The following is a 72,089-nucleotide window of genomic DNA, read 5'->3' on the forward strand; positions in this document are numbered from 1 at the left end:
ACTTTCTCCAGCTCCCAAGACATCTGAGGCTGGGGAGGATGCAGAGATGGCTTTATATTTTTATTGGATTTTGAAAAAACAAACCTACTAGAACAGTTATTCCTGTAATGTTTACTGTAATGTTATTGCATGTTTATGCTGCCTAGTTACTTCTAAAAATAACAAACTTTTTTTTTTTAAAGTTAAGGAAATAGGCTATACAAAAGCCTGTGCAAAAGTGAAAATAATCTCCTGTAGCGCCCAACCTATTATTACAATATAATTCTGCAACACAATTCCTAAAATGGTCAGTCATGCCAGAACTTCTGTAGCTTAGTCTGCATAGAAGGCTGCTAAGCAGCTAAAACAGTTCATGCAGTTATCACTGCTCTGACACAGCACCGAAGACTAAAAAATGAGAATAGCAGTACTTATCTGGTAACCAGTTCTTAAATTGCTTAGTCTTCTTTCAGTCTTCAGACTATAAAGGTAAAATCTCAGCTATTCTTTTCTTGGCTGCTGTACTGTCAAATTAGAACAAACAGTGAAAGTGTTAGTTCATACTTCTATCAGAGTTATCACAAGAAAGACAGTTAGACTTCATTTAGAAGGCTTGGATCCATAGATCGCTGATTAGTTCAGATTATTAATCAACATGATCAACTTTCACTTAAAACAGTGGTCTTAAATTCTTTACATTAGACTAGTTATTTTATATTTAGTTCAACCTCTTTGAGGAACCACAGGCTATCTAAATTTTTCAGCAATTAACATTTTACCCAAATCACTAATGCATTTAATTCAGCTTACCATATAATATAAATGTTTTCCCTTTTACAAGCAAGACTGTACAGTGTGCTGCCTTTCTCTTTTCTATAATTAGCACAAACATTTGGAAATCGCAATACTTTCTCCGTATCTTAACAAGAAAGAAAATGACCTAAAAAGGGAAGAAAGGCTAGTCTAGCACAGCTAATCTAAACATCACCCACAACTTGCAGTCAGGGACACCCCTGCACCCCTCCTCCCTTCTCCAACCAGATCTTTTCAGTATTTGTATTTTGGTTTTGTTTTTCAAACTCTGTCTTCACTACAGATTTCCCTACTTGGAAATATTATCGTTTGAGATCACTGCACAGCAACAACAGACAAAGCTGTGCCAAGCAGCCAACTGACCCATGGTGTTCAAGTTTGTAAAGAATATGTACGCTACAGACACAGGCTACCCCAGCATGGAAGTAGGAAGTTCATCTGTCATTTTAGTAGTGTTCACATTGTTCAGATAACTGTGTGCTATTTCTGTACCTAGTAGACACTTTTCAAGTAAGAAAATTATGAAGAAAAATATGACTTTCCACTTGGAAAACTGAACTTTGGACTGCTGTATACTGTCAAACTTCTTGATTAGTGTCTTTATTATAATTTCAGCCAGTAATACTTTGTCTAGGTTTCCTGAATGTAACAAAGGGTTCAAAACTGAGTTCACAAAAATACGAGAACAATTTTATGCCAGGAAGAGGCAGTATAAGAAATTAGAGGGACTTCTGTAGCATAAGAAAGCCATGAACATGTCTTTCCTGACTGGTTAATCATCCACAGCAATGGGAATTGGATGAACATGGAATCTCAGCGTTAGTATTTCAGTAGGGCTCTATGTCAAAAGCTAGATTCGTGATTCTGCAGAAGTTTAGTGCACAGCAACAGAAAATGCTTTTAAACATGTTTTACATAAACATAAATATAAACAGAGCTCCAATTTCTGGACACTCTAGAACCCTTTTAGCTACAGCAATTAGGCAGATACTGAAGATGTAACTGTTGACATTACAGTTGGTACACAGCCTTGGTGATTTCTCCTGTGAATCACCACCACCTGCACAAATTTTGGATGATAAACCATACATAAAGGCTAACTAGCTGGAAATTACATGAGGCTAGACCTATCAGTACAACTTAGGAGAAACTCCACAAAGCAATTGACTCTCAGAGATTGCGATTTCTAGAGCCCCTTCTTGGATACTAGTGCCATGGAAAAGTAATCCGTCTTTTTCATACAATTCTCCTGATTTGGTCAGTTAGAAACTGTATTGGGTTTGCATGGCAAGGTTTTGGTAGCAGGGGCTACAGAGGTAGCTTCTGTAAGAAAGAAGCTGCTAGAAGCTCCCCCTGTGTCTGACAGAGCCAATGCCAGCCAGCGCCAAGACGGACCTGCCACTGGCCAAGGCTGAGCCCATCATCCTCTGGGATAACAGAGTTAAGGAGGGGGGAAAACTGCTGCGCAACAGCAATTACAGCCAGAGAGAGGAGAGAGAAGATGTGAGAGGAACAACTGCAGACACCAAAGTCAGTGAAGGAGGAGAGGGAGGAGGTGCTCCAGGTGGTGGAGCAAAGACTCCCCTGCAGCCTGTGGAGAAGACTATGGTGAGGCAGGCTGTCCCCCTGCAGCCTGTGAAGGGTAACAGTGGAGCAGATATGCACCTGCAGCCCATGGAGGACCCCATGCTGGAGCAGGTGGAGGCACCTGAAGGAGGCTGTGACCCCTGTGGGAAGCCCCTGCTGGAGCAGGCTCCTGGCAGGACCTGTGGCCCCATGGAGAGAGGAGCCCACACCGGAGCAGGTTTGCTGGCAGGACTTGTGACCCCGTGGGGGACCCGTGCTGGAGCAGTCTGGTCCTGAAGGTCTGCACCCTGTGGAAGGGACCCATGCTGCAACGGTTCATGAAGAACTGCAGCCCGGGGAAAGGACTCACATTGGAGAAGTTGGTGGAGGGCTCCCCTCTGTGGGAGGGCCCCCACACTGGAGCAGGGGCAGAGTGTGAGGAGTCCTCCCCCTGAGGAGGAGGGAGCAGCAGAGGCAACATGTGATGAACTGACCACAACCCCCATTCCCTGTCCCCCCTGTGCCACTGAGGGGAGGAGGTAGAGAGATCAGGAGTGAAGTTAAGCCTGGGAAGAAGGAAGGGGTGGGGGGAGGTGTTCTAAGGTTTGCTTTTATTTCTCATTATTTGTCTCGATTTGATTGGTAATAAATCAATTTCCCCGAGTTGAATCTGTTTTGCCCGTGACGGTAATTGGTGAGTGATCTCTCCCTGCCCTTATCTTGACCCACGAACCTTTTGTTATATTTTCTCTCCCCTGTCCAGCTGAGGAGGAGAGTGACAGAGCGGCTTGGTGGGTACCCAGTGTCCAGCCAGGGTCAACCCACCACAGAAACACAGTCAGCATTAACAAACACCTGGACTTGTACCAGTGACAATAAATTGAAGACTTTAAAATAAATTTGGCACTAAGCATCGCTGTGTTGCTAGTTTACTATTAGAGTTGAGATAGATCTACCACTCAGTAGATGCTGTAGGTGCAAGTATATTGCTAGATCCTAAACAGCTGTTGAGGACACAAAGGCACAACGTTTATTATTACAATTCAGACAGACCACTAAGATGGCAGTTTGTTCCCACAAGAATGAACAGTTAACGGTAGTTTCTGGGACAGTTAAAAGCACCTTGATTATTAGGGGTTTGGCCTCTTTATGCGAAAGTTTTTTGATGGGACCCGTAAAGCTTGCCAAGTTGGAATGAAGACTTAATATTGGGGGGAAAAAAAAAAGGAAATAGTCAAGTTTAATTTTGTGGCTGTAAAAAATGACTGGATTACGGGGAAGGCTTTTAGGTTTGAGAATAGCGTTGAGGACGGCAAGGGAAGAGCACTGGTCAGGCAGTACTAGGATAAGGGGACACTTTGGCAAAGGAAACTAGTTTATTGTTAATTTCTTAGACGGCTTAAGGTGACACTTAAAACTAAATTTAGGGTTATGGTAACAGCCCAGCAGTGGAAGTACTTCTTCAGCTCCTGCAATCCCAAACAACAATAGCAAATGTAACATCCCCCCACCCTACCTTTACGCTAGCTAAAATTCCAGTTTAGAGGTGACAAATCCATAGACCATGCAAATCTAACCATGGAAAAAACCACACATTTGCCTTTGCTTCTGAGCTTAAACCCAAACCTTATGGTACCTATAGCTCACCAGTCTCAGATCTAATGAGAATCCATTTTATCCTGTCTTCAGCTCTCACTCAGTACACAACACAGTAGTATTCATCAATAAAACTTGCTCTTCTATTCCCACTATCCCCACCCCAGGGGACTTCAGAGTCCCAAGCCAATCTGTAGTTCTAGTTTTTATCGAAGTCTTGCAGGATCCAGCAATAAATCCAGTTTTTCAGCCATTCTTGTTTGATCTCTCAATGCCAACCCTAATCTGAACTAGTGTTTTCAAGGAAAGAGCAGAAGTCAAGCTTGTCGCTTTCTGTCATCTTTAACTTTAATCTAACACTCAATATTGACAGGCACAAAAAGGGATTAAGGCAGAACCTGGAGAAGAAATGGACTGAATTATTTTTAAAGCTAGTATTTGGCACATCAGAGTCTAAAGAACTATTTTTTTATTGTTCTACATGGCTTACAGGTCTAAGATGAGGACTCGGTACTTACAGGCACAAAGAACTTAAGGTTTGTCTAAAGGTACACGTGTTGCTGGTTTCTCTTTACACTGAGGCTTAGACAACAGCCAAAAACTAAACTATCAATCAGATGTCTTGTTGGATCCTGCAGTTTCCTATCTGGGACCGACTGGAATGAGCAGAAGCATATGTTTTTACGTAGACACAATATGCTGGGGTGCTTTTAGGGCTACTGTCAAGCTTGAACTTTAGGATAAACCCCCAAGTTCATTGTTACATTCTGTATTGCCGCTTAAATGAAAGTGTATGGTAAAGAGGTAGATATTTGAAAGGCAATTATATGATAGGCTATGAGTAACTCGACTCTAAGTTTGAGCAAAAGCAAAGATTAAAACGTAATGCTTTGTTCCACAAAAGCAGCAGTGCTACAGTGAAGGCTGGTGCTAGCAGAAATGCATGGAGGACAGCCAGAATTCCCTTAGCTTTGGTTATGTCTCGAGCAGTGGTGGCATATCACTTACACAGGCTCAGTGAGGATCAGTGAAAATGAGCTAAAGCACTCTTAAAAATAAATTTGGCAGTACATACACTTCAGTGTGTCATTGCCCCTGAACACAGGAAACAAGCAGCCATCTTTTGAGGCAGGATTTCTTTTGAGTCATTGAAAGGCCTTCATCCTGTTCCCAGAACTTGACCTAAATAAAGTTACCACTCCTCTGTTTCTGTCCTTAAACGCTTCTGAAATGGGTGTATTCAGACAAGGACTGCCCTATAAATGGTTGGATTGCGTCCTCTTTCTCAGTCATTCTTTGCAAGCCCTGAATATTGCTACATGCAGGAGTTGCCAAATTACAGAAGAGCAAAACAGAATGCATGCAGTTGGCAGCTAGGGAGTTTTTTAAAAAGCTTTCTAACCTCCTCCAATATTTCACATTTCTAGACTCACTGCAGCTGGCCACCTGCCTGCAGAGAAAACGTAAACATTGTGGACACTGAAGTGTTAGTTCAGGCTAAGCCTTGTTTGTCGTGCTGCATGTGTGGCAGTTACTTAATGATGTGTTTGCTGCTCTAAATTAAGTCTGGGCTCTCAGGAGTAATTGCAGTACCTTCACTTAATGAAGTAATACTCACTTGCTACAGTTAGTATACATAACACATAGCCTTGTGCAACCTGGAAACCTAGTATATACCTGCAGAGATAATTCTCCGTTCCGGTCCTAATTTTAGGAGGCTAATCCGGGGTAAGTATTAAGTCCCAACTGGTATTTTGGGAGGGAAGTCCCCTCAACCGCCTGCATGCGGTTAGACAAGCAACGAAAAAAACCCATGCGGGGCAAAGGCCTGACGGAGTGAGTCGCTGCCCGGCCGCTACCGCCCCGCCCCGCCAACCGGGTGGCAGGGGCCGACAGGAGCGGGGGGCGGCGGCCCGGGCACGGTGTCCTGCCCCCGGTCCCGGCCCCAGCCGGAAGTGCGGGCCAGACGCGGTCCCCGAGCGGCGGCGCGGCCTAACGGAGAAGCCTCCACTCCGACGGACTCCGCTGCACGCCATGCTCTTCCGTTTCGGCGTGGTGCTGCCGGCCCGGATGACGGAGGGCGGCGGCGTGCTCCTGGTGGCCGGTTCCCGGCCGGAGCTGGGCCAGTGGGACCCGCAGCGCGCCGTGCCCATGAAACCGGCGCGGCCGACCGCCCCGCTGCCGGCCCAGGAGCCCGCGCTGTGGCTGGCGGAGGTGGTGCTGCCGGACGAGGACGCCTCCAGCCCCTTCTGGTACAAGTTCCTCCGGCGGCAGGGCGGCGACCTCCTCTGGGAAGGTAACGGACGGACGGGCGCGCGGGGGCGGCCCGGCGCTCCCCGGTCCTCGCGCCGGCGGCTGGGCGGGGCCGCGGCCTTTGCTCCTCCCGCCCTGGCTGGAGGGAGGGGCGGCCGGCCGGCGCGCGGGGGCCGCCGTTGGCGGCGGGTGGGGTCCGCGCGTTCGGACGTTGTTGCCGCGCCGCGGGGCCGGCGGGACCGGTCAGCGCCTGGGCGGTGGGCTGCAGCGAGGCCGGTGGTGGGAGCGGGTCGGGCCCGGCGCCGCCCGGACGGCCCTCAGCAGGCGCGGGGCTGTCGGGGGTCGGCCAGGAGGGGCGGCTCCGCGGGGGCAGAGCAGCGGCGGGAGCTCTTCTCCTTGAGGGATCGCTTGCCTCGCTGGCGGCTCCGACAGCTCCGCCTCTTGCCCGGTGCCCCGGAGCGTCGCTCGGGGACCGGGAGGGGTGTCCCCATCAAACGGGCCGTACTCTGAACTTGATGCTGCCGGTGCAGGTAGAACCTCCTACCTAGGCTGTCGTGACATGACATGAGCACTCGCTAACAAAAACATGTTTTTAACCGTGTGATGGAGGAGAGCGAATGCAGAAGGAAGCTCTTCTAGGTTGGTAAAAGTTCTTCGAAACAATTTCATTATTTTTTCCTTACTTGAGGCAACCATTGTGTTGATGTTTTGTTTTCTTTCTTTCCCCAGAAGCAAAGAACTCAGAATTTCCTACTTATGCGTTAAGATGTGACTTGTTACTTTATTTCAGTAAGCTGAAATGCCATAATGGCATTTTCAGGCTGGTAAATTTTACTGTCAGAGTTGCTGAAAAAAAACAAATAGGGAAAAGGTCTATCACAGCTTTTCCAGTCTTCTTACTCTTTCAGTAGTACTTCCACCATGATTTTCTCCTGGTCTGTGTCGTCAAATGTTGAATAACTTTAGTCAGTTTCCATGTGTTGGTCTAGTGTCTTTAATTTAAGTATCATACATAAAAGAGAACACTCGTACAATTGTATGCTGAGTCAAAGACAGTTTTAAATATACCTCTTGTCACCGAGGAATGGATCGGACTTGGTGAAAGGAAGACAGATCACTAGGTAATTTGTGAGAGGTTTTTTTTAACTTATAAAATAGTTTTATAATCCATATACTGAAATAACACATTGTAGAGTAGTTGCTCTTCACCCATTTTAAGAATACATATCACACTTTTAAACTGCCATTCTGTCATATAGTCTAAAAGATGCATGTCGTCATAACTTGCATTTATTTTTTCTTCTTTATACTAATAAAAGACTACGTGTTAATAATACATTTGTAGAAGTTTACATCATGAAGCACTATTTACACCATGTAATAGTAATTGTTTTATTTAGCAGCTGAAATAAATAGTATATACGGCCTGTTTTAACCATGTTTTTCTTTTGCAGAAATGCAGGAAAAGTGAATTTATGGAATAAAAATCTTTGCACCTGTCCAAGGAAGCAGAATTGGGTCTCTTTTGAAGGTGCCAAGTTGTACATAATATGCCAGTGATATTGGTATATAAAGAGGTCCTCACCACACAGAATATAGAAATAATAATGGTGTGTTCCAGTCTGTAGAGAATCTGCAGTTGTAAGGTGGTGGCTCCTGTCTAGTTGGGAAGTAATTGTATCTCAAGGTATTTGTCTGTACCTGGGAGCATGTTTAGTAACTGTAGTCTGTTGAGCAATAAACATATTCTGTTTTGGCAGTAATGCTACTGATGCAGTTTTGGGATTAACCTGTGTGGGATTTTCTTCTTACTGTGAATGCTCAGCAGTTTGAGCTTATTGCGTAGCTAGAATGATAGAAAACAAACAGGCATATCATCCATATCATTCATATCAACCATTTTTTTTCCTAAGTTGTTACTTACATTACAGGAAAGAACTAAATTTGCTTCAACTCTGAAATTTATTGTTCTTCATATATTACATGAAGGGAGCTTAAGGATGCTTTTCTATCCAATAATTAAGCAATATCTTGTGGCCTTTTTATGTAATTTGTTTTAATGATTTTTTCTTTCAACTGTAGATCAATAAAAGTTTTGGCTGTCACCTGCTTATTCTTGTAAAAAATCACAGTTTGAAAAGACAGCTACCTTTTTTAAAAAAAAGAACAAAACTTTTTTGTGATAAACAAATGCTATACTTTGGCTCTTTAGTATCCTATGTGCTTTGGGAGACATTTAGCAGTTACAGAACATCTGCAATTTTGAAGACATGGTCATGAGGAATAGAGGAAGATGCAGAATGATACTTGGTCTAAATTTATGAGTTGAAGCATTCATCTGTAACCAGAGAAACTCCTGTCCAGTTATGGATGTCAGATGTTAACATATATTGGATGTGAAATAATGTGCCACATTTAAGAATAATTACTCCCAGTCTTTTTATTAGTATACCTCATGTGAGAATTCCACTAGTAATGCACAGTATTTTTATAACACTGCAGTACATGTTGCATCATATGTTTTGAGTATAAATTTAGTTCATCCTTACAGCCATTCCAGTGCAGTCGGGAAACTGAAAGATAAAATGAGTGTATTTGTTTCTGTGGGCTAGATGAGTCAAAGTCATGGGCCAGTATTCTGTGGCTTTTGGGTTGCGCTGGGGGTCTGGTAAAAAGCCTTCAGGCAAGGCTTGGCCTGTGGGAGGGTTGCTGGCTTGTTGCTTGTGTCTGGAGGGAACTAGGAGGATGAGGTGGGATAGGAGACTCGCTTGTGCTCCAGAAGGGTCAGATGCTCACCTCTGCGGTCCCAGGGTGATGCTGGTCCTCATCCGTCCAGGCCCTGACACTTAAAGCCATTGGGCTCTTCTGGCTCAAATCATGTGATTTCTCTGGCCCAAGTGAGGTTTCTTCAGGGTTGGTGCTTTGCTTACCTGCTGTGAGCTCAGCAGAAAGGCCTGTTGTCCAGGAGGGTTTTTAACTGTGCTACAGTATCTGTGGAAAACAGGTTGATTATGTTGAGCTGTAGAACCTGGGAATAGGTTTACCCATTAGAAAAAATAAATGAATGTATGTACCTACCTTCCCCCCTGTTCCCCTGCCTTCTATGTGTCTTTCTGTGTACTTTGTTTTTCATGTAGATTCTTTGGAACTGGGTTTATTTATGTCTCTCAGCTTGGAAAGTAAAAGTATATTGTGCCTACTGTTAAAACTAAATAAATACAAGGTGAAACTTACAGTTGAATTTATTTTTGTTAATTTATGCTTGAACACTCATCTATGCCTTTTTTCCCCTTTACTCTGGTCTAAATAAACTGTAGGTACTATAGAAGATACATGTTCCATAAAAGGACAGAGGAGTTACTAAGGGTATGCCCCAGCTGTATTTTGAGATGACGGAATACAGTCTATTGACACTTGATGTTTTGAGAAGAGGAGGAAATTTATATAAAAAGTATAAGCTTATATTCTAAAGTATTGATCCATTTTCACATAACCATTAGTTTGATGTAGTTGGTGCTTGCTTGAAGCTTGACAGATACAGTATTGCCAGTTAAAGCTGAAAAGCACGATCAACCTATGTTCTAGTAATTTATACAGGTGAGCAGAGCCTTATTCTTTCCAAAAAACCCATCTCTAGTTTTGGGAAGGGGGGAGGAGAGAAAAGGAGATGTCTTATTTGCACTTACTTGCTGCTGTTCTCTATGGTTTCTGGGGGGCCCAAAACAAACACACCACAGTTTGATGTAGGAAGAGTTAGGTTACGCAGCCTGGGGCTTGGCATGTCGGCCTTCCAACATTTCCAGTTCGTGCTCCTGTGAGCTCGTTAGTTACAGTTTAAGCCATCTGTTGAACAACACACATAGTTTAAACAGACTGGTACATTTATGGAGTGACAAAAGTTTTCATAATATTGTAATATAATTAGTGAAATTATCAGAAGTAAAGTTTGCTCATAGATTTTAAGGGTTGAGCACATGATTGGCTGAAAACATTGGTGATAGTAAGGCACAGTGAGATTTCATTTTTAAAGTGGCAGTGTGTTGAAACTTAAAACAATCTCGCATCTCGGCCTCAACTCTGTGGAACAAAATTTCTTATTTTAATGGAGGAGATTCTTTAAAGGCTGTATGGGAAGTTAATACCTACTTGCCATTCGAGTTGGAGAGATTGTAACCGAATAAAAAAATATTTGGGGCTAAGCCATAGCAGGACAAAGCAATTAAAAATTTTTTTATGCTATTCTGGAGAAGTACAGTTGGATGCAACGTTATTTTTCTGTAACTGAGATGTATCTCTTTTTTTTTTTCTTTCCCAAAGCTAATCTACAGATCCTCAAATTAGATAGCTGGTCTAATTTTTCTATTAAAAAAAGAAAAAAAGAACAACTGGAGAGGATAGCATTGCTTTATATCTCTTTTAATGCGGATGTTTTATGTACTATAATTCCCACTGGGTGTCGCCATTTCACCTGCGTATAGCCAGTGATTACCCAGTTTCTTGCAGCTACTTGCACAAATTTCATTTGTTCTGCTTTTGAAAATAATGCAGAGTTTTACCTACTTCCTCCATCCCAGTCTTGTTCTGAAGTAGGTAGTGACTAGGAAGGAACACAAAGTGCAATTGCATGTTGATAGCTGAATAATTGTGCATAATATGTGTTTTGTTTGTGGGTGGCTGTTGCTTCCTGGACAATGCTAGGTGTCTTAATGCCTTTCAGATGTCAGGAAACTTTATGAGTAAAAGTGGATAACTTGGAAATCTGCTACCCAATACCTCTTTAATGAACAGAGAGAAACTTTTGTTTACAAAGTGCAATAGCTCCTGGTGTTTTGTTCTTCAACCCCCTCAAGACATATATTTAGCATGGATTACGGTATAATTAATTGGTAGCAAGTTTTTCATTACTTCCTATCTGTGTGTCAGCATTAACCAACTTATAGCAGACTACTGGAGATCAATAAAACAATGGAGAGCTGCCCATGAAACTGCAAAATTAGAAGAATAAAATAAGTAGGTACACATGCATTCCTTTGGATTTGGCAGGTATGTGTCATTTCCTACCCACAGAGATAATCAGGGCCCAGCTCTGACTGCTGTGAGAGCCTAATTAAAGCATTTGTGGTTGTAACAGTAACATTTCAATAAATGCCTTGTTTATGTAAATACCGTATTTATTTACTGTTTTTCCCAACCCCCACTTCAGTCCCTGCCCTTGCTTCCAAGTGACAGCAACGTGCAGTGTGGGTCAAGAATTTCTTTTCAATGGCGAGAAGCACTGAGAAGCGATAAGTAAAGTAACTGGGATGACACTTTGGCTAAGATGTAGCTTGTTTCCTGCCTACAGTTGAGTAGCCTTTTCTGGTACGGTAGAAAGTAACGATACAATGCCATAGAGAGTTTCCAAGCAGTTAGGAAGACTGTATTACATCATACATTTTGTTGCTATCAGCCATTACTCTATCATCTGCATTTCCTTTATTATTATTTCCACCATCTGTCAGAGAAGAAACTCTTTTTTCACATGAGTTGAATTCCCTTTTAGTTGCTTTTCTGTGGCTTAATCTACATCATTAGACAGGGCGTTTGGTTAAAAACTCATAGTGCAGTATGGTAGCAGCTCCCACTGAGAAACACCTGTGCCTAAGCAGACCTAGAGAAAGAGAGAAAACAAATGTTTTTGAAAGTTGCCTTTGAAAATTCTTATTTTCTCATCTCTGATCCAAAAAAAAAAAAAAAGCCTTGTTGATTAACAGCATTAAGTGCTGAGGAGGGCTTTCTTGTAAACTTTTTAGTTCTAATTCTGGCATAATAAAAAAAAAAATCCATAAAAGAATTCTCTTAGGAGTAGACTAATAGACTAAAAAAATCTTAACTTTAACCTGCATTTTAATAGATTTCAAACTTCTTTCCTTGGTTATATATATCAGCCCTATCAAATAAGAAATTGAAACAGTCTGCTTTAAGTCTGGTAGAAAACAAACGTGTGGTATATGATACAAATGGTCTTCTGCTTTTTGGCATCTCTTTTGGGCTGGCAAATGCAAGGAAACATTTCTGAAAAGCAAACCAGTCATGAAGAAGGAGTTAGGGAACTAGGCATGGCAAATTAACAATTTTGTCTTATAGTAATATTAGGTATTTAAGTAATAAAATAAATTCATCTACTGTTTGCAGAATCTAAAGGGAAGATGGTTTATTGACAGCAGAAAAAGTAGTGTTAAAAAGCAAAGTATACTTTTTAATAAAAAAAATACGAGCATACGTCTAAGGGTTAGTGCATGACATACAGAATTGAAATGTGTTATCTGGTGCTATTTGTCCAAGGTGTAAGAGCAAAGGGCAGCTATTCAGGGGCTTTGCTGAGACTTCAGGAAGGTGGGACTCCAGCCTAAGAGCCTGTGGCAGACTCAAACTGCCAAAACACCGGACCTCGCTCAGTTCCAGTGAGAGGAATTCAGCCTCCCCTACCTCTGTTTTTTAACAATCAATAGCAATTCAGCCTTGGTGGGATTGAGACAGATCCTATTTCAAGACATCAGAGATGGAATTTCATTCAGACAGTTAGGCAGCAGGGACATTTTCATGACAGAATCTGGTGTAAAGGGTAAGTAAATTTGAATATTGTTAAAGTGTAGTGATGGAGGCCCAATTAGAGTAATGTCTGATAATGACACCGTGCAGTAGCACATTCAGATAACTCTGAGAATCAGCTCCAAAATAGGACTTGAGGTTTTTCTTTGTTGTACTGTTGGTATGAAAGATTAAGAAGCTAGCAAGTACTTAATCTTTTAAATCCTTCATTTTGGAGCTTTTTCTCCTGTATGTTTCCTTTAGTTCCTGTTCTATTACTATTTTTTTAAAAAGTCTTCTATTCCTCAAACCTTCCCCATTCATCTGCCCCCAGGGTGTTTATAGTGCTTATGATGTTATTAAAATCTTCCAGGGAATTTCTAAGCGTGAACTCAAGATGTTCATTTACCTTGTTAAAGGACCTTATTTAATATTTCAAATGTAATTACTTACACTATTTAGGCATACTTAAAATTTTGACTTGATGTGTAAAGCCTGCTGGTTCATGCAAAATTTATGACAAAGATTAAAAGAGTAAGTCTTTGCTCTTACTGATTTGAAGTAGGTGATCTGAAAATTTCCGGGTTGCTTGCTGTTTGGATTTGTTAGTTGCCATTGAAGCTAATGTGCATATCTAAGGTCATCTAAGTAGCCCCGTGGTTTTTCAAAGGTAGCAGTGGACTGCGAAACACGCTGACTGTGCTGGGGTATGGAGGTTTGAAAGGTGTACGCTTGTGGTGTAGGGTCTGGCTAAGGCAGGGATGAGATATGTGGCACTTCTACAGCCGCTGCTGTGCCCTGGAGTTTCTACATACCTTCCTTCGCACAGGAAAAAAACCAGAAAAAAAATTAAAACTTCTAGCAAGGTATACAACAAGCCAGTAGCTGGGACAGCTGCGGCTGAGCAGTACACTAAGTGGCTTTGCTGCGAAGAGCTCTGCAGAGACAGTGGAAGAGGCAACCTGATTTTTTTTGTTCATGATTTTTTTGTTCACCACTTAATGGTGCTAAGAAATTTCATTGACCCAGATTTTACTCATTATCTTTTAAGATCAAACTGATAATTTCACCAGTGTGACTCTTCCAGAACATTATGCAATCTGTGTGCTGTTGGCAGAGTTCTGGATTATACTTTTTTCATCTCTTTAGTGCAACTGTAATAAAATAGTAAGTGACGTTTTTTCTGTTACTGTATGTGATTAGATCAAATTTCAGAAGATCCTCTTCTGGTCCCTGCTTATCTTCTTCCAGTCTTTGACCTTTGGACATCTTTTTCTTACTATATCTTCATCTGATTTTCCTTTGTTTCATTCTTGTCTCCATCTTTTGCTGGTGCCATTTATCAGTTATGTGGAGATCTGTGGGTTTAATGTTTTGTTTGGTTGGTTGTGCAGCTAGCTTCCTTCGTATGTCAGTTTGATCATCCTTTATATGCATTAAACCAGGAGCCATATGTGCAGTCATGCAGATTTTGAAGGAGTCCGCTGTGAGGCTTGAGCTGTAAGCGGGGCTGCTGGTTGCTTTGTTCTCCAGCAGTTCCCTACCTACATCAGTGGATTCTACTGCGCAACCATCCGCAGTAGAGAGCAACAGGTGGGTTGCAAAAGCAATGAGAAACTTTATAATTTAATGCCTAGAAACTTATTTTTCTCTTTCAGATAAGTGTTTTTGCTGTGAATGGTCACAAAGACAGAATTTAAATAAAATCATTGTGGACCTGGTTGAAGGAGAAAAGAGTGCTACCCTATTGGTTAAATTAGGACCTGTATCTTCTAATAAACTCTCCCAAATTCCTTTTGTTCTTTAATTAGGAAAGCTTACATGATCAATTAGCAGGATGATCAGTACCGTTCAGATGTTTAACTTACCCTTTCTTATGGTTGAATTTTACATGTTTTCAAACAACTGTGTATTTGCCTCCCCCCAAAAAAATAATTAAACCAATGTTTTGCCACTTGGAACAATATGAATAAAAACAAGATTAAGAAAAATATTAATTTAGACATGGTTTGGGCTGTAAAAGCATGTGTTTCCTGTTGTGTATTGCGCTTTCTCAAAGGGCATTTGTGCTTGTTTTCTTTTCTGCAAAGATGAACAGGTAAGTGGAAAACAGATGTGATTTTCTCTGCTTTACTGCTGGCTCTAGGAACAGAAAAGTTGAAATGCTGTTAAAATCCCCCAAAATCTTTTAGGCTGCACAATGTTTTCTTGACTATAAAACCCCCAAAATTTCACCCAAGTAATTGTTTATTTCTTATGAAAAGTACCTGGAAGCCTACACAGTGGTCTGATGGTGTGTGCTGTGAACAACATGTGAGTTCTGAGACCAGTGCTCTTGTCTTGCAAATGGTGGTGAGGAGGCACGCGGCTGCTGCATCTGAGCAGGGCGTTTGAATGGGAGCCGTGGTGAATTCCCACTCTGGAGGCCCCCCTCGTGGCAGGGTTTATTCAAAATATCTTGAAGTCTTCGCACAAGGTTTGGGTAAGCTTGGGGTTACTAGTCAGTGTAAGGGGACAGATGTATTTACACGAACTATTTGTGCACCAAAGGGTTCCTTTTGGTGAGAATTTGCCTTGCAGCTCCCCTAGGGATTTTGGAGCATGCCCTCATGCTCAGCACTGGTATTCTTCAAGCTATTTCCCTCCTAGTGGAGTGAAGTCTAGAGCACTCACTCACAATAGGGATGCAAAGTCCTCCAACCGTATAGTCTCTGCGTGAGGCGTATGTGCAGGGGACTGGCCAGTGGTTCACACTTTGTTGCTGGTAAAGATGTGGTGTGCACTTGTAATCCTGGAAGCATGTTGGATTGCAGCAAATTAAATTGTAGAGGCACTCTGACAGATGTGGTTGCCCAGCATGGTCCCAGTTTGCAGGTGGGGCCTTTCCAAGCTTCAGGTACAGAAACTAAACTTCAGCCTTCAGTTTTGATAACTTTATGAAATGCTTTGTGCATTTGAGAAGTGAGCAATAAAGCTGAACGTAGTTTCTGTGGGGAAGGGCTGCTGCATCTGACTTCTTAGCGAAGTCACTTAGAAAATCCGAAGGTGTGGTGGCCTTTCAGATAAAACAGGTAATGGGGACCTGTGGGGTAGGACAAACTTAAGCTTTAAGTGGAGTAGGAAGCTGGTGTGGGTATGAGCAGCTTCCGACTTGAGCAGGCATGTCCAGACTGCATACAGGCAGTCCCACGGCGCTTCTGTCTGCACTGGCCACTGCCTTTTCTCTCTGGTGTCTGCGCAGAAGGTGAGAAATTAGAAAGGGCAGCAACACATTTCTCATGCACTGAGAAGAGCCACATTCTGCTGAGCTTGGTCCCACTGCCTTCATCACACACTCTGTTTCCTCCTAAACTAACCAACCACACCAAGAGCCCTGGACTAGAGAGAGAGCGAGGGAGCAGTGCTCTTGACCTGTGGTGCTGCTGGTCACTGCCTGTAGCTAACAGCTTGCCCTACTCATTGTCCTGGGCGTGGGAAGGTCTCCATGCTCCAGGGATGCAAATCCAGAAAGGACTTTGCTTGGTCTATAGTGGTGAGGGAGGGGAGAGTCAATGTTTCAGTCAGTGTGCCAGATTTTTATCCTGCCTCTGAAATCTATTTTGTTCTTTTCATGAGCTCTTCCAGTGCTTGTGATAATTGTGGTTAGTTATGGGCTGGCTCTTCTGAGTCTGACGGAGTCATAGAATCATAGAATCATAGAATGGTTTGGGTTGGAAGGGACCTTAAAGACCATCTAGTTCCAACCCCCCTGCCATGGGCAGGGACACCCTCCACTAGACCACGTTGCCCAAAGCCCCATCCAACCTCGCCTTGAACACTGCCAGGGAGGGGGCATCCACAACCTCTCTGGGCAACCTGTTCCAGTGCCTCACCACCCTCACAGGGAAGAGTTTCTTCCTTATATCTAATCTTAATCTACCCTCCTTCAGCTTGAACCCATTACCCCTTGTCCTGTCACTACACTCCCTGATAAACAGTCCCTCACCGTCTCTCCTGTAGGCCCCTTCAGGTACTGGAAGGCCACAATTAGATCCCCCCAGAGCCGCCTTTTCTCCAGGCTGAACAATCCCAACTCTCTCAGCCTGTCCTCATAAGAGAGGTGCTCCAGCCCTCTGATCAGCTTCGTGGCCCTCCTCTGGACTCGCTCCAACAGCTCCATGTCTCTCCTGTACTGGGGCCCCCAGAGCTGGACGCAGTACTCCAGGTGGGGTCTCGCAAGAGCGGAGTAGAGGGGCAGAATCACCTCCCTCGACCTGCTGGTCATGCTTCCTTTGATGCAGCTCAGGACACGGTTGGCTTTCTGGGCTGCAAGCACACACTGCTGTCTCATGTGGAGCTTCTCATCAATCAATATCCCCAAGTCCTTCTCCTCGGGGCTGCTTTCAATCCATTCCTCACCCAGCCTATAGTCATGCTTGGGATTGCACCGACCCCCATGCAGGACCTTGCACTTGGCCTTGTTGAACTTCATGCGGTTCGCACGGGCCCACCTCTCCAGCCTGTCAAGGTCCCTCTGGATGGCAACCCTTCCCTCCAGTGTGTCGACCACACTGCGCAGCTTGGTGTCATCAGCCAACTTGCTGAGGGTACACTCGATCCCACTGTCCATGTTGCTGACAAAGATGTTGAACAGTGCCAGTCCCAGTACCGACCCCTGAGGAACACCACTCGTCACCGTTCTCCACTTGGACATCAAACTGTTGGCCACAACTCTTTGAGTGCAACCACCCAGCCAATTCCTTATCCACCGAGTGGTCCATCCATCGAATCCATGTCTCTCCAATTTAGAGACAAGGATGTCACGCAGGACATTGTCAAATGGCTTGCACAAGTCCAGGTAGATGACATCAGTTGCCCTTCCCTTATCCACTGACACTGTAACCACATCATAGAAGGCCACCAAGTTTGTCAGGCACGATTTGCCCCTAGTGAAGCCGTGTTGGCTGTCACCAATCACCTCCTTGTTTTCCATGTGCCTGAGCATAGTTTCCAGGAGGGTCTGCTCCATGATCTTGCCAGGCACGGAGGTGAGACTGACTGGCCTGTAGTTCCCTGGGTCTTCCTTTTTACCCTTCTTAAAAATGGGGGTTATGTTCCCCCTCTTCCAGTCGGCGGGAACTTTGCCAGACTGCCAGGACTTCTCAAATATGATGGCGAGTGGCCTGGCCACTTCATCCTCCAGTTTCCTCAAGACCCGTGGATGCAACTCCAGGTCCCATGGACTTGTGCACCTTCAGGTTCCTTAGATATTCTCGAACCTGATCTTCTCCTACAGTGGGCGGTTCTGCATTCTCCCAGTCCCTGCCTTTGCCTTCTGTGACCTGGGCACTGTGGCTCAAGCATTTGCAAGTGAAGACTGAGGCAAAGAAGTCATTGAGTACCTCAGCCTTCTCCATATCCTGGGTAACCAGGTCACCTGTTTCATTCTGGAGGGGACCCACATTTTCCCTCGTCCTCCTCTTATCACTGACATACCTATAGAAGCTTTTCTTGTTGTCCTTGACATCCCTGGCCAGATTAATTTCCACTGGGGCTTTGGCTTTCCTAACCTGCTCCCTGGCTGCTCGGACAGTTTCTCTGTATTCTTCCCAGGTTACCTGCCCTTGCTTCCACCCTCTTTAGGCTACCTTTTTTTGTTTGACTTTTTAGTCATGTAAGTCTACCACAGATGAGATGCAAGGAGTCTGCTCCATCAGCAGAGCTAAAGGGGCTAAGATGACACTTAAGGCATGTTTTGCCTGGATGTACCTCGTATCATGAGGTTGATACACCTTACTTCAGACAGGGGAAACTCATGGGGAAAGGTGTAAAAAGATAGGGATGGAAAAGGAAGAACTGAGAGTTATCCAGCTAATGATTTCTGCTCATCACCCAAGCTGTGCTCATTTTCCTAGCTGTATGCATTCTGCAAATATATTACAGAACATGTAAGTGATGCTAATTGTTTTCCATTTAAAACACAGTTTATGATCAGTTACCTTGAATGAAAGCTGGTTTCATTGGCTGACTTTTATTTTTGTATTAAATGGAAGATAAAAGTTGAGAGAATTCAATCTGTAGGCCTTTTATAGCAGCTCTAAATTATCAGTGAATTCTACATTACTCCTCCAAACTTGTCACCTGGTTCTACTTCTGAAACTGTTTCCTTGCATTGTTGTTTTATGGCATCCAAAATATGATGGTTTTCCTGTGACAAAGTGTGCTAGCAGAAGCATGATGTGAGCTGGTACAACAATTTTCTCTTTTTTTGAAACTTATTTGTTAAATGCGTCTTGCGAAGCAAACTGTGATGAGAAGCACTTTTGTATCATTTGGATATTGCCTGGGTAGTGAGATCCCGATGGTTTGTGGTAATTGCCTTCTTTCATAACTCTTGCAAGGGGAATAGAGAATTCAGCTTCCTGAACACAGTTCAGTGTGATCATACTGTTCTCTAAATTAGTATTTCTTGGAGATGGTAGCACTCTCCCCTTCCTGTCTGAAATTATAGCACTGTATTTCTTGAATATATATACATGAATGTATATACACACACACATGAATATGTATGTTGAATATATATTCATATACATTCTATTGCACCGACATCATATTTCAATAAAAGGGTTGTTAATTCATAGATCAGTATATTATGTAAGGAGTAGTAAAGAGCTGTGCGATTCTCATGAAGAACGTTACAAATGCAAGCTGTTATTGTTTACCTGAGTCAAAGGGAAACTTACCTTTTGAGATTCCTGTTTGACTGTAGGCCACAGCGGGAAGGTGAGGTTGAGTGGTGCAGAAAAATCAACAGCTATAAATAACAATTAGAGAAGGAAGCTTTTCAGCATGAGATTTGACAAAACTTGTTTGAGGGAACAAATGAAAAAAACATCTCATGGCAATTTACTCTTGGCCCCGCTTTCATGTGTGGTTGTAGGCTAGGTGAGGGAATGAATGATGTTGAAGGTGGAAAGGTTACAAGGCAAGGAATTTACTGCTGTTTAAGAAGGCAGATGATAGAGAAGGAAGGAAAAAAAGAGCTAAGAATTAAAGCTGGAGGAGAAGGAGGATGATCAGTAAACCTGACAAATGATAGAAGAATGTGCACCTCAAGCAGCAGCAGTTGGAGATGGGAAAGTGGGAGGCATGTAGTGGTGCAACTGAGATATGAAGACAGAGAAGAGTGAGGCTTTGTTGTCTTGTAGGACTGACTAGCACCTCAAGGAAAGAAGAAATTAAGAGGGAGAGATCATAGATCGCGATTGCAAAAATTCATGCAGAGACCCTCGTGGGAGAGGAGGAACTGCTGTGAGCAATGGAAGAGGCAGTCCTTGAGGGAGCCGGAGTGGGTACAAGGGTGCCTGTGTACAAGGAAAGATAGGGCTGGGGGTGACGAAAGAGCCAGAGATCCTGAGAACATGGTTCAAAACTGCCAGGGTGCAGTGAGGGCTGGCGGTTCCCTGGGGAATGGGGGCTGGGGGCTGCAGGGAACCTCCCCACAGGGCTGGCAGCCAGGATCCGGCAGCTGGGGTCAGTGGGGCAGCCCCAGCCCCGGGCATCAGGCACCTCCCGGGGCTGGGGCTGGGGCTGGGACAGGATGTCTGCCCATGGGTGGGTGCGGGTCAGGATCAGACACAGCATTGTGATGGCACGGCCGTGGTGATGTGCATCGCTACAGACAGGTATCAGAAAGTAAAATGGGGAAGGCAGGATGTATTAGTTGTGGTTGTAAAGATTTTGCTGAATACATGAAGTCAATTAAGTGTCATAAACATCCATAAGTTTTGTTATGCTGTTGTATTTGTCGATGTATGCTGCTTTCTTCAAATGTTGTTTAAAAATAGTAAGAATGTGTAAACAATTAGAAATGTGAGATAAAAATATAGTGGTAAGATTTGTAGCTTCAGGAGCTATGTACTGATCTTGCTCACCTTATTTATCAAAAGCTGTGTCCTACCATTGCATACAATGCATAATGGTTCAGCAACATAGAAAGAGAAAATACTTTTCTGCCTCGTATTTTCTTTTTAGTAAATAATAATATTTCACAATTATGATAAAAAGTGCTGCATGTCATCTGGAAATAAGGAGATTGTTTGAGCTTTACTATTAAATGTTAGTCTTATTCTCTGATCATTGCATTAATACATCTCCCAAAATGCTCTTGCTCTAGCAAATTTCCCTAAATGTGGTGCTTGGAAGCTGGTCATGCATTTACGTGCAGCGTGTAATTGAGGATATTCCTTTGGGCATAATTTTACTCAGAGATATTCTAACCTCATTAATAATGTATAAGTGTAACAGGTTTACATTAAAAGCAAGCCATAGACTAGGTCACTTCTAATCTGCACAGTAATTCCTACATGACAATTAGTATTACAATAAGGATGTAAAAATGGGGGCAGGGTTAGAATATACATGGAATGAATTTTTGGAAGCTAGATAACCTTTTGATTGATGACATGACCCCGCTCAATTCAAATTGCTTACTCTGGCATGGTATTAAAAATTGGTTTTCTGTATAAAAGCTCACATTACTTCTGTAAGAGAAGAAGAAAGGGTAATGGATACTATTAAATAGTGGAAAACTGCAAGAAAAATTCTTACTTTAGACAATGTCGCTTTAGGTAACCGTGATGACTTGGTGCTGCAGATGTGACCGTCTCTTTCTGGGTCATTTCAGGCAACTTTTACTGTGTACAAGCAGACCTTGTAAGTGGGACACGTGCATCTAAAGAATACAAAGCGATTGTTTATCAGTTAGCAAACATAAAAGGCAGGATTTAATGAGCTCCTAGGCTGGGCATTGGTGTGCGTCCTGTCCCCGACAGGACACCTGAAGAGCCTTTGCAGGCCAAGCGGCGGTGAAGGAGGTGGAGGAGGACCACCCTTCTCTGCTCCCTTTTCCCACTTGCCTTTCTTCTTCGGGATTTGATGCCTTCCCATGTTGGTGTTTTTCCTCTTGAATCCTTAAGCTGGTCACCACGCCAGTGTCACCAGGCCTACCTTTGTTTGTGGTTTTACCTTTCTGATCTTGCGTGGCCGTACTCCGTGCTTTCTCTGAGGTTTTTGTCGTAGCTCGGCCATTTCCTTAGAAGTAAGCCTGAGGCGCGGTGATGCTGCTGTGCCGTGTCAGAGCTAGGCCTCGGGCCACAGCAAGCTGCACCCCCGCGAGGGAGGTCACACAGCAGAAACGTTCAACGTATTATCAGACATCAAATAAGGAAGTTGTTAAATGAAATTAATTATTCTTGAAATTGTAAGTGCCACGGTTGATGGTTTGGGAGTCTTATGCAGCTTTAATGTTTTTTAAATAATTTGCAGATTGATTTTGATGCTGAGCATTTGCTTTGTGGCACTGCTTCTGTTACAACTATTTCAGGTGTTAATAATATGTTATGAGAAATGCAGTCAGAGCAGGCAGTAAACACTCCTTGCGTTAAATACTCAGCTAACATCTCCTGCAAATCTTTCAGAAGATTTTCTGGATACACAGCCCGCAATTGTCCTTTCTTCTGTTCTAGGTAATGGGCCCCATCATGATCGAAGTTGTGTTTACAACCAGAGCAACATAGTAGATGGAGTTTACTGCCTCCCAATAGCACACTGGATTGAAGTCTCTGGACATACTGATGAGATGAAACATACAACCGACTTCTATTTTAATATTGCAGGACATCAAGCTATCCATTACTCCAGGTAAAAGAAAAGTGCAGGGCTTGGCTAGTGTCAAGTATTCAAACAGAAAATCTGTACCGACATAATGTCAGCAAACTTTGTATTTGAAGTGGTTAATGGTAGTATGTACGTATGTATCTTAACAAAGATTCAACACCTCTTTTCAATTAAATGTCACCTTTGGCAATAAAAAGGAGAGATCCTGATTTCAAGTATACCTGCAGCCTGTACAGGTGTGTTAAGCTGCATCACATCTGAAAATGACTAGTGGTAATTTATGGATAAATTGATGAGGAACTGTCATTTTCAAATGCTTGTCCACATACATGCATATTTACATATGTATGCAATGTGTTTGGTTTGGGATTATTTTGCTGAAGAACATCTCCTGGGAAGCAAAAAGAAGATATTCCAGCATCAGAACTTCAGGGCATCACATTATTGCTCATGTGCGGCAGCAACTGCAATTAGTGACAGCTGTTATAGATGACTTCTGCTTCCGTGTGTGCATTTAAAAAAAAATACTAAAACTTAGACAAGTCTTAAAATGTTTGTACTTCCGTGATGTTCACTTGAGTCCCTGCCTCACCAGTGAAGCATCCTGGCCTGAATTAGGAGGCAGTAAAATTTAAAGAGAAGAGGGCACCCACCCATTAGGGCTGCAGGTAAAGCACAGGCTGTATATAGAGCAGCAGCCTCAGCACTGGTGGTTAACAAAGTGGCACTGAGGAATTTGGGACCATTTGTAACTTTTTCCCTATCTCCAGGCGTGGATGTGGCAGCAGGTTTGTTGATTGATAATGACTGCGTGAATGCTGGCAGCCCTGATGTGCCTCGTGCAGCTGGTGTTGGTTACAGAGCAGTTAGTGATCCCAAAGGGATGTGTGTTTTTTGAAGAAATCAAACCACCTCATACTTTTGTTAGGTCTTAGCATTGCTTTGTGTGAATTTCCCCAGATTATGGTTTCAGCTACGCCAACCTCACTGTCTTGTCTCCTCTTTCCACCCTTTTGTCTCCATCCTCCCACAGGGTAGGAAGCAGAATTGTCTTTTTCTCGTCAGAGTTTCAGTGTATGAGGGAAAGATTTCCTTCTCTTGATATCTTTTGTAATAGCATGGATTCCTAACCACTGTTAGGCATATGTGGGTATTCGTGTGGCTTGGTACCTTTTCCCTGAGACTCCCTCAACCTATATAATACGCCTGACAGACTATACTGTGATCTGTATCTTAAGCATCTGTTTCCAACACCCTGTCAGAGAAAAGATCTTGTTTATTCCAAAGCACAGACTTGTCAATCCCAAATAATCTTTGCTTGGCAGAGGAAGTTTGTGAGAAAGAAGAACAACTGTCAGAAAGCGAATATCTAAGTACCAAAGGCTAACTTATCTTCCTTTCCAGAGGCAGCAGTGATCCATTTAATACTGCCTTATCTGCGTGACTGTATGTTTCCAAGATTAGGTAAAAAGCTGCAGATTCCACTAAAGAGTATTTGAAGAAAATTTTCTGACTTGTGTAGTCTTTTCCAGATGAGGATTTCCTCCTCCGTTCCCCTCTCTCACTCACGTGCCTTCATTGCAAGGCAACCTTATATGTACATCTTCAGTAATTCTTATCTCATTTCTTTGAGCTATATTAAGTGAGCATACTCCATAAGAGTCCTGTTGCATAATTATTTTTAATACTTTGAAGACATGCAGCCTTAAATGACTTTTTAATTATTAACAGTTGGGGGCAGATTCACCATTCTGCTGGTTATAACAAAGCAGCCCAAAAATATTGGCTAATTAAGATTTTTTTTTGGCAGAGCAGCTGAAGTGAGCTGATGAAAATGTCTTTATTTTGTAATGGATTTATTGATTCAGAAGAATACTATGGAGATTAGTATCACCGAAAAGAAAAAAAAAACACATAAAAACACCCCGCAAAAGAGAAGCAAAGAGCCAGTCCCTCTGCCTGTACAGTTAAAAAGCTCAGTGTACAATCGGATCGTAGTTATCCAGCTAAGGTTACTTTTTTCCACGCTGTAACGGAGGCAGCAGTACCACAGGGAGCTTTATGAGCCCAGATTCCGAGTCCTGTCAACAGCTGTAGGATCTTTACAGAATGGTGTAGGCTGGAAAGAAGTGATTTGTCAATGAAAACTTTTGAGGTGAACCTTTTCTCTGCATTGCTCCACTTAATGGGATTGCCATGCGCCAATTAGCTGGAGAGGAAAGTTTGTTTCTGTCAAAATGGTCTCCCATGTGAGCCCTCGGACTCATTTTACTTGTCGTCTGTCTAATCACAACAATTAGAAACAGTTGCTCTGAGCTTTGCTACCGCCTTGCTTCTTCATAAAACATGTGCCTTAACTTTAAATCGGCTGCAGCAGGGTGAGAAGAGCTTGCTTCTTGCTGTTGCCAAAAATCATTTTGACTCATGCTGAGGCTGATGGCAATGCTCTGAAGAATCAGATTTTTCTTATTTGCTATAGATGTATTTGCTCACAAATCAGTGAATTTATGTTTAAATTTTTATTTAGAGAACTCGCTTTGTGTTGGTCATTCAGGTTGGAGAGTATATGATGCGTTTTTTTTAAGCATAGCAGGATTTGAATTAATTTTTTTGAAGTGTGAAATGGAGCTCGCCTGCAGCTACAGAGTCATGACCGATACCTCTGTGACATTACTATTCACTTGTTTTGGACATGTAATGACACATATCACCAGAATCTGATTCAGGAAAAAATAACAGTCCCTTTGTCTTTTGTGTTAGGTATTACTGCAATAAGATGCCTTCAAATTGCAGGAGAGTTCACTTAGGACACAGTAATTTTCCAAAGCAAATTAGAGGTATTGTAATATTCTCTGGGAGAAGATGACTTCAGAAAATATGTGAATCTGGGGCACGTTAGCTCTGTTTCAGTTGCATCTGTGAAAGGTGGAACTTCCTAATTCATAGGTGTTATATACCTTATTATTTATATAAAAACCTCTGCAATTCTCAGAAGAAAGGCATTGCATAAGAGCAAGAGAGGGAGTGACACCTGAGATTACAAAATCCTTAAATAATATGTTGGAGACAATGATGCTGGATGGCAGAATTAGGTGCTACAGGAATGAATATCATCAAGAGGAAAAGCCATCTAGTTACAGTTTTCTATCTTCAGACTAATTTTAGGTTCCTGAATCCACCCTTGGTAAGTAGTGAGTTCCCATAGTTTTTGCCTACTCTTTCAAATATGGTGTCTGACCACCACCTCTTCATTTTAGGACATATACTTTTATGCCATCTATGGTGTCTAATTTTTAATAATTTGTGTTTCAAATTTACTGTCTTCATAACTGTAATTTTATTCATTGCATGGGTTTTTGTGGGTCATGTCTCCTAAACCAGATGAAGAAAAATATTTCTTACATGATTTGCGTATAAAATGCAGCTAAACTGCATTCTGTAAGTGAGTTCCTCAGACAAGAATGATAGCTAATGTAACTGAAGTATTGTTACGGCTGCTAAGCATTTTGGAGGAAAATACACAATCAGCTTTAAATATAAAAGAATGTAATGGGGGAGTCACTACAGGAGAGCAGCCGTGGGTCCTGACAACAATTTGTTGAGGTACAGTTTTTACAGTAGTTTTTTTGCACTTAAAAATTAAGGCAATTAAATATTAAGATTTCATGTTTATGGAGTGAGTGGGATGTTCCCATAACTGGATATAATCCAAGAAATTGTTAAGGTGAAGAATGTGTTGCTATCATCGGTGTTTATGTCCCTAATTTTTTTCCATAAGCCAAAATAAAGCAAAAGATAAAAGAAAATAAACCATTGTGCTTGGAAATACTATGTTTGTTCATTTGTTTCTTGATGGTCACAAACTTAATTTATGATGTAGTCTTTGCAAATGCTTTGTAGCTTGTTGATAAGACGGTTTCCTTCAACGCTGCCATAGTAATGTAGGTTGTAACCTAAGTTAAGTGTTAAGTGGGGATGATCAGGAAAGTCACCCAAATTACATGCTCCTAATTTATACTAAAATATTAATGTATATAGGTGAGTGGATGAGGAATGATCCAGGGCAAAATCCAGATGCTTCTTGTTTACCTTCTGGAGGCACTAAAGCAGTATTCTGCTGATGAGCACTGAGTTTCCTTTTGTCTGTAGTAATTCTCCTGTGAAGAAAATGAGCAGTTACTTGATTGACATGCATCTTTAACTGGGGTGGAAAACAAGAAGCTGGTTGAGTATATTTTTTCATGAGAGTCACTGGAGAAGGGAAATAATGTAACTTTTGTTAATTTATTTGGGTCATGCGAGGCACAGTTATTGCTATATGAATGTTAGAACTCTGCTGGGTTTGATGAATGTAAGGATATACTTAAAGACATCGGTGGTAGGACTCAGCTTGAGATTAAGACGACTAAATTCGTGTGTCTAAATACAGCAATTCAACTCACTGGCGACTAGATATCTACTTTAGAGTGAATTGAAGAATTGAATTGGTCTCCAGACTCCACTGACAATGCTGATGAGTTCTCTGTTGATTTATAATGAGATGTTAAACATTCTGTCTGGTTGCTTGAATGTTGATGCCTAGTGTCATTTGAAATGCTCTAGAATTTACTGTCTGCCCTCCAGCTGCTGCACTACAGAAACATGGATTTTTGTAGCTTGTTGGCCGTACCTGTGAGCCCCATCCAGATGTTGCAGATGCTATAGGCTGTCTCAGATGTCAGTGGGAGGCTGCACTTATGCAATGCATTGAGCATTGCTCTGCCTGAAGACACCTGTACGTAGATAACCAGGGCTAGGTGTCTTCATCTTGATCTTGTATCCCATCCCTATCCTGTATTAATGAATAATGTCCATCTCCGTTCAATATGAAGTCAGAATTACCTTTGAATTATGCAACTGGAAAAAATACAAGAGAGAGGGCTTTTATTTATTTTTACTCTTTAACTTCTCTTCTGATTTAGCAGTTTTAATTCATTCACAAAATAAAATATCCTTCTGTTTTAAGTGTAATCCTGAAGTAATTTTTATTATTACTGAATTATAAAAAAAGCTTTAAAGAGGAAGATATCTCAAAAAAACCACTAGAGTGCAGTGAACTATACTACTGTAGCAGAAAGCTGAAATGATACTTTATGCCTACATTATGAATTAAGAGAAAGGGTGATGATGTCTATGGAGGTTACCATAATTTACATTAAAAGCTGAGAGCTAGCTGTCCCCTGTGCCTAAAGAATACTTGTGGTAACAATATTAGAGAAAAGAATAAGAAATAATGAGCTCCGGAACAAAAGTTTTCCATTTTATTCTAATAAAGCAATCCTGATTAAAAATACTTAACATCAATAGGAGTTTGGCCTTTGATTTCAGTGCTTGGGGCTCTAACTGTAAAGTTAGCCAGCCATTTTATACAATAAATAATGAAAATATTCTAAGCCACATTTTGTGATATTTTTATCCCATGAACTAGGAAATTTGACCGCTGATTTGAATTTTGTTTTATTACACTGAGCTATAGTCTTAAACTAGTCCAAATGAGATCCATTGTTTACTTACGAATGGGAATCATCTTTTATAGAATGGTTTAAATATTAATTCTATTTTGTTGTCCCTTGTATATCTTGATTTTTTTTCTGTATCACCCTCAACTGGAGCTGTGACATGCTTTCATTAGTCTCTGTTGTGAAAAAAATGGGTTTCAAATCAGTGTAAGAAGTGATTTTTAAGCATTTTTTTATTTGTTATTGAAAATTAAGAGGGAGTGTAAGGAAATAGGAGCAAGAGTGAGAAGACAAACATTATGAGGTCAGAATTTCATCCATTTTTAAAGTCCTTATTTGTTTACATTTATTTAATTTGTATATATCTCTGTATTGGGTAGGAAATACATTTTTTTTCCACATTTCTTGCCTATCCAAACAAAAAGTTTCTCCTTTCGTGAACTCCCCACACTGCGCCCTCCCTAGCAATGGCTAAAAACTTGAAAACTGATTCTGCTTTCCAAGTTTTGTGATTTTGCACAGGCAGGATGGCGCCCGGCTGGGATAACCTAAGCCAAGCTATTGGAGAGTTAGCTGCACATCCCAGTGCCATGAACTGTGTACAGGAGTACAGTTAGGATGTGCCAGCAGCGCAGTCACAAACTGTAGTACCGTTGTAATACTGTGGATGAACTGGATCGAGGAAAATCACTTCTCACGTTTCGTTTTCCTGAGGATTGGGAAATAGCTGTTGTCAGCACAGCTCTGGTTCCCTCGCCGTGACCTGCCACCTCAGCGCTGGAAAGGAGCTTGAAACGGGAACTCCTGGATCTCATTTCTAATCGCATTTCTTGTGAGTGCCATAGTAACAAGCAAAATCTGGCATTTAAACAAATGATGTAAATTTTGCGAGAGGAAAAAGTCATGGAGCTTTTAGATAACAGATTTTTGCATGACTGCTGTCAGTGTTTGAATTCCCAGTATTACTTCTACCTACAGTGACTGGTCTGTTAAATCTGATGAGTGGCTACTAGCCGGCACGCTGCCGGTTTTGTAGCGTACTGTAGTGGCTGAGGGATACAAAATACTGACTACATTGGGATGGCACTGCTGAAGTAATGGCTGATGAATGGTAAATAGTCTCTGTAAATATGATAAAATTGGGGGAGGGAATGATTTTGGCAGCAAATGGGACTGAAAACTAGTAAACTTGTGAACTATTAATATTTTTATGTCAGCGATTTTTCAAATGGCAGGCATCATTAATATTCACCAGCTTTTGCGAGTGTTTTCTCCTCTTTCTATAAAGCCACAATGTATGTTGTCAGCATTATTGATAAATTAATAATTTTGAACAGTTCATATATGTAGTCTAAACAGCATAACATTTTATAAGTGATTTAATGTGGATTTTTACATTGCTTTAGGTTATAGAGCAATTAAAATAATTCTTGATAGCAAATAAGGGCAAGTCACACAGATATGTGGATTTCACTTTTGATGAAAACCAATAACCAATGTATTTCTAATGAAACCCAGAATATTTTCACAGTTCAGGAGTTACTGAACCACCCAAAGTAATGCCTAGCACTCTTCTGTACTAGAAAGTGATGGCATCTACAGCACCTTCATTACATCTTGTTTGCCGCCTTTTTCTTAGCTCTGTTACACTCTTCATGAAGGAGAGCAGAGTTGTGAAGTTCTTTCCATTCCTTATCCCTGCAAAGAAAGATAAATCTTTTAGATGCTACACATGCGAAAGAGTTGGTTTTTCTAATCACGTTCTGAATCATGCTCAGAAATAATGTCAGGGCCCTTCAGACCACCCTGCGGCTCGGCCGAGGAAGAACCAGTTGGCTTCCCTAAGCTTTGATGGCTAGGGAAGTGGTATGAGTATGCAAAAACTTCCTGAGGATTGCTAGAAGCCCTAAACAGTAATGCCCCCTGAGGCAAAAGAGACCTTTTGCAGTGACAAAGCTCTTTTTATGTACTTTCACCTCAGAGGTTAATATCATTTTGTCTGTCTCAGGGCTGGGCTGGGCTTTGTGGGGTCTGCGCGGTGGCACTGCTGGAGTGTCAGCGTGTGTGTGGCAGCAGGAGGAGGAACGGGGCCCCAGGAAGAGCCCCGGTGCTCGTGGCACCACATCGGCACAAAGCACTGCAGGGCGGCAATTGTTAGAAGTGTCATTCCTCTGGAAGCCAAATAATTTATGTGTATAAATTATACATATAAAGTACATTGAGCATGGCTCAACGTGCTTCTAGTCAGCTCGGTCAATTTGGCAAATTTTAAAAATTTTTTAAAATCTTTTTAAAAACCTGGTAGGATGTGCATAGCTGAGTGGCACCGAGTGTTGTGTGATGGCGGAGGGAGAGAAAACCGCAGAGACCAGCTGCTGCGTCGTGGAAGCAACTGGCTTGTATTCACAGACCAGGAGCTTGTGGTTTGCAAGGTGCTTCACAAGAAAACCTGAAATGAGGGTTCAACTAGTAATTTAACCAAGTAATTTCTAAACAGGGAGCGAGCAGCAGGACACAAGGTAAAGGGAAGCTTAGCGTGTTGTCTGGATCATGTTGTGAGTTTTATCTGGAGGTTTTTCTGAATTTTTCTCTACCATTCTGCCATACGTATGTAGCATTTGGAACGGGCATTTGATTGAGAATTATTTATTTAGAGGGGTGATTGTTCAGGAATGAGTATTTTGTAATAAAATGGCAGCAAGCAGAGACTGGCTGTTGATGAGAAGATGAATGCCTTTCATCAGCTGGCTGGTAATGGAAAATATTTGCTTCAACCCACTGCTGCTCTTTAGATGTGTTGCTGCACAAAATTATTTCCTTACTTCTTAAGAAAAAACTACACTTTTGTGTCAGTCTGGGAGGAAAAAACAAAAGGAAGACTGGAAACCCTCCATGAAAAAACCTTGAGGAGTAAACATACTTATTTGTTCTGTTTTTCTCTGTAGGATGAAAAAGACAAATGTTGATAGTCTAGTAAATATGAATTTTATGTGGGGTATCACTGTTGGGGAGCAAAAACTATTGTTGCTTCTAATTTATCTTTCTGTTTTACTGTGCCTCGCTGTCTCTTGTCTGTATTTCTTCTGGAGGTCTTCAGCCCTTTTTCCTGCCTCTCTGCTCTTTAACATTCAGGCTGTCAGCAAGAGAGTAAAGTTCTGTCTCCATTGGAAAGCAATTTGCTGGCATTGCTGGCTGTGAACGAAATTGACTGAGATTGTGAAATCTGGGCAATTTAGCTCACAGCCGGGATGACGGGAAAGGGGCAGCATCGCTCTTTCACCAAAGATGATGTTCCATTTGTCTCACAGATATTTATTTCCTGATAGCTTTTACATGCATTTATTAGGTGCCCTGTAATCCCTGGCATTTCTTAATGTAGTTTGTCTAAAGATAGCAGCAGCTCTTTTTCAAAAGCAGAGATTGTGTACTCGACCTTATTACTATTTAGTTTACTGGGAGGGAGCAAATTCAAATATGTTGTTGTTATCGGAAGAACTTCACTAAGAGAACTCCATAATTTGCAGCTGGTGCAACTGTTGAACCAGGAACTTGTTCTTGCAGGGGAGACTCGCTCTGCCTACCCTTCCTGTGGATTTTCGCAGGCACAGCTCCTAGGGCAGGTTAGCCCAGCCAGCCTGCAGCTGACTCCTACAGACAAAAGGCCTCAAAATGAGTTTTCAGTCCCCAAATGTGAAAGGCGGCAGTGGCTGGTTTGGTGTTTGCTTGCTCAGTGTATACTGTATTTCTGAAACAGGTAACCTGCAAGTCCGAAAAATCTGAAATAAACAACGACATAGTTGTTTCAACCCAAATGAAAGGGGGAAAGTGTAACGGATACTTCATTTAAAACAGTAGCAAGCTGAAGCTATTAAGTTATGAATTCTACCTCTATCTTCAATGATTTTTATAAATGCTCAGAGATATAAATGAAAGTTTTCATGCTTAAATGCCATAGATATTTACAAGATAATTTTAAAAAAGCTGCTCTATATAAAAATATGGAGAATCCTATTTAAAGGATAAAAAAAAGATTTATTAGAAAGGAAACTTGAATGTAGCTCTAGTTTCTTTGCAGTTTGTCTCAGAAACATAAGTATTTTATTTCCCAAGAGTAAATAGAGATTATCAAATTGCTGCTGTATTTTCCCATATATAATTTTTTCTTTGCAAGAAAAAAAAAATCAAAACAGAGAAAGGGACTGTGTTTGTCTTCCCAGGGAACATATTAAGAGGCCGAATCGAAAATCACTTGTTCCCTACTTTAATGCTTGTACTTTGGGAAATTTAATTTCAGGGAGTCAGGTACATAATCCCTGCTATTGTTCAGAAGCTTAATATATGTCCTCTTGTGAACTATGATAAAAATTGAGTCAAATGTCATAGACATTGCCAAGTTATAAGAAATATGGAGTTTCTCTTTATTGGTTCAATAGACACCATGGTCTGTAAGTTTAAATGAAATGTCTTTTTTCTTTGATGTAAAAACCCTAATAATAGAAAAGATGATTTTAAGCATGCCAGAAGAGGAAAAGGGGGAAATATGCATTTCAATTTTAATACAGAGACAAGAAAATGTAGAATATAAATAAGATCAATAATGAAATAGAAGCTTTTCCTTCCTTCCTTCCTTCCTTCCTACCTACCTACCTACCTACCTACCTACCTATAATTTGAAGTATTTAAAGTAATTGAGTGAGGAGCAGGAGGAATAGGGTGGTAGCATTCATGCAGAAAGTCCGTTCATCAGCCATGAGCCAGCAGCAAGACTCTCCATGGCTCGCTCTTTCGGTTCAGGGGCTGGATGCTAGGTGTTAGTACGTACGTGAGGTGTTAGTACGTACGTGAGGTGTTAGTACGTACGTGTGGATGTTGGTGGGCTTCTAGAGACTTTTTTTCTTAAGTATTTTATTAGTTTATCTGGCTTCTCCAGGACTGCCTTTTCAAAACTCCTCAGAACAGTTATATCCATTGCCTTCACTTTCCCAAGGTGAAGGTCTGATAAGAAGGATATGCAGCTTCCCTAATAAGTAATTTCCTTAGCGTTCCCTCTTTCTGCAGTCCAGCTGCCATCTTGAAGGCTGTCACTCCTAAACACAGCGTTAACTAGTGCTGTCACTGCAGAAGACTGAATTGCTCAGATTCCTGTAATACTGAGTTCCTTCAATCTAGTGAGATGAAAGGAGGAAAAAGCTTTTTCTCAAACATATTCGGCATCTAGGTAATAAGGCTATGCAGTATGAGTAATGTTTTACAAATTTACAAAGTCAAGCTTCAGCCAAGAATGTAAACACATTTACATAAACTTTAGTAACAGTAGATGACTTTAATAGATTTATTCAAATACCTGCAATTCCAATTTCCAAGCAAGTGGTATTTGAATGGAAGTGCTAGAAAAAGAAAGAAATGTGAAAAATAAAAAAGGCAGTTACAACCCTTGGTAATTCTTGTCAGTCTTTGGGCTCCAATAAAAACTGCAGCATTGTTAGTTCATAACACTTAAATAAAATGATTTTTTTTCCCCTTTTGACATCCAACACTTCTTCAAGAGATCCCACTTTACTTTGCAGTTTTGTGTTAAAAAGATTTACATGGGTCCTTCTGGGGCCTCTCAGTAGCTCCATTACAGTCGCAGCCTCAACCTTTGAGGTTGGCACTTCATCCACCAAGGTTATTAATTTTATGTTTATAATCTAGTAACCAGGTATGTTAGCTAAAATGAAGTTTTCTGGCAATTTTATTATGGTAGCACCAAGCAGCTGTTGTCCCTTTGATTTGACTTTGTTGTGGGAACACATTCTTTTAGATATTTATATAGCTGACTGTGGTGATGCATTGATTCAGTTTTTCTCAGTATTTCTAAGATGTTGTTGCCCAGTCTGTGGTACTCTAGAATGCATCTGTCCCTCTTTAAAATCAATATAAATGAACTGATGTGGGTTTAGAAGTTCTGGATAAGTATCTTAACTGGAATGAACACGGACAGATACAGAACCCGTCAGGACTGTTATATTTGGATGGTACCACAAGGGATGGACGTGCTTCTTCCTCTGCCTGTTGCAGTTCTGAGGGGATTCTAGTCTTCTCCACATGTGCCTATGCTGCCATGTGGATCGCAAGACCACCTTTCAATACACTATCCTTTGCAATTATGTAATTTTAATGAACATGTGCTTGTTTCTGAAGCATTGGAAAGCATTTCCAATGGATCTGAAAAGCTGCATTTTGAAAAGTGGGTTTATCATTTATTATTTTCAAAGTCTAGATTTCTAAGCAGCTGCCAATAAGTATACTCTGAAAGAAGACAAAAAATGTTTTTACCAATGATTCCTGAAACTTCTTGGTCACTAACTTAAAGTTCATCTGTAGAGATTTAAGTCAATTTTGTTAAGATGCTTTAACTTAAAAGTGCCAGCAGTGGCATTGTTCCCATTGCTAAGCATTAATGTTAGAAATTCTCATTCCTAATGCCAAGAGATTCATGGCTCATTACGATCTGGCTTAGTTTACCAGCCTGTTGTTCTTGTGTTTCCGAGTATTTGTTCTAATTCAAAACAAATGGGAATGTTGGCAACCTAACGGAGACATATGTAGGAAGTAACCATTGGCAACCATGGTTGCATGAGACAAGATTCTATAATTGGAGCATTTAAGTATTAATCCTCACAAGCCAACAGAGGAGTCCTTTCCAGGTTGTTCAGTACAAGACTTGGAATCTGATTCTCTTCTCAGGCTGTATTTTTGCAATTGGCACATCCTTAGATTCAGACAATGTTTATACAAATGAAAGTACGAGAACAGTCATTCCCTACAAAGGCAAATCCTGCTTTTTGTTGCATGCAGTGTGCTCCTTAGGCATCAGTAGAAACTTCACTTGTATGTCTGAAAATAAAGTCTGATGAAGTTCTCTAAGGCTAGATCTGGACACCGTGTCCTACAAGGTATCGGTGTACATATGAATGATTACTTTCTTATCTCCACAGTAGAAATATGTAGTGAAATGTGACATAAAATATTTCACTCTGAATACAGAGAAGATAAAATTTTATCTTCCACAATTTAGTTTTGGTCACGTATATAAAGTTTTGTGTGAACAAGTTATGTTAGATAATTTCTAGAATATAGATAAAATAGATTATAAAAAATGTATAAGGTATAAATTCATTGGCTTTAAGATTTGTAATGGAGTGAGGTGAATGAGAGGGGAGAAGAGTTTATAGTGTGTTTTTTTCCCTGTATAGATTCAAATGTACTGCAAGCTTAATGAGAGCAATTCCATTGAATTTATCAGAGCATGCCCACTTAGCCTAGAGACAAAGTTAGATATCATTTGATCTGTTATTGTGACAGAAGAACAGATGTGACAGAAGAACAGAGGTTGTTTACAATCCCTTTTGCACTTCCATGTCCCAAGGGAGACAAGTCTGGAACATGTTCTAGTCCTGGCATGAAAGAGATCAGCTGTATCAGGGCGGTTTATCTCATCTATCTGTACCTGACCTTTGAGGTAATGGTGCAATCCATGTTAATGGGGATACACTGCCTCTTCTGTGTTGCCTTCTTCACAGGAACTTTGTGGTCAGGACATATCCCACAAAAAAGAATCCCCAAGGTTTCTTTTTAGGAGAACTCTTTGTATCATGGGAGAAATGGGAATAGCAAATTTGGGTTTGCAAATCCATTTAAAATACAAAATGTTGTTACATTCTTTTTCGTTTCTGTGTCAGGGATTCCCCGATGTAAGATATGCATGCCTGCATCACAAACTGCAGTGAAAAGCAGAGATACTTGAGCTAACTTGGAATGAATGAGGGCATTTTCCACAGGCTGTGTAGCTTTCATGACACTGGAGTTGGAGCAAAATAAATTGACTTGCAAGGAGCTCTGTGCTACCATAGCTTGACTACTTCTAGTGTCTGAGGTAGACAGCATAGTTAAATGAAGACTGAGAAAGAGGATATATTACTATTTGTAAAAGACATCCAGGAATTAGTACAAGGGAGGAGAATAATTATTGAAATTGAACCTGCTTTAAGATCAAATGGATATTAATTGCTTCTGAATGAATTCAGAGTGTAAATTGGAAGAAGGTTTCTGACATGAAAGGAATGATGTCTGAATTCTGGCATGACCTTTCAAATAGGGCAGGGAGGGCAAGGAACCTAAATTGTTTCAAGATGGAGCTTGATAAATTAATATAGGTAGTGATCCCAGAGATGGAAATTAAAGTTTATGATTATAGTATCATAGATCATAGGCTCAAAGAGACCTCAAAAAGCATCCAGTCCATTTCCTTGTTCTAACTTAGTCTCAATTACATTCAAATTGTCCCAGGTTTATCCAGCCTGATCTTAAATATGATCTCATCTCAGTGATGAGATTCTACAGCCTTGTTACTCTTCCATTCAATTACCTCACTATTCCTACCATTAAAAAACTTTCCTAATCTCAACTTAAGTGTCTCTAGCTGCAATTTAAGTTAATTTCTTCTTGTCCACAGCAGAGTTGCAGAACAAATTAGTATTTTGCCCCTTTATAGCCATCTCTTGTGTGCTTGGAAACTCCTATCTTTTTTTCACAGAAGCACAGAGTAGTTAAGGTTGGAACATCTCAGTATTTTCATTTTGATGTTAACCCTTAATTTTTTCAGATTTTTCTCTGAAAACTTGTCTTCTAGATCTCTGATTGTTCTTGTACTCTCTACTGGGCTCTCCAGATGTTCCTCTTCCTTCTTCCCATTCCTCATGATGACGGTCGACCAGTACTGAAGAAAATAGAATGATTATTTTGTAACTCTCAAGCATAGTGCTATTGCTTATTTATCCGAGTATTATTGTCATTTTTGCAGTGTGGGATGTGGTTTACTTCCCAGTTGTCTAGGTGTTTTCATCAAACATGTTCCCTGCTGTGGCAGGGTATAGGATGTTAGAAATGCCCTTGATCTCTGCAACTGTCGTTATGAGATGTTTTCGTGAGTTTTTTCTAATAAAGCTCTTATGCTCCTTGTAAGGGAATGTTTGAGGTTGCTGTGGAAGGGGAAAATGGGCCATAGACAGAAAGCTTTATGGATCCATCGAGACTAAAGTTCTTTTATGTGTTTGACTTTAATTTTACTCACGTGAGTCCTCCTTATCCTCTATCCCTGGTGCATTCAAAGCTAGGACAATCCAGGAAGCAGACATAGCCTACAGGCCTCCCCAGAGTCAGAATCCACCAGAACATTATGAACGAGGAGAGCTGTGCTATGCTTAGGTGTTAGCATGGTTGCTCCTTGTTTCACAACCTGAGGAGTCCACCATACCACCTGCTGTAAATGCAGGTTGGTGGGTGACAAGGGGACAACAGAGCCCTTGTGTGCCTTCAAGCTGATGCTATGGAAATCTCCTCCTGAGACAGCAGAACCTGAAGGCACTGTACTACTGGAATGCTTTGTAGCTGAATGTCTGTGTAACCTTACATTTCAGTTATCGGTTTGGTATTATTCTTGCATGTTTTCATTTTAGTGCATTGTCAGCTTGAGGTCAAATATTAATGGCTTATTTGCTCTACATATCAGCAAATGAGGTAGTTTGATGCCACATTCATGCATAAATTTGTGAACATGGAATAAATAAGATACTATTCAACATAACACTCAGAATTCAAGGGCTTGAAGAAACTTTGCATATTGCTAAGCTGACAAAGTGTTGTTCTAAAGTGATAAAAGCAGGTGTTTCTTTTTAGTTGCCAAGTCTGCTCCCATGTGAGAGGCTAGATAAGTAGTCCAAATTACATCTAAGAAGAAAATTTGCCAGAGCTTAATTACTTTTCATCACAGTGCCAAATAAGAAGAAGAAGAAAAAAACCAACCCACCTTGGAACTATATTGTAGTCTCTTTAATTCTCCTCATTTAAAGCCCTGAGGTAGAATTCTTAACTTCACAATCAATTGCACTCTTTAAGCAGTAAAGCAGAACAAATTTAGAAGTGAAGACTTGTACTCCTTCTACATTTGGCATTTAGGTTAAAGTAATTTTTTGTTCAAAAATATAAGCAGTTTTTACAAGATCTGCAGCTGTGTCGTTTTGGTAGGATATAGTTTTATCATTAATCAGTGCTTTTCTCTGATGAATTCTGCTAAGCTTATGGCCATTTAATCCATCTTCATTGATAAGTGTGACCTTATTAAGCCTAACTATTAGATCTCGGTGTTCTGTGAGTTAGACCATAGTATCATCAAACCTTGCTCTCCTACTCTGGCCCAGTAGCGCTTGTCTGTGTGCTGGGCAGTTGAGTGCATCAGACTGTGTTCAGTCAATCCTACTTAAGTCAAGCCTCTCATCACAAAGCCTCTGTCAGCTTGTCTTCTGCAAGGACACTATATCAGTAAGTCAGCAAGAGAAAGGATTAAGACCACAGCCATTTATCCACTGCCCTGTGCAGTGTGCAATGAAATGTCAGTCTTGCAACCCCTCAGTTCTACATTATTATTTCATTGGTAAGGAGGCATTTTACTGAGAGATCTCTCTGCCCTTTAAATAAAGAGAATTATTGTACAAGATTAAACCGGGGAATCCTCTGTTTTGATATCTGCCTATGTTGTCAGTAGTTTGGAGGAAGATGCAAGAATGAAAAAAATTATTAAAAAAATCTGCCATTTTCCTCATCTCTTAGTAGTTGCTTTATAGGTGAAATTATATGTAAGTTGAGATTCTTTACCTCTTTTATGTTGATAGGGCCAGTTGATTCGCCCTTCCCATATATTTTATCTTTAAGTAGTCATCCAATTCCCTCTTAAATATGCTAAATTCTTAGTCTGCCCTCATATTAAAGTGTTTACACAAGAAATAACTGGCAACTCCTGTATTTTGAATGTTTTCATTTTTCTGTATCTTTTCTGATATGATAAAATAGTTAATAGAAAGTTCAAAGTTGGAATGCATAGAATGGGATAATTGATTTTTAGAAGGTTACTATAAATTTTCTGTTATTTTCAGTTCAGTTCTATGTACAGGCTAATATTACCACTTTGACCTCTCTGTAAAGCAACACTTTCACCAGGCATCACTGCAAGCATGTACTGTTTCCCTTTCTAATTGATTATTGTTAACTTAAAACCCAGTGATGTGTGTGAGTGGCTGAGATTATTTGTTGCAAGATGTATTACTGAGATGCATTCATCAACTGTGAATTTCATCTGCTCTTTTGCTGCATATTCATTTAGTTTTATTTGATACCACTGGGGGTTGTAACTAATAAAATCTTAAATAATTCTGTTTTGGGCAGATTTTACTCTCTCCTTGAGTAGGCTTGTCTCTTGTGAGAGATCGTAACTTGCAAACAGAATTCCATGTTGAATATAGGTCAACAGTGTCATGCTGTAAAAGGACAATCAGGGAACTATAAATAGGGATATAGCCTTTGAGGCACAAGAAGTAACTTCAGTTCTGCTCAGGAATGGTGAGACCTCTTTCCAATATGAGGCATAACATCTTAAGAAATATGTTGACCAAATGGAAAGTCCAAAGACAAACAAGCATCATCAAATGCTTTGAATATCTGACAAGCAAGTGTGTGTGTGTGTATGTGTGTGTGAAGAATACAAGGATCTGTGTGCGTGTGTTAGTAATTTTCAGATAGGTAAGTGGCTTTTGCAGAGTGGAAAGGAATAATATGTTCTTTGTGTCCATTGTGGAGAAAAGAAGTCAGTGTGACCTGTGACTGTGCTGTTCATCTTGGACATTAGGAAAATATTTCTGAAGGCAAGGATAGTCATCAATGTGCTTTCTACATATCAAGCAATATTTGAAAGTGTTCAGATCTTCCACTGGAGAGCAGAATTTGGTAATTTGAAAATCTTTCTCTGAGTGTAATTGCATTTCAGGACATTAGATAGCAATCTAAGTAATGTTTCTAGATTGCTCTGACAAAGGTACAGGAACTTCATCTGATTTCTAGCAAGTGCTCTTAGTATTTTCACTGTCACAGGTTCAGGAGAACAGAACAAGGCAGGCCCAGAAGAGGCATGCGTGTACCTAAGAATCAGCTGCTATATGTTGTTAAAAGGATGCCAATGGCAAAAGAAAGAGCACGCGCAGGGTGATAGTTCTGGGTCATCACAATCCAGTGGTATCACCATTTAAAAAGTGATGTGCCTTGTCACAAGACTGAGGGTAGAGAAAACATGAAAGAGCTACAGCTGGTAGGATTTCCTATGTTCTCGTTTAGAATATGCCCAAAGCAATACTTTGGGATATCTCTTTTGTGTCAGAGGAGAAAGAGGTAGGAATTTTTTTGCTGCCATCTCTCTGATTCCCTTTATTTCTCATCAGACATTTGGTCTTTGAACTAGTTTAAATTTGGTTGAGCGTAGGAAGTTTTAATGCAAGTTTTTGGTTCAGACAGATCAGCATTTTCCATTAAAAAATCCACCTTATAAAAAAAAATCTGAGCCAGTTTCTACTGCGGTGTCATCGGGGAACAAATAGGAATGCACTGTACTTGGAAGCAGTCTCCAGTAGTTACAGTGCCGCAAAAACATCTCTAACTGAGTTGTACTTCAGGCCTACATTCCCCTTGGGCTGCTTGCTTCTAGTGATGTCAGGGTAATAGCACTACATCAGTACAGAAAACATGCGGTGTGCATACCAGCATCAAAAAAATGCTGGGGGTGAATTGACTGAATTATATATGTTGCTCTTCTGAGAATGCAAAATAAGTTTTGCTGCAAGTTACATGTATCTGTAGTTGCATGCTACAACTTTAGGAAATAAAAGCCTTAAGGGAGGACACAGCTGATTTAATCATTATTTTGTTTGGGTTTTTTTTTTTTAGCTAAATTGCTGTGTCTTGTTATATGTATGTATTAGCACTCATCTTGCTGTCATCAGATGGGAACTAAAGAAGTCTAGTGCAGACAACTGAGGTGAATTGCAAGCTTTAACATCAGGCTACATCTTGACCTGGTGCTGAATTATGAATCCATCACTTTTCATTTCAAATAATACGCTGGACCTTGGTCAAAAATATTACTGATATAAACAAATGGCATGGTTGATGGATCTGTTGCCAATAAGCAATGAAAAATACCTTAGTATTTTTCCTTAGTTTGGCAAGGTCCTCTTTCTTGATTAAAGCTGGCAACTATAGGGATAAAAAGAGATCTGAAATACTGTGTCTGATAGATGTTCTGATGAAACATGTTTCCCAATGGCTTGAATCCTACCCTTTTCTGTAAGAACTGTCGCTCCTTAGAAGGGTTGACTGATTTTAGGAGGGATTGTAGGATGCCTGCTTCTAGTACACTGATGATTGAGTGAATCTGGAAACAGTACCTGAGTCATCCCTGTCCATAGCTCAGCATTTTAAGGAAATTTGAATTTGATGCCCATTTGCCTTAAACCATTATCAACAAAAGTACCACAGGAGCTGCTTAAGAAGTACCGTAGACATCTGTGGCATGGAGGAGAAGTTGACAGCCTGATGCAATAACCGGGTATCATAGAATCATAGAATAGTTTAGGTTGGAAGGGACCTTTAAAGGTCATCTAGTCCAACCCCCGCCCCCCCCCCCCCGCCCCGCAAAGGGCAGGGACATCCTCAACTAGAACAGGTTGCTCAGACCCCCATCCAACCTGACCTTGAATGTTTCCAGGGATGGGGCATCTACCACCTCTCTGGGCAACCCGTTCCAGTGTTTCACCAAACACTGTATCTTCCCCTAGGGCAGGTCACCCTCGCTGTGAATCAGATCCCTACAGCTACAGTTGCTGGGCTGGTTTTGTACTCTCTGTGGAGGTCTAAGATTGAAAGGTACAGTGCGTCGCTCTTGGGGAACATTTCCTCTAGCCTGAAAATTATGGTCTGCACCATTAAAAGAAAGTATCAGAATGCTAATCTTTCGTTGCCTCAGACTCATTTACTCCTTTAAGGATGGGAAGACTGTTTGCATATGCATTGATTAAACAAAATGCATTTGTTGTTTCAGATGCATTCATAGTGAGTTGTTATAATTTAATCTAGGCTGTGCAGGGTCCTAGGGGGAAGCAACCAAGTGCAATATATATTTGCATCATTAAAAATAATTTAAGTGTGATGACAGCTGGAAAATAACCGTACAAGCGATTTCAGGGTGTTGCATATTTATTCCCTGGTAATGATAAATCGTTGCTGGTTTTCTCAGTTTACAAGTCAAAAGGCAGGTTTTTAACATGTCAACCTTCAGCCTGGGCTCTGTAAGTCAAGTCAATTGAGCAGACGCCTGCCTAACATTTAGTCCTTGTTGCCACAAATTCAAGCTTCTCACATTCATTCATTCATTTAATCCCCAAAAGTCCCCTCAAGGTACGTAAATATTATCTACATATTACTGATGGAGACCTGACTGTAGGGCAGTCTGAAAGTAACTTTACAGTAATTATCTTTAAAGAAAGGGCTTTTAGACAATCTACAAATCTTAATCTGAAGTTAGCTGAATATTTTTGATGTTACTCTAGGTGATTTCTTCATCGAGAAACTGTGACTGAATTGACCATGTCTTCTGGGACCAAGCATGGTTTGTTATCCTTGGTAACATAGGGAATTAACAGATACAATGACAAAGTTCTATTTTTATATTAAAACAGAATACTAAGTAAGATTTTGTTAAAACACACCCTGTTGTGATATTTGGGAAATATGCAAAGGTTAATGACTGAAAAGATTATAGGTTTATCGATCACACATAATCCCTAAATGTTTTTTTTGAACTGTACATAGAAATCACTTTATCTGCTGCTGGAAAACAACCACATGTGAGCTGGAAAGCAGCAGCTGTCAGAGAGCTCAGAGCACCATTACATGACAGTTGAGAGGGGAAAGCAGAAGAGGTCTCTTTCCCATGCCAAATACTCTGGTGGTTAAAATCTAGTTACCTACTGAAGTGCAGTGGCAACTTAAAGAAGAAAGGCCACATTGGAAAAGGAAAACTAAAAGTCATATTATTAAGGAAAGATGTAAAAATGAAATCACCACTTTCTTGCTTTAATATGTACATTTCCTTGGTCCTCAGTGTAATTAAGCCCTCAGCAGGGCTATGAAAAATCTGTATGTAAAATATAGCTGCTAAACTCTTGAATCTCTGTACTCAAAACTGCACTGACCCTTTCATTCTTTCCTTCTGATATAAAACAAAGTCAAGGTATGAATCAGAAAAAGCCAAAAGGAAATATAGGTATTATGCAGTAGGATTATCCCAGAACTTTTGCATAAATGAGCCGATAGGACAGCTCTGCAGTACTGTTTTCTGCCTGGACTGTTTTCCTGGTAAAAGAGTGGTTAAGCCTTGTCCAGAAAGACCAAGACTTTACAGTCATTTGGAGGTGGGTAAATAAGGGGCTCGAAGATGAAGGTCAAGGCTGCCTCTTGCTCCTCTCAAAGGCCAAACTCTAGGTCCTGATCAGAAAAATAATTCACAAGAATTGGCTGTCCTAAGTACATTGTTTTGGTCATTCTCTGAATGCCATCACTAGTTTGGTTAATTACAGGGAAAGACAGTGATTAAAAACTTGGTAAACCCATCAGATTTGTTCGGTAAATGCAATTATTATTGTGCAATACATAGACAAGACCCTTTAGGCTGCAAGAACAGAATAAACACATGGTATATATCCCAAAAGTCTTGCAGCTATGATGTTTGCCCACTAAATAATCATTGGGGAAAAAATTATAAAGCATTGATTTATCTGTAAGCAAGAGTACTACCCAGAATTTTATTTATCTTAGGAATGCTTTAGTCACTCCTGATTCAATCAAATGCTAGAAAACATACTTTTGCTCTCCTGTCAAGGTAACTTATTGTATTAGAATTTCCCCAAAATATCAAGAGAATTACATATGTATGAGTCTCCAGGAAAGCCTTTGAAGGAAGGCTACTAATTTTCTTGCTCTTGAAAGAATATCCTCATATTGTCACAAGTTATTAGTGATATTGCCATTTTCCTTTCCCTGCTATGGGGCTTTGTGGGCATTGCTCATCTCCAGCCATTCATCACTTTAACTTGCATTCGCCACCTTGAAATGCTGTAATCATTGCGGCGGGTTCCTGGGGCAGAAGCTTTCAGGTTAGGACTGGGTTTGCTGTGGGGCCGGCACGCGGGAAGTGGGGCAGCGAAACAATTGTTGCAGTGGACCTTTGCTAATCCCTCTGGTCAGTGGGAACGCTCTAGTTGGTTAGGTAAGATTTTGGGCAATTTTGTGAAGCTCCCTTCCTGTACCAGCATGTGGGACTGTGCCTTGGACATAATGATAATACACAATTGTTGTCCTTTACTGCATTTCCTTCATGTTGCTGTGGAGTCCACCGAGTATTGATATTTTGTAATAAATTAATTAAATTTGTAGCTTAAGGATTCTAGAGCCTGTGTCTTAGAACGTCTTTCTTTCCACAACTTCTCTCCTTTAGAAAGGTAGTGTTCAGGAGTGTGAGAAAAGTGACAAAGGAAATTACTTCAATTAATTTTAATCTTAATTTCTGAACTTTTAGGTTAAAGCTTGCTTCCTGCTTAGAAACAAATGCAGTTTCTATTAGCAGTGGGAAATACTCTCACCGCATTCCAGACCAGAACATGGATGTGACAAAACAACAAAGTCAAATCTCTTCAAATTATCTCACAGTCATAGCAACATGATTGAAATTTGCTATGTAATAGATTGGTCTAAATTTTCGGGGTTTCATTCACGATCTGTGACCAGAAAGTTGGGACTCAGTTACCATATAATGAGATCAAGTTCATTTGTCTCACTGAGACAGGGGCTGTTAAGGCCAAAGTCTGTGTTTGTTTGGCTGGTATGTAGTTCATTGTGGATGCAGCTGAAATAAATACAGGAAACAACAATTATAAGTGCTCCTGAATTTGAATTTTTCTTTTTGAAAATCTTTCAGTAGTAACATAGCAGGATTTATTAATTGTCAATTACAGGTCTTAACTGAAGGCTAGTAAGCGCTTATTACTGTGATAGTAGAATGGAAATACCTACTTGATTATTTAAGAGCTATTTTTATGACTAACTGCTCCTGAATAAACACAAAACTTCTCTTACCTGTCTCTGAGATTAAAATTGGAAAAGACCATAAAAAATGCATGGCAGACATTTTATTTTTGAGGATCTTGCTTTTATTTTAGATTGGCCTCATTTTTTTGGTAGTTAATAATGTGCAAAGTTGTATGTTCAACTGTAGGGATATTTTGTGTAGTTTGTGGATTGCATGTGCAAAATAGAATTTTATGCAAACAAAAAAATTTAAAGTAGATCACTAATAATTTCTGCATGTAAATAATCCATTGTAGGTACTGTCAGTTTAGTTGCATGTGCAGATTAAAAATCCTCATTCGAAAACAAATCTTTTAATATTCCATTTGTATTTATGTCAAAATCTATTGAGGCATGCAATACTTTTATGATAATTAACAATAGGAAAACCATGGAGGTCTTGAAGTTTGATTTAGGTAAATACCAGAAATATGGATGTTTATCTACCCTACACATATCTCTCGAGATTTCTTGCAAAATTTCTGGTTCTTTAGGCCTCGAGGGAAGCTAAACAAGTATTGTAATTCTGCATTTGGTTCCCACCTGACTCCACAAGAGCAGAGAAAAGTGAGAAGAAAATTACTCATTCATTTTATAGTTTCCTCACAGAAGAGTAAAGTCATTTGGTTTTGTTTTTTTTTTTTTCCTGTCTACTTTCCTCATTATAATGGTAGCTACAAAGCTGGAAGAGGTCTATGCATTTGACTTATTACTAAAGTAATTCAGATCTGGATCATATGAATCTTTGAATCTTTGAGATATTTCTTTTTTTTTTTTTTTTTTTTTGGTGCAAATTGCATGAATCTTCAGAGTGTTCTTATTCTAATCTGTGATGTTAGTAAGCTTCTACTGCAAGCTTAATGACAGATGCCTTGGAGACCTGTGCTACTAATTATGCTCTGAATTTTTTCTCAGACTGTCTAGCTCTTTGTGGTAGGTTAGGAACTTGATCCCCAGCATCAAACATGACCAACTCAACTGTAATGAAATAGGAAGCTGCTTACTGCATGACATGAAAAGGCTGCTCTGAGCAGTGTTCATGTGATGATGCTAAGCAGGTTTGGATCTAGAACTGCTGCTGAACTTGTCAGTTTCTTTGTTAAGATATTCTAATCAGTCCCACTGCAATGTTTTCTCAATGCTAGGATTCTGCCAAACATCTGGCTGGGAAGTTGCCCTCGGCAGCTGGAGCATGTCACGGTCAAGTTGAAGCACGAGCTGGGTGTTACAGCTGTGATGAACTTCCAGACTGAATGGGACATTGTACAGAATTCCTGGGGCTGCAACCGCTACCCGGAACCCATGAGCCCTGAAATCCTCATGAAACTGTATAAAGAGGAAGGTCTGGCCTATGTCTGGATGCCAACCCCAGACATGAGCACTGAAGGTAATGTTCAAACTGTTCATGCAGCTAAACTAATAGTAACAAACCCTTTGAGTTACTAATCTGCCACTTTCATGACCACTGGTTTTTTCTGTGTAAATTTTGCATAAAAATATAGCTAACATGCAAGGTGTAATTTTTGTGTGTGTTGTCTCTAACAAATTTCTCATATTTTCTTGTAGGCTGAGATGCCATCTAAAGTACTTTGTGTCTGGCAGTATACATATATTTGAGTTTAAAGCCATCCGACATTGACAGTTTTTGCTTTCAGCTTGAATTCAGCCAGTATAATGAAAATATGTCATGTAGGTGGATGTTGTGGTTTAACCCCAGCCAGCAACTAAGCACCACCCAACCGCTCACTCAGTCCCACACCGGTGAGATGGGGGAGAGAATCAGAGGATAAAAGAGAGAAAACTTGTGGTTTGAGATAAAGACAGTGTAATAAGTAAAGCAAAAGCTGCGCACACAAGCAAAGCAAAGCAAGGAATTCATTCACCATTTCCCATGGGCAGGCAGGTGTTCAGCCATCTCCAGGACAGCAGGGCTCCATCACGTGTAACGGTGACTGGGGAAGACAAACACCATCACTTCAAATGTCCCCCCCTTCCTGCTTCTTCCCCTAGCTTTTGTATGCATGGTATGGAATATCCCGTTGGTCAGTTGGGGTCAGCTGTCCTGGCTGTGTCTCCTCCCAACCTCTTGTGTACCCCCAGCTTCCTCGCTGGTGGGGTGGGGTGAAAAGCAGAAAAGGCCTTGGCTCTGTGTAAGCACTGCTCAGCAGTAATGAAAACTTCTCTGTATTATCAACATTGGTTTCAGCAGAAATCAAAAACATAACCCCATGCTAGCTACTATGAAGAAAATTAACTCTGTCCCAGCCAAAACCAGCACATTCTCCAGCCCATATTCCATACCATTTATGTCATGCTTGGGTCCCACAGTATCCAATACATCCTCATTACTACCACTTACCCTTCCCATTGTTTGATATAATGCACAGATATAATTCCCTTAGTCTATGAACCACCCCTGTGAAATGTATGTAAAATGTCAATTGAGTTCATTTAGTCCATGACTTTGGGCTCCATCTGTTATGGTGGTCACTCAGGACAGGAGAGGTGGTGTGATGCGTGGAGTCACTGGACACCAAAGTCAGCTCAGTTCGGGTCACTGCTGCTCTTGCACTGCTTCTTGTAAGGCTTGTCCTCCATTGGTTCAGGTGATTTCTGCTACAGTAATTCCTATAACATGCAACTCGAATCCTGGGTTTCAACAATTTAAAGGTATTTCCATCACAGTCTCCACCTCTGATCCCTTTGGACCAGACCATAGGGTTTAACATTGCAATGAACTCCTCCCCTTGCCCCTGCTCCAGCTTGGACTTATCCACAGGCTGCAGTCCCTTAGGGGTGTACCTGCTCCAAGTGGAGCCTTATCCATGAGCCGCAGTCTCTCCAGCAGTATACCTGCTGCGGCATAGACTTATCCACAGCCGCAGTCACTTTGAGGTGCATTTGTTCCAGCGTGGCCTTCTCCATGGGCCACAATGCCTTCAGAAATATACCTGTTCCAGTGTGGCCTTACCCACAGCCACAGTCCCTTCAGAAGTAAACCTGCTCCAACATGGCCTTACCTATGGCTGCAGTTCCTCCAGGGGTGTACCTGCTCTGTTGTGGGCTTATCCATGGCCATGTACTCCAGCATGACCTCACACACAGCTACTGATGCTTCAAGGTGTACCTGCTGTAGCATGGACTTATGCTTGGGACATAATCCCTTCAGAAGTATACCTGCTGTGGTACAGACATAACCATGGCCACAGACGCTTCAAGATGTACCTGATCTGGTGTGGACTTATCCACGGCCACAGATACTTTGGGGTGTCCTGCTCCCACATGGACTCATCCACAGGGACTGTGGTCCCTGCAAGCTTGCACAGCAGGACAGTTTGTCATCCTTGCTGGTTAAAAATGGAGAGACAATGCTGTATGTCTGTCTCTGCTATTCCCTTCCCCCAACAAAACATTTTTCTTTAACTGTAGTATCCCGATTTGATAAATCTCCATTGAGTAATGTATATACTTATTTGTAATTAATTGAGAATACCCATAGCATCTGATGTTGTAACATAAATTATTACTATTTTTAATTTCTCCATCTGAACACTCAGTTCAAAATCTTGCTTCCAATTGGTAGGTTGGAAAGTGTGCATGTTTTCAAATGAGTAGCCTACCAGCAGAAGAGAGTGTTTTCACTAGAGTGAAATACTGCTGCTACAAATGGAGAACTGTCATATCGGTAATAGCACATCAGGGAAGACAGGAGACCTTAAAACAGGGATTTGAAAGGGCTTAATGTCAGTGCTCATATGTGCCATGAGGAAAGGTTAGGCTCTGATGTTTGCAGCTTCAGTTCCCAGGGTAACAGGGAGAAAGGCATCAGGAAATATGGTATAGTCATCCCGTTGGGAGTCAGAAAGACTGTTCTGTGTTGTTTAACCATACGCTTAGTACACAATGAAATCATAACAGTATTAAATTGTACAGGAAAATACTCTTCTGCTCTTCCTCCCTCCCTTATTATTGACATAATGGACTTAATTACAATGTTTTGGAAAGCAACAGTACATAGGGAGTTTCACAAACCTCTGGTACTAAACAACATTGCACTTTTGGCTTGCTAACGTTAATGCTATGTAAAATGTACTGTTTGATGTAATTTTCTGCCTTATCTCAGTCCCCGTGAAAACGAATATGCCACACACATTCAGTATTAATCAGAATGTATATTTAGAAAGGACTTGGGGCATTTTACAGATTTTGTGTGATCCAAATCTATGTTGCCAGAAGAAACAAAGGTTAGGGTAGAAGGTCATCTGAAAAAAACCAAACCAAACCAAACAAACAACCCCCCCCCCGACAAAATATGTCAGGTTTGCCATTGTGATTCACAGTGCATCAGGCTGTACAGACATAATCTCAACCATGAACCTAGCTTTCTCAAATGCAAATGAGCGTGCCTTGTTTTGAACCGTAGGAAGAATACAGATGTTGCCACAAGCTGTCTGCCTCTTGCACGGGCTACTGGAGAATGGACACACTGTCTACGTTCATTGCAACGCTGGCGTTGGCAGGTCTACAGCTGCTGTCAGTGGCTGGCTGAAGTACGTGATGGGATGGAGCCTGCGGAAAGTGCAGTACTTTTTGGCTTCCCGGAGACCGGCTGTCTACATTGACGAGGAAGCTCTGAATCGTGCTGAAGATGATTTCTACCAGAAATTTGGGCATCTTCGTTCCTCATGCAAAGTTCAAGAGTAGAAAAGCAGGAGAGGAAAAGGAAGGTGAAGAGGAATCCTACGTTTGAACCCCAAGGACTTAGAAATCATGAGTCAGACACCTGCCTCTCTTTTTGAGATTATAAGCTTGTCATAACAGTCATGAGAATTTTGTTAAAAAAGTGCCTTTGAGGGGTTTTTATTTGCTTTCTTTAAGCTGATATGAGTCAAGTTTTCAAGCGTTTTGCTGCAAGTATGAGACCTAGAAACTCCGCAAAGGGAAACTAAGATTTTCTTTTAACTATTTGCCTACAGGAACTGAGGTTTTAGGGTAGACACTAAATAAGATGTGGTGTGAAATAGTTAGAATTGGCAATATTTCAGTAACGAGAAAGAGAAGGCATTGTCAGAAAAACAGATACAAAGGTTGACTGGATTGAGGTTCAGGTTAGGATGGAGCTGATCATCATCAAAGCTGCTCAGTTATTTTAGCTGGAGTGTACATTATTGAAGTGGTTTCTAGTAATTTTGTAGACAAATGAGAGACACCAGAAGGAAACTGAGTTTTCAATATATGTTCATCCATATTCAGCATAACAGTGAATTTGGACTCCAATAAGAAGTTCAGCATTTTTACTAACCAGAGATAAACTGCTGATTTAATAATCAATCTTTTTGTCATTTTGACAAAGTGGTTTTTTTTGTTAGGGTTTCCTTTTCTTGGTATTTGTTAACTTAAAGTTGATCCTCTTGGCCTTGAAAAGAATACTTTCTGTGATATTTTTTACTTTTATTTTGAGACACAGTTATAGGTGTCCAGAGTAAGAAAGGATAGATTCTACCTCTGAGTATGGCTGCAAATTTTCATTCTGAAGTTAGTTTATAAATGAAGTATCCTCATTTGAGGGAAGAAGATGTAAGGTAAACAAGAAGTTTGTTGGCTGCATCCACAGCAATGATAATTCATGGAATGAGTTTTCGACTCAGTTTCATAAACAAAAAGCTAATGTCTAATGCAGTGAAATAAAATTTGCTCTCTTTACCTATCTAATTAATATTAAATATTATGAGTTATAGCTATATTCTTTTGTGACATTGGGATTATGCTGGGATGTGGCATGAAGAGAGGAAATAACTCCGCTTACTGTAGTCTTACTCTGTTGCAGGGAAGAACTACTATTTATTACATTATCCTAGGCTGTGAGATCTCTAAGTCAAAGATACATTTTGCTTTTCTGGTCTATGCAGTGCTGTACAGTGGGCTCCCTAGGTGCCAAGTCAATCTAAGCAATAACCGCTGGGCTAAAATAGGATGTGTAGAAGCTGTGTGATAAGCCTCTGGGCATGACCGACACCACAGCCTCCCTGTTACTGACCTAAATGAATTTCTTCACTCCCATGAAAGTCTCTCCTTCTTGCACAAGCAGTGTGTGGATGTTCACAGATGCTAGATTTAGCCAAGTGAAGTGAATATATTCCTGTATAGGAACAAAGAGCAACTCTGAGGAGGGTTTCTCAGGAGGCTGGCCTCAGTAGGCTAATGTTGGCTTTGTGGATGATCCCTAATGTTTTCCAGTGCTGCTTAGTCCCTCAGTTAAACTAAGCAGTGGCACCAACACCTTCCAGCCCTGCTCAGGTAAAACCAATTTGCTGTAGGTTAAGTCCAAGACAGAAGGGAGAGAAAGCATTTCCTAAGGAACAGAGAATTAAGGATGCATAAACATTAAGAAACCTGATTTCTATAGGTTTGTTCTTCAGTAAAATCTCATTTTTTCCAGCCAACTTGTCCCTTTAAAGAACCAGAGTAGTTTAGCTGATACACATTGATTATCTGAATACTTAATGGAGAAACTATTAGATATGAACTGTTTATGGAGAATGTCCAGAATAATATAATACGTTTTATTTATTACATACTTCAATCATCTTCAAAAGGAAAAATGTTTATTTAAGTTATTCTACATGTGTGATCTTGATTATGACTTTGTTTCTCATTTTTCGCTTTGAAATAACACTGCCTGCTTAGAAAATGGATGAGAAAAGTTCTCTACTAAATAAAAGCATAATAACAATTCCAGCAGCCCATTTAGTCATCTGTGTCTGGCTCCCAGTTTCATAAATAGCAAAAAGGGTCATCGCTGGTATTTCTATATGGGGGTGGGACCAGCCACTTCAATGGTAACAGCCCATTTCTTGCCTGCTATGCTGTGTCAGTTTTGATAGGCTGTTGAGAAGGAAATCTCAAAAAAGCAGCACAGCAAAGATACGTGGGTGATACAGTACCTCTGGTATCTCCAAAAACAAACAAAAAAAGGGATTGTTTCCTCTAGCCTGATGCGGAGAGCAGAGGGAGTGTGTCAGTGCTGCATTCTCTTGTGTGAACATGCAGAGCTACAGCTGGGCATCCAGGAGCACTCAGGAGTTACTGCGTTTTGACTGAGTTTAAAGTAAAAATTGTGAGCTTTTGCCATCATGTGCCTCTCAAAATCAAGCGCTGAGAAGAGGAGGATGGCATAAGAAGTAGAGAGTAGAACTCATTTAAGTTTTACGTTTCTGTGGAGATAGATTTGAAACCTCAAGCTTAAAGTGTGTTTCCAAGCATTCCCAACAGCCAGTCCTTTCTGTCAGATGCAACTTGTAAGATATGTTGGGACGAGTACTTGTGGTTTTTGGTCCTTGTTTCACAGCTCACTATATTTCTTTTTTAGGGCTCTTGGGACTGAACAGTGCATAACATGGCACAAACAAGTACGTATACGACTAAGTAAGTATAGCCGTGCTGCATCAGCTATTTCCTAATTCTGATTTTATTGGCAATGGAAGCAGAGTGGTGCTTCATTTGTAGGGCAGGAATTCAAATGCTACAGAAGCCACACATTTAAGGAAGCCCTAGAAGGGACTGTTAATTCATTGTATATTGTCATTTCAGTTTACTTTTCTGCTGAACTGCTAGGGGAACCATATCATATACAGATTGCATTAGCCGGTGAACTACGTGAAAACAACTTGCCAACATCACGTTAACAAAGAACGCAAAGAGATCCCATGACTGGCCGTCCCTTTGTACCTATTTGTAGCATACTTTTTTCCGCATTGCCACCTTCCTGCCTTCCTCATCGAAGGCCACCCTGTCGAGTAAGATTCATTCAAAGCCCTGTCTGTCGAATGCAGCTAGGAATTTAAATGCTAAAGAGATCATTGCAAGAAGCTACAGCAACATAAAAAAGCAATCATATGAAAATATTCCATTTCTCCAACTGTATAGTTACATGATAAATCTCCATCTAGAGATTATCTATTAGAATTCCAATTTGTAATATGTTCTTATGCTGATGGGATCATTAGCTCTTTCCACAGACTACCCTCTTGATACAATTTGGATGAAAGGATGAAGACAGTCTGTTGTTTATGTACTTGTATATTTCCTTGCTACTTTAGTCATAAAAGTGCTACAAAATTTAAAGAACAACTCCTACAGAAAGAATTAGAAACAGATAAACAGTAACAGTTATTTTAAAGTGGGCCCAAGAAGCCAAACTAATACATACACAATAATGGGAGCCAGGCAGAAATATTTTGATAACTCATCACTGAAAAGCATCAGCTGGGGAAAATGGTTTGCTGCTAGTGTGAGCATCCGTATTCTCTGCCCTGGTACAGCCGAGTTTTTACCTCAAATTAAAAAAGAAAGTAGAATTTGCAACATGGAATGGGACCATTTATAATTCCAGATGCTTAGCGTATCTGAATGTCATCATTAGGCCAAACGGTAGAATATATTCTTCCCCAGGGCTATGTGCATGAAGGAGCTAAGCAATCCTAGCTCTTACGAGTGATTTTGTAACAAACACAGTGTCTTGAGGGATGGGTTGGGCTTTGAGTGGTATACTTTCATCATTTTTTTTCCTTTTGATATCAGAAAAGTACCAATGAAGATCTTCTGCATGACATTTTTAGGTAGGCACTGCAGCCTGGTCAAAGGAGGCTGGGCTGGCTGACATGACTGCTGAATATCTTCTTTTCTCCCTTACACCTTACTTGTTATTTCACACTTTGAACTTTGGTCCCTTTGGCACTTGTCTGCTCAAGTTGCTTAGGTTGTAAGCTTTAGGTCTTCCCTTTCTGTTTGTCCAGCCCCAAGCACAGTGAAGCTCTGGATGTGGCTGGGGCTGCAGGTTTTATATGGGCTTGTACTACGGAGTAGTTGAAAAGTCTCACAATTGGCAACAGAGTTGTGTGTGCTGCACAAAAATGTGCAAAACAGTGTCTGTGCTCTGGGATGGAGTTAAAATTTCAGACTGCCAGCCAGTAGGTTGTGCAGCAGCAGGGAATAAAATCCCTATTTAAAATGAGAATGCAAAAAGTCAGACTTACTCCATTACCTACTATGATGACCTTTCTGAGTTCTAATTTATAAAACCCACTGACTTTACTGATCTGTAATTGAGGGGGGGGGGGAAGTAATTTGAAGTAGTCAAAGACATTCACCATAACTGTATTACCTTGCTTCTTCTTTTATTCTTCATCATCAAATTGCAGTTAGAGGTTTCAAACCAATGATAGAGTTAAAAAAATAATGTGATTCTTTAAAAAACTAGACTGGAACCGTGTAACAGGAAACTATGAAAAAAGTATTTAGAAGCATAATAACTACCACAAAAGCATATGTTTGGCAAGCAATCCCTACCTTCTTGAAGGATAATGAACATCAGGCTGCCCTTAGCTAAAATGGAATTGGATTAATGTAGCAGAGGACAGGATATAGATGACTGTCTCCAATTCTAACTGTTTACATTCTCAGGGGTAAATCAACACCTCTGCAGTTATTGCCTCTAAAATATTCTGCTGGAAAACTTTCACACGTATGTAGCTTAAAGGAAAAGGGCTGCTATGAGTGAGCAGACTTTGAAATGGTGGAAGTATAAAAGAATTAATCCTTTTTCTGTTGCTCAGCAACACAACGGCATCACCAACAGCAAGACCAAACCATATGACTTCATAATTGATCCTCCTAAATTAACAGAGGAACGCAATTTTTTCAAGGGTAATGACATTACCATATATTAGCATAATTGCATAGTTGTGATACAAGCAACCAAAATACATGTCGTTGGCCCTTCAGTTATGCTAACAGTGAACCTATATGCTGTTCATTCCTAATCAGAAATATTTTCCTCTTGCCCCACCCTTTCACCCCAAGATGCTTCATTCCAGTCTTGACTAGTTTATAAATGGTTTTGTGATTAAGAATTACCATATTTGTAAAGGTAAGTAATGCATATTTTATTAAACCTTTTTTACGTATCAAGACTTGTCTGGGGATGAGGAAATAAGAACTGTTATACCCTGCAAAACAAAGATGGTGGCACTGTGAACCTTAGCCCTGTATGTTTCAACCTTTTTGTGCTTAAACTTGTTGTCTTATTTGGGAGATTGAATTTATAAAGATTGCAGGATAATGTCTGTGATTTGATAATTACTTCAATGCTGATGTTGTTATATTTACTTCAAGGAAAACAGAAGACCTGTTTATTCATGAGCTGGTAAAATATTAAATGATATCTCGTTCTTGATTTAGATGATGTGAGAAAAAAGCGTAAAACAGCTGCCAAGAAAAAAATTCTAATGCCGGGCAGGTTTCTATAGTCTTTACTTAATATCATTATAACAAAATTCATTTTGTGGTAATGCAGTTTCAGCAGGGACGTAATTAACAGTCAGGCCATCATCCAAGGGTAGCAACCATGTTTAAGTTGGGCAGCCAGCCCAAAGTCACTGCAACAAATCAAATGCTGAAAATGAATCCAATCTCCAAAAATTCAATAAAATACATCAACATAGAGGTTAAGAAATTAATATAAAGATTGTATTTGGAGAAAGGCAAAAATATATAAAACCTAATCCTAGCTAATGTCAAAGGGAAAAATATTTTGGAGTGGGTTAGCAAACATTGCAACTCATTTGAAAACATATCAATGTGTTATATAAAAGTATATCTAGTATTTAAAGTTCACTAACCAGTTAAAGAGATACAACCAAACTATTTAGGCTTAAAATGCAGTCACAATATTTAGCTGTAGAAAGAAAGAAACGTGGAAGGGTAGGCTCTCATGAACACAGATCAGTTTTATACCCTCTCTCAGGCAACTAACTCATGGCATGTACTCAAGCAGGTGAAGCTTTATGGGCACAAAAGTGGTGGCTGGTGCATTGTGGTTTGGCAGTCAAATAAATCCCTTGCATAGAGATGTGGTGTTCTGAAATGGGATCGGCAAGGCTGTGCTTCAGAAGAACTAATGGGAAGGGCACCTCTTAAAATACGCTTAAATGATAGCTCTGGATGGAAGTCTAAACAAACATATGTCTCGATGAGGTCTTTCTCTTCACATGTGTCTTGCTGCAACAGGAAAGCCTCTTAGAGGTCTTTTGCCCTGACCCAGTTAGTTAATTGTTAAATGACATCGTTCGGACCATCACCAAGTTTGGCAGAGCTGGCCAAATTCAGAGGAAGGCTGCGCTGGGGATGTCTGAGGCACTGGCATGAGAGCGCTAAAACGCATCTTGCAGAACCGAGATGGCTCAGTGGGATCCAGCCAGGAGAAGGATGGACTGGAAAACAAGAGATGGGTCCTGCGCCCAGTGCTGCCTCTGACTCTGCAGGTGAAATGGGTTATTGAATCTCTTTACTTGAGATATTCTGTTTCTTAACATGACATGAAGGATACTTACCCACAGTCTTCTATCGGTAATTGGATGGGACGACTGCTGTTCCCAGTGCCTCCACCCGCAGTGGCTGTGCGGGTGCCGGTGAGCACTTGTTCAGACACTATAGCAAGTAGTTTGCAACTCCATGACAATATGGTCTGAATGATCAACTTAAGTTTCACAGGGAGTTACTTGTCCATGTCCCCAACATGCTTTCCTGGCAAGTAGTGAGTACTGCAGTTTGATGACTCACAGGCGACACACAGTCTAGCAAGAAGAACCAGGTCTCTGATCTGGCCTTCTTCCCAACTGAGACATCTTACTCACCTGGAAATAAAGATACATGAATGGATGCCATCATCTTCAGTCAGACTTATTGTAGTTTTCTTGATGCCTTATATGGCACTTTCCGTCCAAGTGCCCTCTTCTGAGAATAACAAAAGCAATCATGATACGGTATTCTCAGCATCACTGAAAATCTCATTTGTGGTGTGGTTTTAGGTTGGGTTTTTTTAAAATTTATTCTGCAGTAATTTTCATGTGAAGGACTACAAAACATTTCATAAGATATACTAGACCACCAGAGAAAGATTTAGAAGCAGAATTGCAGAAAGCAGCGGTCTGCTGAGATGAGGCAGAGCAAGTGTCCAGGTGGCCTTCCTTCCGGTGGTCTCGTGTCACGTGGAAAGAAGCAGAGGAGAAAGCGAGGGCTTGCGACGCAGGCTGAGGACAGGGAGGGGAGGGAGTCCAGGCAGAGCTGTGTGAACCAAGAGCAGCTGGGAGACGGCCAGGAGCAAAGGCTCAGAGGTGAGATGTGAGCAAGCCCTGGGGCAGCGGTGCAGCCGCTGCAGTCAGATCGTCGCTCTTATTTCAGTGCACTTGGGAATATCTCAGTCAGCAGTCAGCAGACACAAGCACAGGGACTGAGGAAATGTGGCAGAGAGGCAAAAATACATCATCTCAGCACCCAATGATCACCAAAAGTACACAACATCCACAGGAACATCAAAGCCTGGCAAGCTATTTAACAAAATCTGCCAAGATCATTATTTCTGAGAGGAAAAAATTTGATTAGGTCTCTCTTCATTGCTGGGAACATGACTTGAGTACACTTCGGAAAATGCTGAGCTCTGCCATTTGTGTATTTCTGCTTATGGAACTGAAATCAATAACTTAATTTTAGCTGTAAACATGGTTTTATTTTGCTTTCCTGAATAGCAGTAATTTCAAGGTGTCTTTCAGTGGCACTCTGATTTAAAAAAAAAAACCCAACATAACCAAACCCTCAAAGAATGATATCAGAAATTGATATAAATCATATATATATATAGGGTAATTTCTATGCTTTTAATGATGATCATCCTGGTTTATTGGAGTATTACTGAGCGTAGAATGTGCAGATATTTTCTTTTTACTCAACTACTGTCTTATATTCCAGACCAAAACATATGCTTGGGTAGCACAGAAAATATAAAAACTAGCTAGGTTTGAAACTGTTTCCGAAACTGTTATGTTTTTGTACTACTGTAAAGATCCAGGGTTCACCGTGTTAAAATTTGTGTTGAAAACCCCACACCTGTAAAATAAACATTGGTGAGAAATGCAGTAGTTACCAGAATGTTTATCCTGCTATTATCTGCTTTTCATTTGACAAGGCGGGAGGGGAAATTATTTGGAAAAAGTTGTTAAAGTCAAAGAGAAGACATGCTTACGCACATCAACATACCTTTCCTCCCTTTTTTTAGCAGTGGGTTCAGGCATACGATCTGCTGATTCTCCTTCTGCGCTCCGAAAGGCTCTGCTCAGGGGGCACCTCCTTTAGATAGAAACTGATCTAACAAAGCACCTACCACTTGTGGAAATTTAAGTACGAGAATAGTCCTGGGGATTTCAAGCTGAAAACTTAACACTTGGTGCCTAAGTGCTTTGCTGCATTCTCCACCTTGATTTTTGATGAGACAAGTTCTAAATTGGTGTATTGCTGCAACCAAAATGCCCCCAGCAAACGCCACGAGTTGTGAGCCCTTAGAAAAGTGTAAGGGCACTTGCTTGTTACATGACTCTCTGATTCAAACAAACTGTGTAAGGTGGTAAAGTGAAATCACTTCATTTTTCGAGGGAATGGGTGATAATAGATGTTGGAACTTCATTAGAAATACAATATCTGAAAACTGTGTTGTGCACACCAGCAGAGTTTTCTGAGCATCTGTGTTCGTGTGCCACATGCCTGCCTGGAAAAGAGATAAAATGGAGAGCAGATCTATCAAAGATCAGGGTTTTCAGGATTTCAGATGAAAAGAATGAATGTGTACATGTCAGATATGTAATGGCTGGAAACCCAAATGAGCTCTGCAGCGTTTTGGGGAGAGCCTGCAGTTTTTAGCAATATTTCTGTAGTGTTATGCATGGATATGATTTTTCTCTAGTCTGTACATATTTACTCTTGTACTTTTCTGCTCTCTTTCTGCCCCTGCTTCTCTCCCATTTGAAACAGATTCAAATACTACAGAAATTTTGAGGAAAATTCTTTGACTTGTGGGATTTTTATTCTCTGTGGCCTTCCTTACGCTTTCTTGGTAACTGCTCATTCCAGCCTTGCCAAATATGAGAGCATTACTCTTAGCTACTTCAGTGCCACAGCTCCTTCTTTTCACGTGTTCCTTCATAGTTCCTGAACCCGGTAGGGAAAAGTACAAAACCGTGTAATGATTCTGCGTGGCTCACCTCCAAGAGATGTGCAGAAATCATAGCAGATAGGTAGATAGATCAAAATCTCCCTGCTGAAGAACCTGGAAACTACAGTTTAGCGTCATTTTTCCATCAGTCCTTCTAGACATAATTTGAACTAATGTTTTGGGGTTTTTTTCCCACATCAGTTACTAGTCAGGAAACTTCTATGTGTTTCCTTCTGTGAAGAGAGCTAGTCTTGAAGAACACTTAGCACCTTCCAATGGTTGCAAATGTTCTTTTGGTCTCCTCAGCACACAAATAACGGTGTGCCTCAGACAGAGCCCTTTGGAGCTGCATACTAGATACCAGGGCTACAGCAGTTTCCTATGAATGGATCTCTGCCGATTTTAATTTTTATTCTGTATCTAGCTCCCTCCTTGCCTGTGTTTTGACACAGATGTGTTGAAGCTGTTGACTGATTACCATTAGTTATTTTTCCCCTCTGCTAATGACCTATAATACACTTCCTTCAGCCAGTGTTCACAGCTGTCACCAACAGCAGTTCTGCGACCAGTTCTGCATCTGCACAGGAGCAGATTCCCGCAGGTGCCGACAAGCAGGGGGCAGGTGTAAGTGCGTACCTGACAGAATCGAGCTCAAGGCTATTCTGCTGTTTGATTTCATAAAATATTGTCTCAGATTTTTAACAGTTAACCCAACACAAATGCTAGGACCAGCAGTCCTCTTTACTAGAGGTGTGTTGGCATTGTATAACCTAGTGGCTTCTGAGAGGTGTTTCGAAGTAAGTGGGCTGCGTTGAGTTTGCTCTGTACTCTCATTGCCCATTCTGGAGGGGAAGTGGCAGAAGTCCAAGGACCTCTGTTTGGTGGTGGAGCTTCGGCAGGGAAGTGGGTGGCTATATGCTAACAGTTGATGAGAAATGATCGCTAACACCTCGAGTTTGCTTTGATTTCTACTTGGTGTCTTCCAGGCACTTGTAAGAATCATATTTCTTTTCTGTTTTCTGGGGTGATGCCTATGCCTACCTTGTTTGCTCAGTTCAAAACCACGAGTTGTATCCCGGGAATATCCTGGAAACAGGGTCTGAGACAGTCTTGGCGTCTGTATTTCTAAAGCAAAGCTAATAATGGTGTTCTCCCTTAGGCCATAGCTGCACAGAGTAGCTCACTTACAGAGCGACCGCACGAGGTCACACTGAGGGTTCACCCAGCCCAACACCCTGGCTTGGACAGTGGCTGCAAGCAGAAGCCAAGGGCAGAGTTAGATGAGGGCAGACAGAGGGTACTACGCTGCCCCCAGCCTCGGACCATTTGTAGCTCAAGCAATTTCCAGAGCTGATGTAATTTCTCTGTTTAGTAATCTATAATATATCTCTGTTCAAGTGCTTGCTCTGTCTCTTGTGGGCATAAGCTTCAAGTATTCACAGTGGCCTCTGGCAAGAAACTCCACAAGTCTGCTACACACTGGAGGAAAAAACACATTATTCTGTTTGTTTTGCTGTACATTTCCTATCCCCTAGTTTTTGTACTGGAAGAGTCAGAGTGTAATTAATCTCTTCTCCACCTCCTCCAGCGGAGAAGTGTGTGCTCTGTTAATCACACACGTAACAGAATATTAAGCGCTTGATGAAGTCCAGTGGGAATAAACAAAACCTTAGCCCAAATCTAAACACAAGCTCATCTGCTAATGCTTTGCTGAGCGTGAGGGCTCCAACAGCATTGCTGCAGAGCTAAACTCATTTTGTTCTGTTTTAAAGTGCAACTCCCTGCTCTGAGCCTATCTTTAGGTGTAGACATTTAAAAGGTCACTTCTAAACCTCTGTTTTCCTTGAGACAAACTTTTTCCCTCTATCCCTGTTTGTTATCTGCTGCCTCAAAATCCTTCTGGTTTATTAAGGTACTAAAAAAAGTGGGCACACCATTCCCACATAGCTTTCAATCTTATATCTCTTACTTTCCTCTGATTTCCATTTGTTCTCTGCCCCTGGTCAGAGGCCACCAGCACGAAGAGGGAAGTGAGCACCTGCACTCATCTGGCCATCTCGCAGAGGCCTGAAGGTGCAAAAATCCTGCAGGCACCAAATGGTCCTTCTGAGTCATTGAACAACCCAGTGAAAGCAATCATTACATTAGCATTGCTGTGTGGCTCCTCCGGCATTTGCACTACTGTAATTCTGGTGAATTATTTTATTTATAAAAATCCTGATGCATATATGCATAGAAAAAAGACCTAGAAGTAATGGAGGATAACTTAAAGGAATGACAGCCCTCATGTATGTGCCCAAGCATCTTTCTGATTAATGCCTCCTAAAGTCCTTTTCCCAATCTGCATCCCTTTCCCTAGAGCTTTTTTTATGGGTATGTGACCTGCAGCAGTTGTAATACCCCAGCTACAGAGCAGGCAGAAAGAAGTTTCTTAATAAGCTTTATTTATTATCAGCTAAAAACTGAATCAAACCACAGAAGTTTTAGGGACTAGATGAGGCTATAATTGCTGACTGAGGAGTCACCTGGAGATACCTAATAGAAAATCAGAGGGCAGAGGCAAATTTGATGCCTGCCCCTAGCTTGGGAGAACTTCAAGTAAGCACCTCTGCCTGCCTGGGACACGGGGCCTAGCATTGTTCCAGGAGGAGACACCTCACCTTAGTAATGAAGTTGCTGACTTACCCTTGTGTTTCGGGGTGGTGGAGAGGGGGTGACATCTGTAGTGCTCGTTGTGATTGTCCAGGGCTTGAAACAGTGGTTTAGAAAATGATATCCTAAGCTCAATGCTCTCCTTAGCCCAAAATGTTTCAAGACCACATCTCCCAGGATGTGGCTTTAGTCACTGAGCTGTATAGCACGTGAAGGCACTTCTTTATGTAAAAGAGCCTTTACAAACCAGAAACATTCTGGAGAGCGGGAAGGATACCACCAGGCTCCTTGTCAACCATGAGCATCCTGGTCTCTGGATCCCACCATCTACACCTTTGCTGTGCTTTCCTTCTCTCTGGCCCAATGAAACTTCAAATCTGTTCACAGACTGGCAGAGCATGATGCTGGGGCTGGGTGGAGGAGTGGGTGACTTGATCCCACCATACTGCAGCCTAGCCTAGAGCTTACTGGTAAAGCAGCCTGCAGATTTTATGCTCGTTTCCAAAGCAAGCATTCTTATGAGTAGGCTGTTATGCCAAAGATATCACAATAATCTCTGGTATTTCAGAAGAAATGAGAGAAGTGGTGGCTATGCTGGTTTTGGCTGGGATAGTGTTCTTCACAGTAGCTAGCAAGGGGCTATATTTTGGATTTGTGCTGAAAGCAGTGCTGATAACACAGGGATGTTTTTGTTACTGCTGAGCAGTGCTTACACAGAGCCAAGGCCTTTGCTGCTTCTCACCCCACCCCACCAGTGAGGAGGCTGGGGGTGCACGAGGAGTTGGGAGGGGACACAGCTGGGACTGCTGACCCCAACTGACCAAAGGGATATTCCATACCATATGATGTTAGGCTAAAGCTGGGGGGAGAAGGAGGAAGGGGGAGATGTTCGGAGTGATGGCATTTGTCTTCCCAAGTCACCGTTACACGTGACAGAGCCCTGCTTTCCTGGAGATGGCTGAACACCTGCCTGCCCATGGGCAGTGGTGAATGAATCCCTTGTTTTGCTTTGCTTGTGCATGTGCAGCTTTTGCTTTACCTATTAAACCATCTTTATCTCAACCCACGAGCTTTCTCACTTTTACCCTTCTGATTGTCTCCCCCATCCCACTGGCGGGGGGGACTGAGTGAGCAGCTGTGTGGTGCTCAGCTGCCTGCTGGGGTTAAACCACAACAGTGGTATATGCTCACATCAGCATTTAATATACCCACAGCTAGCAAGTGGTATTTGTGCTCTAAAGCCTAAAATCTCTAGTGTCTGCAGTGTTGTAAATCCTGTCCCTGGTGGCTGATGTATACAAGGTGTGAAAGTGCTTCATGCTGGCACCACTCGTACCCCAGAACCTGAGGGGGTTTTTGGATGTCAGCTGTTTCTGAGGCTGTCATCTGTCATGGGAGACAAAAAAGTGTGTATGTGCAATCCCTGTTTTATTCAACAGCTTGCAAACATTTGCTAGAATGAAAAAGGTGAAGAAAAGGTATATCATAGTGAAGGAGAGGGGAGGTTGGGTGCTGCCTTACTAAGTGGGAAATGTTTCCTTTCTTCCCCTTCTTAGCCTGTATAAGATACTCAAATACTGCCAGCAAAAGCTATAGTTCAGAATGAAGAAATATTACAGTCTTATAATGTAAAGAATTTGGGTTTTTGCTGTCTTTTCCTTCTTTTTCCCAAATGAACAAAACATTTAAAAAAACCCCTATATCTTTAGTTGCAGAGCAGTCACAGAAAGCACCAGTTTACGGGTGGTTTTCTGAAAATGATAACTTTGGGAGAAAGAAGGGAAGGGAAAGGTCACGTGCTTTTGCAGCCGTTCCCACACTCTTCATCTGCTGCCCTCAAACAGCTTGTGCCACGGTGGGGGAATTCTGAATCAGGCTGAAGTCCCTCAGGAAATATATTCATAAAAAAACCAGGACATACAAAATCATGACCTGAAAGTAGATGTCAAGGTGAGGGATAATTTTTTTCAGTTGCTGTGGGAGTTCGTTGCAATGTGGGAGCTCCGTTGTGCACAGACGGCCTGTGCCCTCCCGGCGGGAAGCGCCCGCGTGCCAGAGGAGCAGATTTGGGGGCGGCCTCACAGCAGAGACCGGCCCCTCACCTCAGAGCTACAAACGATCTTTAAACACCCTGGGACCGAGCCGGTGAGTGCCCGCTGCAGTGGCGTTGTGGGCGCTGAAGGTCCAGACTCTTTGCCTGGGGCACCTCTTCCCCTCGGGGAGATCGGAGGGGAGAAAAATGCAGCGCGGCCATTGTAGGGAGCCCCTTGCTCACCGTGGCATGCCCTCGTATCCCTCCCCGGGGAGCAGCGTTAGGCAGAGTTTATAGAAATGTCAGCTGTTGCAGCCCGGCACAAAACCAGAGGCAGACTAACACGTAAAAAAACCCACATGAGCCTTCTTATATGAGCAAGGTTTTGAAAGTCATCACAAAATGTGTTTGGGTTGTCACGATGAAAGTCTGCTCAGCCTCCCGTCAGCGTGTTTCGGAGGGCAGCAGAGGGCCCAGACCTCCTGCCTGCCCACCAAGCTGACCTATGTCCCAAGCCTATGTGGGCAGACAGGCAAAGAGGAACAGAAAGAAAAATTGCTATTTAATTTTATAAAAATGGGATAGCGGGAGAAACCAGCTTGAAAAGACAATGAGAGACCTGGAAAGTGAGGCAAAGCACACTGGGAGAAGAAACTATGCAAACACCCACGTGTGTGTGGTTTAGCAACTCTGTCAAAATTTTCCAGGCACCCCCAAGAAAGCAGGGGAAAAGAAGGCTCTGGCTTTACAGATCCTGGTGTTCGTGGGATCCTAATAACAAAGTCCATCACCCACATACTCATCAAAGTCTGCTGCCCACATGTAGGCACAAACACCAGATGCTGTTTCTTGCTTTTTAAAAATTTTGTTCTGTGTCTTGCCAACTGAAAAATATACATGATATAGGGGAAATACAGAAATCCACAGAAGATCCTTTTTTTAATACTACCTTCTGCCGTGATTACAGTATGCCTTTGCCATGGGCTTGTTCTTTTATACTGTATCATAATGCTTTTGCATTTGGCAAAGAGCAGCCATTTACCCTGCAAGTAGCCATAGTGTAACTGGCAAATTTCCTTAAATTCATCTACATTCTCTTCTACTCCCCCCCGAGATATTCCTGAGGGCATAATGCATTCTCATACCACAGTATTTCACATTATAACATCTGTAAGTTACTACGAAAGGGAGGAAGGATGAACCTCCCCTACAGTTTTCCTCATATCTCATGTCATTTCTGTGATTAACTCTGTAATGGGGAGACTTTGACAAGAGACCACAGGGAGCTCTCATAACATTTTGCAGGAAAAACACTTTGCTGTGGCAAGGGCGAGTTCCTGAGAGACCCACCTAAAAGTGCCTTCGTCTTGATCTCACTTGACAGAGGAGACTGTGCCAGCGCCGCGTGTCCCCGGGGCACCACATGGTGTGAGAGCAGGTTTCCTCCATCCTTGCTCGTCCTCTCTCCATGGAGATTTCAGGTCACTGACCTCAGCAACACAGGATTTATTACCTTCGTTCCTTTTACCTCTCTGAAACTGGGTAAAAATATCTACCTGTAGAAACCCAGATTTCTTTGTATGGTTTTGGGCAAGGGCAATTTTTTTCAGTGCTCTGTCTACAGAGCGGCCAGTGCAATGAGCTCCTCTGGCTGCTGGGGCTGGATGGTGTGTCTGTAAAGCAGGTGGGGATGTTTGGAAGGCAAAAGCTGAGTATATCTCATGTGCTTACGGAAGAATCCAAGCAAGCCCCTTGTAATCCAAAATACTCTGTTTCAGTCAATATTCGCCACGCTTGAATTGGTCATTCTTGGGTATAGTGCCCTTTATCTGTATCATTTCATAGTCAATTCGTAGACGAACGTCAAGCTGGCTGACTGAAAATCTTTGCTGTAATACGTACACAAAGGGCAGATCTGCAGTCCCGGCAGGGGAGCAGATATTCACACAATTCATTGCTTCTGGCTTGGCTAGAACTGGCGAGGCGAAGAGTTGCTTACTGCTGGGATCAGGGAATTCATACCCCGCCACAGGTGTTTGCTTTGCTCAGGATCATAAAGATTAACACATGGAAACATAATGATATCCTGCTTTGTAGTTCAAGTTAAAAGTTTCGTTGATCTCATAGGACTTAGCACTACTTTGGATGTGCAATATCTGGCCTGTAAGAAATAGGAATGCATGCATGTGAAATAGATACAGTATAAAGAGCGAGAAGTAAAGGATGAAGTTAATAGCAATGCTTTGCCAACAGTATCATGGATTTAAATTTTGGTCTACACATCAGCACCTCCTTTCATTACTAACTAATGCACAGAACAGGAAGTCTCGGAAGAACTGTTGTAACAGCATATTCTTTTCTTAAAGCGTCTTCCAAATTAACTTGACTTCATCTCTGTCTCCCCTCTCTCCTTCCCTTCTCAAGTGTTCCCTTGCTATGTATTTATTGAATTTTTAAGTCACTGCAGTTTCAATTGGTCTTTGAGAAAAAAAAAATGCAGCACCTGCACATGGTTTTGAACAGCCTGACTCGCAGGGCTTCATTTTTTAAGGGTGTAAGTGACAGTTTTAAAGAGTTTTACTTGCGGGGCTGTTGAAGATTTTTTTTTCTACCTTCACGAGAATGTTCCTCTTTTCATATTTTTAAATTGGAATTTTCATTTTCATTTCTATTGCTTGAGGAAAATGAAACTGAGCACTAGGGAAGGTGAGTTTCCTCATTCAGATTAGATTGATACGGTTTCTCCTTAAAAAAAAAAAAAAAAAAGGGCTAAAAATGGATAAAAAAGATGAAGTACTCGACAGTGCATCCATATCAATCTTTCCAGATCTTCATTTTTGGGAGGATGAGGGGTTTCTGAGTTAGTCTTTCATCAGACTGTCAGAACATTATTTTCCCTTATAAACTATAGGTTCTGCTTGCATTTCTGTGGCATCTCCAATCCCAAAGGACTGACAGCACTTCACCTTCTGTCCATCTGGTCTGTCTTCACCCTCTAGTGAAGTACAGCTGCCACAGTCTCAGGAGCACAAATTGGAAACGTGTTTAATTGTGTATAACAACACTGTCCCACAGTGAAGGACAAGAAGCAAAGCAGAATCCAGCAGAAACAGCAGGGAACCTTCAGATAAAAGTGTAGCTAAAAATGAATATTCAGCTAATATAATTTTCTGAAAATAAATCTCACATCCCTTACCTGTTTTAAGCCTATGTGTATTACAGGTATCATGTTGAAGGTATCTGTTCTACCTGTCACACCCTATAGGTAGTATTTTGATCAAAACACACTAATTTCTAGTTGCTTCTGAATTTGCTTAGGTAGGATATGCTTTCTGAGTCTCAGAGGGTGTTCATGTCCTTGCAGAAAATCAGCGGGTGCTGAGGGAGGCCAGCTCACATACTTATCCCACTGAAACACAGGCTCCCTAAATAGCCCAAGTCACGAACGCCAGATGAATGCTTGCTCCTGAAAATTTAGATCATAACAGCAGTACCCTGCTAATGTACTATCGAAACATGTCAGAGAATTGGTCAGCATCGTTAACAGCCTGGTCTAGCTAGCGAGGCAGTTCAGGACCTGAGATAACCACCGTCATTCAGGGGCTGCAGCTGCTACGAACGGTGGTACTTCTAATGGCATAACAACAACAGTATTCTGGGACTTTAACTCAGCAACGGGATGGGCAGTGATATAATTTTGTGTAGCTTCTGCCTCGCTGTCTGCAAAAAACCAGGGCAGCAAGCACAGCAGCCCAGAACGTACCTTCGATGTGCTGGCTTTTCTCGGGCAGAGGCTGTTCTCGTGGTGAAGGGAAGAAAACGGAGCAGCAGTGTGCTGACAAGCACAGGCAGGGCTTCTTGGCAAAAAACCCCAGACTAAATGGCTTGTTACACGGAAAAATTTCAGCCTCAATTCACTGAAATTGTAGGGAATAATGTTTAGCTAGTAAAAAAGAGTTCACAGGACAAAAATTTGTTAAAGTCAGTGAAGTGCTCTTTTTTTAAGGCAGATGAAAATAGTAAGGACATTCTTGTAGATAGCTGTTTGATAGTCCTGTTTTCATCAAGGTTATTCTGATTTAATAACACCGCGCACCTCCATGCTGAGGCCACGTGGGCGGCAGTGCGTGCTCTAGAGTCCTCTTTAGCATTGGCCATTTTCCTGATTGTTCCTGAGCATGACTTGCAGGTGAGTCAGTCTGCTGAGGAGATTTGGTATTCATGGTAGCAATCCCCTTCCCTACCTTCCAGTCATCTCAGAGGACTCATTTGGTGATGTCTATCATCACATACAATTATGTTGGAATCCTATTAATTAATTAACATTAATCGTTAATGGTTATGCAATTAGTTGCATTTGGAAGAATATAAAGTTGAGTAAATAACCTCAAAGTGTTGAGTCCTCTTTGGCAAGCTAATACAGCTCATCCTGCCCAATTATACTGATAAGATTTTAAACTAATTGAGCTCACACTGTGCCTCCCCATTACCTGACATTCAGCAGCACACAGAGAAGATTAAAGGGATTCAGGGGACGGTGTGCTTGTAAAACCAGGAATAGTCACTCCTGGTTCTCATTTAAGCATAAATACATATTAATTCACAACTGAACAATACTTTTTATGGAGGTTGCCATAGAGATGAGCATTTTGAGAAGTTTGGGGCTTTTACCGGCGTTGCAGGTTAAAAATGATGAGCTGGGTTGCTCAGGACCTCATTACACAATGGCAGGTGCATATCCTGCAATCCAACCAGTTGCTCACCATGGCACCGTAGGAGCAGAGGGCTCACCATACTGGATTAAATCATTTGTTCATCTAACTTGACATTTTGCCTTCTGCACTGATATTCTTGAGGAAGGTGGAAGGTTCCCATAACGCCTATTATCTATCCAATTATGCTGTGTGGTGAACAGGGAAGAAACATCCTTCCAGGGCCCTGCAGGCAATTAGCTTACACCCAGAAGTGTGATATTCAATTACCCTTATTATTTCAGCATGCCAAGCAGCAAGAGGTGGTTAATGATTGCATGAAATTATCCAGCCCTTAAAAAAAAATCTACTCAAAGTTACCAGAACCTTACACGGCATGCCAGCAAAACCCATATACTGGCCCACTGTCAGCAGTAAAACGGAGGGAATGTGAATGACACATTATTTACTTGCATGGCAAAATGTGTCTTTTTCAGTCTTTTGTTCATACCCACAGAATCAGTCCTGAGGGACATTTTACAGGATGATAATGTTCATCCAGAAGCAAATCCACTATTCTCCACTACTGAAGCTCCTTGCTTTTCGTTTGCTGTACAGAACTGGCTATTTTTCAGAAAAGGTTTTGGGCTGCTGAGCTCTCAGCTTCTGTTGCAGCACTGTGGATTCAGAAGTTGCTGGTGGCCATATCCATGGTATACTGACATCTTCTGCCAGCCACCAGACTGAAGAAAACACCCCATAATAATGGAGAGGATCTGATAAAATCCTTCAATGTTGTGAAGAAATGTTTTTTGATTATTAATTATTTTTCATTGCATACAAATGAGTGGCTGAACTAATTAACAGATGAACTCCTTGGAGAAGAAAACTAAAGTTCCTTAGGCAGAACAAATTAAACATTGAAAATTGAGTTATCTTTCCACAACTATCTTTTAAAAAACTTTGCAGTAGAGTTTGCATTTGAACAGGTATTTCCATTGTCATGGAAAAATGGGGCCAAAGATGCCAAGCTGCATGTAAATTATATAGGAAGAGAGTACAAAAACATTCCCATTGGCCAACAGTGACTGGGTACCATAGCAGACCATAGAAGAAAAGAGGTAGTAAATAATGAGTATAACTGCTGTGAGAAATTACACATTTGATACCCATTTAAACCAGACAAGAGATCTGGGCTGGTAACTTTATGTCCTTCAGAGAAAGCATGAGGGAGATGATGACGAAATGAGTCTGCATTTTTGATGGTAACAAACAAGTGCTGAACTTTGTCAAACTGACATTACAAATGGGCTGCAGGTGAAATTTCACAAGACCTTCAGTCTCTGAAGGACATATACTCTGATTAAGATGTATTGAATCATTACTTATTCAGTAAGAGACAGTTAAGTTCTTCCTGCTAAAAATTCAAGCAAAAAGCTTTATCTTTAAGGCTTAAAGAAATTAACTTCCTTTTAAATGTAAAACTGTCGGCTGAAACCCAAGGTGGGGGGATGGGTGCCTCTCACAGCTGCAGACCATCATCCAAGTATTTAGGGTGTCAAGATGTCAGTTAAAATGCAGCCTCACACTTTTCACTAGTACGAATTGGATCAAATGTATATTCTGTAAATACACATCTCTCCACTGATGGCCATGGCACTGCCTCAGTTTGGCCTGTTTCACATTTACTAAGTAATCATTTAATTTTACAGTCTTTATAGAAAAAGACCATTTGACTAAGTGGACTTTCAAAACAGGCTAGTTAGGGAATGTGAATTTTAGTCTCTGGAGTGGATGATGATGTCTTGGGCACAGTCTTGGGATTCACAAAGAGGGGGTCGTGATTTGTATTCCCCAGTGATAGACCTATTGCTCACGGCAGACAAAAGCCAGCTGCCTCCTCATGGGTCACAGTGAGCACACAGAGACAAAATATCACTTTGCCAAACTTATTTGATTGTTGCAAAATTCTTTTTCCCTAATATCTCTGTTTCCTCTAGCAGGTGGTAAGAAAAAGTGACACTTAATCAGGTAAAAATGCTTTCTTTTCCACATGGGGATTAAAATTTCAAGGTGTGTTATCAATTCAAATATTTTTGAATATCTGCAACTGTAGCTTATTGAATAAAATGAGTGTAAACTAGAAAAATGGGTGGGTTTACTTCTCTCATTAATCAGAGGAATAAATTGCATTAAGATGTTGATGTTTTCCTGGAACAGAAACCAAATTATTCTGTGAAAGACATATAGGAAATAACACCGAACTGCTGCAAGTCTTCTGGTAACTGCTGCCAAGAGCCACAAACATCAGAGGTAAATGAATAATCACCGACAGAGCAGAGCAGCCATTAGACATAATGATAGAAAACCTCCTTTCACACTCACAGACATCAACCTTTCTGTGCAATTACCAGTTGGCAGAAGCAAACAATTGGCTTTAAAACAAGATAAAGAGCTACGGAAAAAACCTGGCTTTTTGCTTCAAGTGAGTGGACTGCGTGTGAATTCAGCTGCTCGGCTTGGAAAAGGGAACAAATGAGAGCATACGCTTTTGGACCCTTCAAAGACAACTCAATGTAAGAAAAAAACCTATTTTAAATTCTTGCTTCTTAATAAATCAAGCAAGAACTACCCCAAATTTCCAGCTGTTCTGCAGCTTTTGAAGTAGAGCTAGTAGGACCTCTCAAGAGACCCTTTAGATTTATGTCCCTCTTGAGAGGGGTGCAGAGGTGTGTCACTAGCTGATGAACAGCAGGAGCAGGGTAAGGGGAACGCTGTAAGCTGTGTCTTCTTCCGTGGGATCTATTTTGCTTCACGGGAGTGCTATTGACTTCTTAAACATCACTCACACCAGTGAGAAGAGAGTCATTTCATGTCCTGTGTGGCCCAAAATGCTTTAAGCACGATTGGGTTTAGTATTTCATTACGAGGTATTTTTATTCTGTGAAGGAAGTCGCTAAAGAAGGCGGGGGATGTTATTTGGGGGGTACATAGTAAGAGATACTTACTAAAGAAGGGACAATTTAGAAGGAGAAAACACAGAGGAAGTGTGCTGGGGACAGAACAATTGATCTGCTCAGCGTCACTGAATAAAACCAAGATAATGTGACTTTGCAGGGTGATTTCCCTGTGGGTGCTTTTCCTTCCGTGTGTGTTTGGGAGCTTTAAATACAGAAATGTGGGATCTGGCTGGTTTCTTTCTTCCTTTTTTTTTTTTGTGTTTTTGTTTTTGTTCTGAATGTCTGCTAAATTCTAATTTCTGCATCCTAAGTCTCTCCAATGCCAAGTAGAGAGCAATATTTCACTGATCGCCCTCTTTAACTGACTCCAGCTAATTCATGCTGAGAATATTTCAAAAATATCTCATCACTGAGCAAAAGGGCTCAGGGCTATATTTCCTCTGTGCTCTTAAATGTTTTGGTTTTATATTTAGGAAAGAAGATAGACTTTTAATTGAAGCTCTCTCCATATAAATGAGAACACCTGGAGTTGTAGAATAGAAGAAAATAAATTACATAGTAACTTCCAAAACCAGTTTCTGATTTTGACCATTCCAAGCTTGGAATGATGGTACTGACAGTCTTCTAAATTTTAATTAAAACTTTAAGGAATTTTGAAATTTCAGAGTTAAAATATTTCATTATAAAACTCCTGCAGGGAAGCAGTTTCCTAAAGAATAAGTGACAGAGGAGAAC

The 72,089-nt window shown here is 41.2% G+C and overlaps 1 protein-coding gene across 3 annotated transcripts; it reads left to right on the forward strand.

Moving 5' to 3' along the window:
- Positions 1 to 5,458: 5,458 nt before the first annotated feature.
- EPM2A (EPM2A glucan phosphatase, laforin) lies at positions 5,459 to 51,711 on the forward strand. 3 transcript variants are annotated; one of them, XM_054821840.1, is made up of 4 exons: positions 5,459 to 6,250; positions 22,284 to 22,458; positions 46,124 to 46,365; positions 49,402 to 51,711. In XM_054821840.1, the coding sequence occupies exons 1-4, from the start codon at positions 5,989 to 5,991 to the stop codon at positions 49,680 to 49,682; spliced, it is 960 nt and encodes a 319-aa protein (XP_054677815.1). In that variant the 5' UTR covers positions 5,459 to 5,988; the 3' UTR covers positions 49,683 to 51,711. The 3 variants fall into 3 exon arrangements, with proteins under 3 accessions (XP_054677815.1, XP_054677816.1, XP_054677817.1); XM_054821841.1 differs by having other exon boundaries at positions 6,108 to 6,846; XM_054821842.1 differs by lacking the exon at positions 5,459 to 6,250 and adding an exon at positions 14,350 to 14,370.
- The last annotated feature ends 20,378 nt before the right edge of the window (positions 51,712 to 72,089 follow it).

This window comes from Grus americana, chromosome 3 (assembly GCF_028858705.1).
Source record: "Grus americana isolate bGruAme1 chromosome 3, bGruAme1.mat, whole genome shotgun sequence".
In the NCBI taxonomy this organism is placed as follows: Eukaryota; Metazoa; Chordata; class Aves; order Gruiformes; family Gruidae; genus Grus; species Grus americana.

Bases quoted from the DNA above. Each gene is read 5' to 3' on its own strand.
- EPM2A (XM_054821840.1), top strand. From the start codon at position 5,989: ATGCTCTTCCGTTTCGGCGTGGTGCTGCCGGCCCGGATGACGGAGGGC. The intron at 6,251-22,283 runs GTAACGGACGGA...CTTCTGTTCTAG, and splicing joins CGGCGACCTCCTCTGGGAAG to GTAATGGGCCCCATCATGAT. The intron at 46,366-49,401 runs GTAATGTTCAAA...TTTGAACCGTAG, and splicing joins CCCAGACATGAGCACTGAAG to GAAGAATACAGATGTTGCCA.